The sequence below is a fragment of the Ursus maritimus genome, unplaced genomic scaffold (assembly GCF_017311325.1).
Source record: "Ursus maritimus isolate PB19 unplaced genomic scaffold, ASM1731132v1 scaffold_8, whole genome shotgun sequence".
Lineage (NCBI taxonomy): Eukaryota > Metazoa > Chordata > Mammalia > Carnivora > Ursidae > Ursus > Ursus maritimus.
Window position 1 is genome coordinate 23,869,226 of NW_024426996.1, and position 60,948 is coordinate 23,930,173.

At 38.8% G+C, this 60,948-nt stretch overlaps 1 protein-coding gene and 1 pseudogene across 2 annotated transcripts; both read left to right on the forward strand.

Annotated features, from left to right (window-relative positions):
- Positions 1-27,358: 27,358 nt before the first annotated feature.
- G3BP2 (G3BP stress granule assembly factor 2) lies at positions 27,359-60,599 on the forward strand. 2 transcript variants are annotated; one of them, XM_008693223.2, is made up of 12 exons: positions 27,359-27,492; positions 42,835-42,953; positions 45,377-45,458; positions 46,242-46,415; positions 47,745-47,835; positions 48,839-48,941; positions 49,672-49,852; positions 50,836-50,934; positions 55,177-55,279; positions 56,481-56,609; positions 57,158-57,276; positions 57,689-60,599. In XM_008693223.2, exons 2-12 carry the CDS (start codon positions 42,859-42,861, stop codon positions 57,959-57,961), a joined length of 1,449 nt encoding a protein of 482 aa, XP_008691445.2. In that variant the 5' UTR covers positions 27,359-27,492; positions 42,835-42,858; the 3' UTR covers positions 57,962-60,599. The 2 variants fall into 2 exon arrangements, with proteins under 2 accessions (XP_008691445.2, XP_008691448.2); XM_008693226.2 differs by lacking the exon at positions 50,836-50,934.
- Positions 33,508-36,241, forward strand: LOC103665322 (annotated as a pseudogene).
- Positions 60,600-60,948: the final 349 nt, after the last annotated feature.

Sequence of the window (60,948 nt, forward strand, 5' to 3'; positions counted from 1 at the left end):
CGGCTTCTGCCAACTGAACCTTGCACCACCCTCAAGTTTGCTCCTTTGTTAATATGTAAGAAGAAATAGTAACTGTCAGGGGGAAGACACTCCTTGCTAGCTAGCACTTTCTCACCCTATAGGAAGTTATAGGGAATCCATATTACAATCAGAAGGTTGCATGTGGGAACCCCCTTCTCGCCCCTTCCTCCCTCCTTCCTTCCTTCTTTCCTTCTTTCCTTCCATTTATTAAGTGCTACTCTGTTAGAACAAAAGGAAGTGTGTGACTTTCAGGATTGTCCTTCAACCGAGGAAGTACAGGAGACTCTTCTCCCTGCTCTGGAGACCCCACTGTTCGTGTGTAGTGGTCAAATGGCCTTAGCTCTGGATAATGCAGGAATTGTCCCAAGGTTGTTCCTTGAGCTCCTTTCTTTTAATCCTTTCAGGGTTGACCAACTGCCCTTTTCACTCACTTCTGCATCTGTAGATATATTTACATATTCAGTCTGGTTATGGTCCAGCTTTACCTCATGGAATCTTTGGAAGTCTCTTTGGGATGACTTGATTTATCTCTGCTCTGTCTCCCTCCAGTCTTATTCCCAAATTCCAGGGTGGGCTGGTGCACCGGGACATTCAGGACTGATTACCCTCCTGTAGCTTCCATGTGTAGTCCTACTAATGAATCCACGCACGATGCTTTCTCTTATGATAGGGCAGGTATGAAGATTTAAAATTCAGCATTTGCAAAGGAATATTGGAAATGCTAGATGATAAGGTTGTCAGGGAGAAAAGAAACTTTTCTTCTACTCTCTTAGGTTCAGTTGTGGGGAGCCTTTGAGTTAAACTGACAAAAGACAGATTGGCAAGAAAAAAGACAAAAATTCATCATGTGTTTTTATTAATGTGTATACAGGACTTCATAGAAAATGTCTGTCAAAGGGGCATTTTGAATTTGGGGCTTGTATCATACCATCTTAATGGAGAAAGAGAATGGGAAGAAGGGCACTTACTGGAAAACAAAAGTCTTTTTTTTTTTAATTCTAATTTTTTATTATGTTATGTTAGTCACCATACAGTACATCCTTAGTTTTTGATGTAATGTTCCATGATTCATTGTTTGCGTATAACACCCAGTGCACCATGCAATATGTGCCCTCCTTAATACCCGTCACTGGGCTATCCCAGTCCCCCCTCCCCTCCCCTCTGAAGCCCTCCGTTTGTTTCCCAGAGTCCACAGTCTCTCTTAATTAGGGAAGGGGGAGGAAGGACATTTATGGGACAACAGATGAGTTTTTGGAAAGATTCATGGGCCCCTACGAGTATAGATGGGAGAGATGGGAGTTTTGTGACAATGTCTGTTTAGGTGTGGAGACCTCTCAGTGTCTGTGGTGATAAGAATCATTCTAACCTCATTGTTCTGTGACAATTTGGGTTCTGAGTTCTTTCGGGAGGCTCTGCTTTTAGGAAGATAAAGGTTTCAAAAAGTCAAATGCCTTCTGCTCAAAATAATGTTTATGCCACAGTGGCATATTCTGGACCCTTTCATGGCCTTTTTTTTTTTTTCCTCTCTAGAGTATTCTAGTGGGTAGAAGGTGATTGGATAAAATATTTCTCCAAAATTATAACAGTATTTGTATTTGAGCCCAGAAACTTTCTAACAGGTGGCTAGAATGTACAACAAATATAAACAAACACAATGACTAGGATATTATTTACTGGACCCAGCTGACACTGTCATTTCACGTTTAAAATATTGCTTAGTCAACAAGATTCCTTTTAGCAAATTCAGGGGCATAAGAAAAATATTTTACTTAAATCAAGTGGTTTAAAATTATTAGTCCAGTTTTATTTAATCTTTTCCCCCCTTTTTAAGTGTGCCATTAATAAACTCTAATAGTATATTTTCAGCACACCTTTTTGACAATAAAAAGAAATAATCTTGGGGCTCCTGGCTGGCTGTCAGTAGGGTATTGGACTCTTGATCATTGGGTCATGAGTTTGAGGTCCGCATTGGGTATAGAGATTACCTTAAAAGGAAAAAAAAAAAAAGACAGAATCTCATTAAAAAAATACTTATTGCACCAACAGTTTTTTATTTGCTGGGAGTTTTATTTTAGGCCTGATTTTGTGAGATGCCAAAAGTGGACAAGAAAAGTAAATACAGGATTAAAAAGACCAACTACTTGCTATCCCAAGGGAGAAGAAGTGGATGAAAACCCTGACAAAGTAGCCATCAAAAGAGAAAGGGACAAGCCAAGGGTGTAGGCCAAGCAGCCCTAATTCCTTGGAGCTGGTAATTTGTGGCAGAAGATGGATTTAGGTTCATCAGAGAGACATACTGAAACCCACAAAACAATGCAGCAGCAGAACTCATCTTTGTGAGAAATAGGACACAGAGGACTAAGTTTCCCTGGTAGCTATTAGGTTGACAGAATGACCTCATCTCATTGGAGCCTAGAAATGGAAATTCTGGAATTGTGGGGCCAGGTTAGAGAACTTGGACCTGAGCCGGAAATGGCTAAATTAGAGAATACAGGGTTGAGGAGATAACCAGGGTAAAAGTAACATGCTCTTGAACAATTATCTGTTATTTATATACTCTATGCTTTCCATACGTTATCTAATTTAATTCTGACAACAATGCAGTGAAGTACTAATATTATGTTGACTCTGTGGAGGAGGAAATAAATTATGTAACTATTCCTGTATTGAACAGTTATTTCCTGGTTTTGTCTATGCTGAATTAAACATTTCCCATTCTTAAGTATACGTGTTTTTATTAAAGTTGATTTCTTTGTATATTTTAATAGATATGCAAGATTGCTTTTCCGTATTTGCTATGAGTATAACTAAAAAAAAACATGAAAACTTGGAAAGAAAGAAAAGTGCTAACAGTATTTGTATTTGGTCATGTGATTGTGGCTCATCTATTTTTGCTTCCCATTTCCTACATTTCCATATGGAGCATGTTTTAGTTAAAATAATAAACTTACAAATAAAATGATACAATATAGATCATAGTAATGTAGCCTCTTAGCTTAAGGAAATATTCATGAGATCATTCCTAAAAGCAATAACTACAAGAGAAAACATCTCAACGTAAGCCATGACACAGACATAAAATCTGAAATATTATATATTATGTTGTAGTCCATAAAGTAATTAGAATTACATGTTATAAATGCTTTCTCAGCATTTATAAGCCAATGTTCTAGGAGGCTGGCTGCGTGGTCTTATTTACAGAAGAAAATAAGAAAGTGGGCGAACCGGACTGAAGCAGTGACTAGGAACGGCCCCGGCGTTATAGTCAGCTGGGTGCTGATGTGTGGTTTTGAACAATTTGCCCCACATCTCTGAGACTCCGATTCCTCTTCTGTAAATGGAAATAATGATTCCCACTGTGCAGCTCTTTGCCGAGGATGGATTAACAACCAATTGGAGTGGGTTCAAAAAGGACAGAAGAGGAATTAGAGATAGCGGAGAGACAACTCTTGAGTTTTTACTCTGAAGAAAAGCAGAGAAATGAGGACGTAGCTAGAGGGGAGCAGTAGGGGAAGTTTGTTACTGTTTTTCAGCTGGGCTAGTTTGAAGCATGTTTCCATGTTGATGGGAATAATCCAGTGGAGAGGGAAAAACGGTGATGATGGACAACTGCAAGAGTGATGTTCTTGAGTAGGTAGGAGGGATGCTTGGCCTTTGATAAAGGAGCACAGTGTATGGAAAGCAACAGGAAGGACAGAGGAGTGGTGGGTGTAGAGGCAGGAGACTAGGAAAGTGCCCAGATTGCCCGACTGGGTTGTGGGCACGTGGTGAAGTCCCTCCCTCCTGCAAACTGCAGACAACAGGAATGCATTGGGAGGCTGCCTGGGGAGAAGTTGTCTGCAAACTTGAGGAGAGCAGAAAAGCTGTGACATAGTTACCTAGGAGAGGAAATTGACAAATAGTGCCCAGTTGCAGTGGTGGGGGAGGTAGGACCCCTGGGAGTCACTAGGCAGGAATCTGAAGGGAGATCAGAAGGCAGTGTTGTGTGTTTTCCTCCAGGCACAGTGACTGGGCTAAAGACAAGGTGTCAGCAGGCCTGCTCCCTTCTGGAAGCTCTAGGGGAGAATCGGTTTCCTTGCCTTTGCCAGCGTCTAGAGGCCACCTGCACTTCCTGGCTCATGGTCCCTCCTACATCTTCAAAGCCAGCAGCTTGGCCTCATTGAATCTACTTCACAGATTCAGCTTCTTTCCCCAGGCCCCTTTCTCTCTAACCTTGATCCTCTTGCCTCCCTAGCAGGAGGACCCGCGTGATTACTTTGGGCCTATCAGAATAATCCAGGATAATCTCCCCATCACAGAATCCGTGATCAACATCTGCAAAGTCCCTTTTTGCCATGTAAAGTAACATTCACAGGTCTGGGGATTAGGACATGGACATCCTTGGGGAGATCATTATTCTCTCTCCCATAATTAGTGAAGTTGGATGTGTTTTCATATGATTATTAGCTTTTTGTATTTCTTCTTTTGTGATTTACCCATTCCTGACATTTTTTTTGCTATTCCCTATTAGTCTTTCTAATTCATTTGTAAGAACTGTTTCTCACTTAAGGATATAAACCCTTACAGGATAGCATTTTGCATATTTCCCCTAGTTTATTGCTTGCCTTTCAATTTTGTTTGCAAGATATTATCTAATTTACAAAAGTAAAGTACTTTTTAAAAACATTATATTGTGAAAAATGTCAAACAAATGAAAGTGGAGAGAACACTGTATTAAATCTGTACATATTCATTGCCAAGTTTAAATAATTATCGATTTAAGGCTAATCTTACATTATCTATATATACCTTACCCACATCCCCTAAATTATTTATCATTTTGAAGCAAATCCCAGAGATCATATTTCATCCATAAATATTTCATCAAAATACATTTATTTCATGATTTAAATTTTCTTTAATTATTTTCTCTAAGGTTTCTGTTTTCGGTGCCATGTATAAGAAAGCCCAATTCACTTGTCTTTTTAAAGGGGATGCAAAATAATGTCTGAATATAAGTGTTTGTACTTTTCAAGGAAGTTCTATTTCCTTTAAATTGTTTTTATTAGCAATGACCATTTTCTGACTGCTTAAGAACAAGTATATTTGAACACCTACCCTGTGGAAAATGCTGTGAATTTAATTTTGTTACCGTTGCGTGCATGTGAACAGGGAACTGTATAAAAGGATTATAATTATAAAATTAGCAGGCTGCCCACTGGTGTCTGCACTCCTGATTTAGTCTTCTTTCCGTGACGACACTGATGATTGGGAACAACTGCTAGAAGGCTGGCAATTGTCTGTTGTGCCTGCATCGTTTACAGGTTGAAATGTTTTTTTGTTTTGCCAAGGCCACTGGGCACCTGCGTGGAAGGAAAAACAAATATGCACAACAAAGGAAAGAACATATCCCCTCCTGCCTAGTCAGTCTGCTGCTCCGTGACCCCTCCACGTTCCCAGAGGGATGAGCCCCATGGTCCTTCACTTAACAGGGCCCAGAGTGCGAGGGACTGTTGGCAACCACAGATGGAATTGGAGAGCTGTTGGCTTCCATTTTGAAAAAGAAGAAATATAACAAGTACAGGACTAAGTAAGCATAGATGATCTAGGTGATTTCTTATTTCTTTCCAGACATAAAAGGGGGTGGCCTGGCAGGAGTTCAGTGTGCCCTTGTCATAGCCTAGCAACTCCACAGCCAAAACAAACACAACTCAAACTTTACTGCCGTAAATACCAACGGATTGGTTGGCACCCTCTACTTTACTGTTCTTAACCCCTTGCAATCTGGTTTCCATCCCTTTCTGTGAAAATTCTTCTTCTGAAGGTTATCAGATCCTGGACATTATTTCAGTCTCTGGCCTGTATATCCTTTCTTCAGTAAATGCCTATTACCAGCCCCCCTTTTATTTAAAAAAATTTTTTAAAATTTATTTAAATTCAGTTAATTAACATATAATGTATAATTGGTTTCAGAGGTACAGGCGGTGATTCATCAGTCTTATGTAACACCCAGTGCTCATTACGTCACCTGCCTTCCTTAATGTCCATCAGTCAGTTACCCCATCCCTCCACCCCCCTCCCGTCCAGCAACCCTCAGTTTGTTTCCTATGATTAAGAGTCTCTCATCAGCCCCCTCTCTTAAACTCCTTGCTCTCTTAGCTTGTGATGTTAAATGATTCTGTTCTATTCAGGTTTTTCTGTGTGAATCTTTGACTCCTATGGTGGTTCCTTCCTATCCCTTCATCCCTTAAATGTGAATGTTTGAGGGTGATGTGCTTCTCCCTTAGCGCCGACTTCTCGCCATTCCCCCCAAATCTCAGTTTCCAGCCTTCTTTCCTGAGCTCCCGACGCATGTGTCTAGCTGATTTCTGGGAATGTCCGAGACTCTTTGCCCCTTGGACCCACCTTGAACTATAGGATCTGCACACCAGTACCCATCCCCCCCCCCGGGCTCAGACCTGCCCAGTTCAGGCGACACCATGGCAGGAACCGAAGGATCACAATTTGGCGAACTTAGAATTGAGTCTGATTGGTGGGCCTGCCAGGGACTGCAGTCTTCCCTCCTGAGGACCTGAATGATGCTTATCTTCCTTACCAAGAATATCGAGCTCCCAGTCAGTGTGAGCCCTGTTTTGCTGAGGCCCTGAAGTGTTGATTAGTTTTACCAGGCCCCTTCCCAGACAATCATATCCTGTTTTGTTTTATTTTGTTCCAGTCCCACTAGTGCAGGGTCCCCCACCTTCACTGACAGAGTCTTCTGGGACCTGGGTCTTGAGCCGTAGGGCCAATCTCCTGGACATTCACCAGGTCTTGACCGTTACCCCTTCTTCTGTGTCCTCCTGCCCCAATTTCCTTCATGCCTTTGTTATTTCATGCTCCAAATTACTGAACCCCCCCCCCCCCCCCCCGGCTGTTGTTTCTGGATGGAGCACCTCACACTTCAGCTCTTCCTGACATCTTAAATCCTTCCTGGAACTTGATGAGACATAAAAATATACTTACCTCAGAAGTAGACTTTTTAAAAATCATTAATTTTATTGGCATTCTTTTCATTATTTTCGACTGTGTATCATATGTAAAGTTGGAGGGCTTAATTTTACTAGTGTTCCATAAAGTCAGGCAAGCACTCCTTTGACACATGTGCTGGCTGAAGTTGGACGTCAAATATTTTCAAGCACTCACCTTGATCATGTTGCTGCATGGGAAAATGCCTACAGGTGACTTTCACCCCATGCCATAGTCCACACTTAAATTGGTGTGCTATTTGAGGACTTCTACAGTTACTCTCTTTAGTATTACTATTTTTTCTCCCCTCCCCCAGATTTGTTGGGATAGAAGTGATATATGGTATTATGTAAGTTTAAGGTATACAGCGTGAGCATTTGATATAACTCTTTGGTATTAATAGGGGAACTCTCTTCTTTCTCTCTCCCTCCCATTCTTTTTTTTTTTTTTTTTAAGATTTTACTTATTTATTTGTCAGAGAGAGAGTGTGCACGTGCACAAGCAGGGGGAGCAGCAGGCAGAGGGAGAAGCAGGCTCCCCACCTTGAGCAGGGAGCCCGATGCAGGACTCGATCCTAGGACCCCGGGATCATGACCTGAGCTGAAGGCAGACTCTTAACTGACTGAGCCACCCAGGTGTCCCACCTCTCCCTCCCGTTCTAATTGATTTGTGAACTAAATAATTATTGAACACCTAAAGAGGCAGGCCAGTAAATGAAGAGGTGAAGCAGGCGGTGGTGAAGGCTCCCCAAAACTGGACAGAGGACACCCCACACTGAGGGAGCAGCAGCTACTGATCTTCCTGCTGTTAACATGTGGGGCGTGTGTCCCGTGCTGTCAGATCATCATCGCTTTCAAGAAAAGCTGGCCATCTGGATTTTGATAGGAAATCTCCCAATTTTAAATATGAGCCATCAATTCAAAAACCTTTTAAGCACTGTGAGGGCTATTCAGAGCAACCGTGAGCTGGATCTGGCCTGCAGGCTCCCACTTTGCAATCTGTGCTCTCCAGAAACCCCTCAAAGCCCCTCCATGTTCCCTGATACTTTGTGCCTCTCTGGCTCTTCTCTTTGTTCTTCATGTCCCATTATCTGGACTGCCCAACCCCATTCTCTCCATTGATGCAAATCTTCATTCTTACCTGATCTTTTTCTTAAAAAAAAGATTTATTTATTTATTTGAGATAGAGAGAGAGCATGAGCAGGAGGGGGAGAGGGAGAGGAAGAGAGAGGATCTGAAGCTGACTCCATGCTTGGCATGGAGCCCGGCCTGGGGCTCAATCTCACGACCCTGAATCAGAACCAGGACCTGAGCCAGAACTAAGAGTGAGGCGCTTAACCAACTGTACCACCGAGGCACCCCAACTCTTACCTGATCTTTAAGATCAAACTCAAAGATTGTTATGTGGCGTGCTAGGCTTTTCAGCAGCAATAAAGACAGAGCAAGTAGGGGAAGCCAAAATCAGAAATGGGTTGACAGGTGGTCTAGATGCCAAATCCTGTGAGGTCAGCCAAGGCAAGGATCAGGTTCCCAATCTACCGGGCCAGCGAACAGAGAGCCAGAGGACAACAGAGAGCAAGAGGTTCAGTAAGTTGCCTTGAGCAACTTGCCTGAGCAAGTACTAGGCATAGGACACAGAACATCAGAATGGAACTTGATAATAGTCACAAGACAACAGCTTCTTAAATTTTTTAAAGATTTTTATTTATTTATTTATTTCTCAGAGAGAGGGAGCGCACAAGCAGGGTTATCGGCAGGCAGAGGGAGAAGCAAGCTCCCCCCTGAGCAGGGAGCCCGATGCAGGGCTCTATCTCAGGACCCTGGGGTTGTGACCTGAGTGGAAGGCAGACGCTTAACCGACTGAGCCATCCAGGCATCCTGACAACAGCTTTAAAAAAAAAAAAAAAAAAAAAGAATTCTCTAGGCTTTTGTCTTTTTTTCCCCATTTTAAAAAAAAAATTGTTTTTTACTAGAATTCTCTAGTTTTTAAAGGAAAAGATAAAAGGAAGGGTAGGGGCACCTGGCTGGCTCAGTCAATGGAGCACCGGATGCTTGATCTCAGGGTCTGCAAATTTGAGCCCCGTGTTGTGCATAGAGCTCACTTAAAAGAAAATGTTAGTTGCCTTTCCCTTTTTTTTTTTTTTTTTAATTCTATGCCCAGCATGGGACTCGAACTCACTGACCCTGAGATCGCGTCCTGTGCTCCACTGACTGAGCCAGCCAGGCCCCCTTCAACTAACAGTTTTAAAAAGCATACTGTGTGCTATGTAGGTCTGTCTCAAAGTCATACCTGAAGTTCAGAGAGATCAAATAGTTTATTCATGTCATATAGCTAATAAATGGCCAAGTGAGAATTTAGATTTTCAATTCTTTATGGAAACCACTTATACCAGTGGTTCTCAATGTTGGCTGCATATTAGAAGCACCTGGAGAGAGAAAGTGTGTGACTGTTGTGTGTGTGTGTCCAGATTTTGGTCCCTGGGGAGCTTTAAAAAAATTCAGCTGCCTAGGTGGCAGCATTTAAATAGACTCTCTAGGGATGGGACAGGGGTTTTCAGAGTTCCCCAGGTGGTATCAATGTGCAGGCAAGGTAGAGAACCGCAGAGTCCTTCCCGCAATATTGACTGCTGCTGGGCATTGCTCACAGAGAGAAGGGAAGCAGTGAATACTAAACAGGTAGATGTCAGGGAGGCCAGTAGAATTCAAGTAGCATTGTTTTAATTAGCTCTGTCTTCAAGTGGAAATATGTATCTGTACTCATTCCACAGCCAGATAACCCAGTCTGGGAGTCTAGGGAGTACATAGGGACCAGCCAGTGGAACTAAGCAATGAAGAGCATAACTAGTAGTTCTTCGGGGCGCCTGGCTGGCTCACTGGGTGGAGCATGAGACTCTTGATCTCAAGGTTGTGAGTTCAAGTCCCACGTTGGGTACAGAGATTACGTAAAAATAAAATCTTAAAAAAAAAATAACAGTAGTTCTCCAAATATTGGTTTTGTTTTTGTTTTTTAAAAGTGTACCATTCAGTGGGTTTGTTTTTGTTTTTTACCATATACACAGAGTTGTGCTACCATCACCACAGCCATTTTTAGAATGTTTTCATCGCCTCAAAAAGAAACTCTGTCCACTTTAACCATCAACTGCCAGTCCTAACCAACCACTAATCTACTTTCCTTCTCTATAGAATTCCCTGTTCTGGATTCAAATGTTGGTTTTTAACCCAGGTGCTTCATTGATGCAGGACCCATGATGATCTTTGTTGTTGTTTAAGTTATTTCTTACCTATGTGCAGGGAAAAAAGCGTAAACTGTAAGTATACAGCTCAGTAAAATTTTGCAAACTCAAGTCACATGTAGCTAGCACCTGGGTTCAAGAAACCAAACCTTCAGCATTTTTAAGTTTCCTATATGTCTCCCTCCTTTGGGGTAACAACTCTTCTGACTTCTACAAACATAGAATAATTTTGCCTTTTTTATTTTTTTTATCTATTTTTTTTAAAGATTTTATTTATTTATTTGACAGAGACAGCCAGAGAGAAGGGGAACACAAGCAGGGGGAGTGGGAGAGGGAGAAGCAGGCTCCCAGCGGAGGAGCCTGATGCGGGGCTCGATCCCATACCACCGGGATCACCCCCTGAGCCAAACGCAGATGCTTAACCGCTGTGCCACCCAGGCGCCCCAATTTTGCCTTTTTTAAACCTTTGTACCAATAGAGTTATAGAATATGTCCCTTTTTGTGTCTGCCTTTTTACTCAACATTATGTTTGTGAGTTTCACCCATATTATTGCCCATAGCCATGATGATCCTTTGATGTTAAATTCACCTAATTTCCTTCAGAACAAATTACTTGGAAAGGTTCATTGAGACTCCAAAATATTCTTCACATGATTTATTGAATAAGCCACCTCCCGTGGTTAGTATGAAAATAATCCATACCTGAAGGATTTGTTTGGGAATTTTGATTCAGAAGACTGACATTGTTGAAGGCAAATGATAGGATTTTGGTCTTGCAGGACTGGTTGGCCAAGTCATCAAATTTGAGCTAAATAAATTTATGTTCTTTTACAGATTTTATTTGTAAGTAATCTCTATATCCAACGTGGGGCTTGAACTCACAACTCTGAGATCAAGAGTCACCTGCTCTACCGACTGAGCCAGCTGGGCGCCCCCTGAACTGAATAAATTGAAATGTTTATAACATTTAACAAACATAAGAGATTGAATCCCTTATCTAGATTTTTCTTTCCGGGATTTTTTTTTTCCTGGGATCTTTTTATTTTGGGAACTGCTTATGACTTTTCCTCCTATTTAAACTTCTTTTTTTCTCTTTCTCATCTAATGTTCAGGACTGTAGGCCAACCTCTTTCTTCACTGAAGAATGTCTAAGTATAAGACCAAACATATAGCTAAGGATGAAGTAGTGCTTTTATACCTACAAGTGTTAGAAAGTACCCAGTTTCCTTGGCAATTTCTTTTCTCCCCGAACACTCAAACAAACTAGTGGAATGCTTGCTAAACATGGCAAAGTACCTTGCACAGAAATTTGTTCTCTGGAATTTCTTTTTCTGGACCAACAAGGTTTGCCCTTCACAGTAAGGCAGGAGGATGGTCTTTGTGGACCAGGTATCTTGCTGCAGCTCTGAAAGGGGGAAGGGTGCAGGTCTCCTGCTGTGCTCTCTTCCCCAAAATAAGCCTCACAGAGTAACTAGGGTATGAGGTCAGTATCTTGGTTTGAGGCCAACCAGATCAAAAGCATTGATAACAGAGGCTCTGACATTTAAACTACGCACAACAAACATAATAACCAAGAAATGTGCTTCTTTCCCTAGATAAGTACTCCCCTGTGCCCATAAAATTAGCGATGATGTTTAGTCTTTAGATCAGAAATCTCTAAAAATGATTTGTTTGAAAAGTGTATCCCAGGGGCGCCTGGGTGGCTCAGATGGTTCAGCATCTGCTTTCAGCTTGGGTCGTGATCTCCAAGTCCTGGGATGGAGCCCCATGTCGGGCTCCCAGCTCAGTGGGGAGTCTGCGTCTCCCTCTCCCTCTGCCTCTCCCCCTGCTTGTGTGAGCTCTGCCTCTTTCTCTCTCAAATGAATAAATAAAATCTTAAAAAGAAAAAAAAGAAAGAAAGAAAAATGTGTCCCCAACCAAACAGTCAGGCAGAAACCAATTACTTCTGCAGGTTTCTAGAACTTAAGCATTGCTCCAGCTTCCTCTGTGATTCCCTTAACATCCCACATTTTACGAGAAAGGTCATCAGACCCCTGACAGTTCCAAGGGGGAAAAAAGTACTGCTTTTAAATGCTTAAAAACTGTACATTTTCTCAGTTCGTTGAGAAAAATAGAGAGGAAATGTAGAGTTTGGTCATGGAAATTAAGCACAGCTTTTCCAAGATGTACGTCTTCTCTTGCTTATCACAGAAATAAGCATTCTGTGATGAAAGTGTTTGCACAAATTATTTTTTCTAGGATTTATATACAGTGGGAAACCTTGAAGAAAATTTTTTGTGAAATGCCATTTACTCCCTCCGCCTGCCTATGTGATGTCATGCCCTGCCTTGAACTCGATGTTGTGGTAATAGCAAAGTGTTGTACTTACATCACCTTTGCTCTTGCTGTTCTTTCTGCCTGGGACAGTGGTCCTGAGCCATTGCATTTTCTTCTGCGGCTCCTTCTTGCTTCACCTTCCAGACTCCGCTTAGGTGTCATCTCCTGCCTGTATTTGGACCTCTGGTTTGACGTAATTGCCCCTTCTCTCTGTCCTCACAGCTCCCTGTGCCAATCTCTGTCTTAAACCTTATTCTGAGGGACACCTGGGTGGCTCAGTCTGTTGGGCATCTGCCTTCGGCTCAGGTCGTGATCCCAAGACCCTGGGATTGAGCCCCGTTTCTCCCTCTCCCTCTGCCCCTCCGCCTCCACTCATGTGCGCGCTCGCGCGCGCGCTCTCTCTCTCTCTCTCTCTCTCTCTCGTGAATGGATAAAATCTTTAACCTTATTCTGTTACAGTGACATTAAAATTTTTCTTGGTATGCATCTCTCCCATCAGCATATACACTCCTTGAAAGCAAATTATTAATAAGCATGATTATGTGACCCTTTTTTTAGTTTTCTTTCAGAAATCATAATATTAGCTCATTTCTAAACTTTAAGTTAATTAATCCATGGAAAACATGTAGCTTTGTGAAATGCACATTATCCTTATTTTGTCTACTATTAAATAGAAACCATTTAAATTTTTAAAATTTTTAAACATTTTTTATTTCTAAAAGATTTTAATTAATTAATTAGAGAGAAAGCAAGAGCAGGGGAGGAGCAGAGGGAGAGGGAGAGAGAGCATCTCAAGCAGACTCCATATTCATGCTGAGTCTGTTCGGGAGTCTCTCTCCCTCTCCCTCTGCCCCTCCCCCAGCTCAAGCACGTGTGCGCACTCTCTCTCCTTCAATAAATAAATAAATAAATAGGGGCGCCTGGGTAGCTCAGTCAGTTAAGCATCTGCCTTTGACTCAGGTCATGATCTCAGGGTTCTGGGATCGAGCCCCACATTGGGCTCCTTGCTCTGTGGGGAGCCTGCTTCTCCCTCTTCCACAGCCTGCCGCTCCCCCTGCTTGTGCTTACTCTTTCTCTCTCTCTGTCAAATAAACAAATAAAATCTTAAATAAATAAATAAATAAATAAAATCTTAAAAAAAAAGAAAAGAAAAGAAAATAGCATTCTTTATACTATAAAGCCTTCATTTTTTAAAAGTAAACTCTACCCCCAATGTGAGGCTTGAACTCACCACCTCAAGATCAAGAGTTGCATGCTCTACTGATTGAACCACCAGGCACCCCTAAAGCCTTCATTTTAATAAACCAACTCAGTATTACCTTGATATATATTGAAGAAGAATGTGGTTCAGATCGTTGGTTTTTAATCTTTTAGGACATAGATGCATTTTAGAAGATAATGAACTATGAGTTTTTCAGAAAAAAAAAAAAAGACATATACAGTTGACCCTTGAACAACATAGTTTAAACTACATAGATCCATTTATATTCAGATTTTTTAAAATAAATACAGTACAGTACTATAAAGGTATTTCCTCTTCCTAAATGATTTCCGAATAACATTTTCTTTTCTCTGGCTTACTTTATTGTAAGATTATAGTATAGAATTCATGTAACATACAACGTATGTATTACCGACTGTTGATGTTACTGGTAAGGCTTCCAGTCAACAGTAGGCTATTAGTAGTTCAGTTTTCAGGGAGTCAGACGTTAATATGCAGATATTTGACTGCACGCAGGTCAGCACCCCAATCTCCGCGTTGTTCAGGGATCAGTTGTACACATATGTACAAAATGTACCTGGTTTAACATCCTCTGTCTCCATCCCCTGAACATGTACGTAAGCCTCAGGTTAAAAACTGGTTTAGGGGGGCGTCTGGGTGGCTCAGTCGTTAAGCGTCTGCCTTCAGCTCAGGGTGTGATCCCAGGGTCCTGGGATCGAGCCCGGCATTGGGCTCCCTGCTCCCCTGGGAGCCTGCTTCTTCCTCTCCCACTCCCCCTGCTTGTGTTCCCTCTCTCACTGGCTGTCTCTCTGTCGAATAAATAAATAAAATCTTAAAAAAAAAAAAAAAACTGGTTTAGAACAACGTATAAGGAAATACATTAAGGAAAATCATAAAGGAAATAAATAGATCTGAAACTCTAACAATTCTTAAGAGTGCTTTTTTTTTTTTTAATCTTTTCCTAACTCTGCTTATAGAAAAGTCCCCAAATTCTGTTACAACTCTTTTATTTAAGGGGCTGAAAGTTCCTTGGGTTTCCTACAGCTCTTGGTTGCTTAGAGAAAAAAACCTATGCTTCCAATATTATTGCCCTATGAATACACTTTATCTGGGACTGCTTTCTTGTGTGCAAAAGGTCTTTGGTCACTAACTTTCAGTTGTCTTTCCCTTTTCAGGTCACCACGAGAACTTGGGTAATTTGGGGCCATGGCTCTGGTGTTAGACATCAGGCCTGGGAGCTGCTGTTGTGAGCCAGCTCGTAGGAGCCAGGAAATGTACCGCCACGGCCAGGGCTCACCCAGAGAGTGTGAGTCAACAAGGCATAGGTCAGAGTGGCAATCTGAAAGGAGAAAAGTAGAGATATTTTTAAAAGCCAGGCATCTGGTCTGACCGGAAGGATAGGACAAATCTTGATTCTGAGGAGGATTCTTGCCTTAGTCATAAACCTCATAATGCTTCCTGCTGAGGTAAAGCCTAGAAAAGCATTCTGCAGCCGTGGAGCCAGAATCCAGAGGTTAGCTAGCCTAGAACCTGCAAGGAAGCGGTGACCCTGGAAGCCCGTGGGTGGAAAATGAGGCCTGATGCTGACACTCGTGTTTTGTTCTCAACTGGCAAGGTAGAAGAAAGCCAAAATGCTTTCACTGAGTATTCGCTGTAAAACTTTTTATGATGAGCTTTTTCCAATCGGCAGAAGTTTCACAATTGCTCTCCTGTCTTTGAAGTTTTTGGTCTGCTGATGAGTGCCTTGTAGTTTGCATACAGTTGGGATTTTTACTACCTGGAGTGGTTTTCTTTTCTTTTCTTTTTTCTTTTCTTTCTTCTTCTTTTCTTTCTTTCTTTCTTTCTTTCTTTCTTTCTTTCTTTCTTTCTTTTTTCTTTCTTTTTTCTTTCTTCTTTCTTTTTTCTTTCTTTTTTCTTTCTTTCTTTTTCTTTCTTTCTTTCTTTTTTAGATTTTATTTTTTTAAGATAATCTCTACACCCAACGTGGGCTTAAACCTAACAACCCTGAGATAAAGAGTCACATGCTCCACTGAGTGAGCCGGCCAGGTGCCCCGCAACCTGGAACAGTTTTATAGCCTGGTTGCTAGAAGAAAATTAGTGAAACAAATTTGCTTTTAAAGGTACTGTATGCGTTTCCTGCTCCTGAATTTGACTGTCTATTTAAGACAAAGACTCATGGTCAAGCGACCTATTTGACCCAAGAGGAGAACGGAGAGTGGAAGGATGGAGGGTAGACCTAGGCTAATGTCTGTTTATGACTTTATGACCACGCCGTGTTACGGTCCCCCAGTATTGAAGGTCTGCCTCGGTTTTGTAACAGACCTATACACCCTCTATGCTAGAAACTGTGCTAAACACTATAATTAATCCTCCCGACAACCCTAAAGTTGGCTGTTTATCCCTGAAGAAACTAAAGGTTGAAGAAGAGAACTAACCTGACCGGTATCAAAACACTAGTTAATGAAGGGGTGCCTGGCTGGCTCAATCAAAGAGCATGCAACTCTTGATCTCCGGGTGGTGAGTTGGAGCCCCACACTGGGTGTAGAGATTAAAAAAAATACTAGTTAGTGAAGAAAATGGGATTTCATCCTTTTTTCCCCACTCCTATATTTAAGTGGAGAATTGCTCCTCAGCTCTGGCTTCTTCCGGTACAACTTCCCTCCTTTTCCACACAAGGAAATCTGGCTCAGATATACTGGTTGACACTGAGGTAATCCATTAGAGACCAATTAATGACCCACCAGAATATTATTTCACAAAGGGGGATATACCTTTTCAATAAATAGAGCCCCTCCTGTGGGTCAGAGAGCTTGGTGAGCAGTAAGAGGAGAGAACTGGATGTCCTCAAGGCATCTCATATCCAGACTAGAAGGCTTGCAAAAGTAAATACACCATGTAACCCAGTAATGATTAGAATATTCATGTCTGCCAAATATAATCTACCCTGGACAGTGCAAGATAAACACTGGTGAAATTTTGCCTCCTTCCAAAGTCATCATTTTTTGGACTCCAGGCAACTCAGGGCAGACGACTCTTCTTTTATTTACATTATCTTTAGTTGTTGTACTTCCCAGGATTACTGTATCTTTTAGAGCACTCAGCCCGAGGTGATTTTAGCTGCCATCATAGCTTCATGAGCATTGGATAGAATCCATTAGAATTTATAAACCATTAATCAGATGGGTTACTTTTGTAATCTCGTAACCTAATTCTTTGGGTTGATTTTTTTTTTAAGTTTATTTATTTATTTTGAAATCTCAACACCCAACGTGAGGCTCAAGCTCACCACGTAGAGATCAAAAGTCACACACTCTTCGGACCAAAATCGACTTTGGGTTGATTTTTGATGAGATTTTCGTCTTTAAATTCTGAAGAAGTGACCTCCTTCAAGTTGGCAGCCTTTATTCTCCCAAGCTGGTAGCATTTAGAACCTTCGCTGCTTGAAGACTTGAAGAGTATGGTCAAAACCAGTTAGGTAGCTAACACCCACCACCTACTTCAAGCAGTCATATTGTTCCATTTTATACTTAACAAATGGGTAGGTCACTCAAATGTTTTATGCATCTTTCTGGATATGTGACGTATTTTAACACAATGATCAAACAGAGAGGAAGAACATCTCTTTAGACCCTAACCTGTCCCAGGCTTACAAGGATAATGGATGGAAAGATTTCAGGGGAAATTAATGTTTGATTCTTTCTTCAGCCATAATAGCTTTTCCCCTATTCTATTCTAAAAGGAATGGATTCATCCTACTCCTGGGAACAGGTTTCTCTTTGCAACAGAAAGCTTTGCAAAGGAGCCAGCTGCACCAAGAGAGTCCTGAAGTTCCCAAATAACATGTTTTCCATCAGGAAGGCTTGCTCCAAGGCTGCGAAAGTTCATTTAACAGTGGGACGTGGCATAGTGGCAGGAACCCCGGGAGATTCTGGGGTCTCTTTCTAAGTTGGCCACTTGTAGCTTTGTACAGCTTGCCTACTTTGTGAATTGCTTGTGAAACTGAAATGAATTGTGTTTGAAAGTGTTTTGAAAACTGTAAAGTGCTATACAAATGTAAGTTTTACTTCCAAGGAAATCAATGAGCAATCATGGAAAAAGGAGTCAGTTGAAAGCATTTGGTGCATATGCTTTTTTAAACACCAAACATTAAATGCTCATGTTGATTGAACATTTACCCATGTGCCAGACACAGTTGTAGATGTTTTACATCTAATCTTCACAGTGTTCTAATAAGATAAATATTATTGTTCCCATTTTACGGATGAGAAACACTGAAGCACAGAAATGTTAAGTATCCTGCCTGAAGTAAAATACCTAGGTAATATACCTAACAAGTGATGAAGTGAAGCTAGGGTGCAAATCCAGGCGGCCGGGCTCCAAAGCCCAGACTACGCTGCTGGCATCATAATCCTTACTAACTGGATTGGTAGCCAGTCCAAGACATTCATTATGCCTGTCTCGAAAGGTTAAATGTCGTTGTAAGCGTTGGAAGGCTAAAATTGTGATGAATAAAGATACTTCCCAAGAAAAACAAGGATCCTTTCAGGATTTGGATTTGACCCCCAATGCCTAGTCTTCATATTTTGGGGTCCTACATAAACCCTACTTCTGTGGGGGTAAGTGTGGCCTTGAAACATGCATGAAAAGTCATCTCTTAAACACACTTACTTCATCAGCAAAATGGTGATGATGGCGTTTTAAGATCCATTTAGTTTGGGGCGCCTGGGTGGCTCAGTTGGTTAAGCACCTGCCTTCAGCTCGGGTCATGGTCCTGGAGTCCCGGGATCTAGCCCCGCCTCACCTTGGGCTCCCTGCTCGGCTGGGAGTCTGCTTCTTCCTCTCCCTCTGCCTCTCCCCTCTGCTTGTGCTCTCACTTGCTCTCTCTCTCTCAAATAAATAAAATCTTAAAGGAAAAAAAAAAGATACAGTTAGGTTGAAAATGGTCAAATAAGAGGGCATAAAGGAAAAGCCTGGTAAATTAAAATGACAAATGAGTATTTTATGCCGAAGTCTATAATAAAATCAGGAATCAGTTAATATAGTTCTAGTAATTTTACTCTTTTTAGAAATTTATCTGCTAATGATTGGATCCAATTCTTTTCTTTGAGAGAAAAAAATATATCAAAGTCTTTCTATATGTCTGGCAGCATCTTTTCTTCAACATCAATTGGCAGATTTTTGTCTGATTAGTCTGATTTCTTCTTTAGTAATTTCATTTCTTTTGTTTTACCACTTCTATCTTCTCATGGCTTGATTTGGTATTTCTAGTCAAATGATATAAATTGTTTCTTTATATGTTATGAGAGGAAAGGGAGACAGAGCTGAAAGAATGAAAAATTCAAAGCTTCCCTTCCCTTAGGCACTAAGGCAACACCTTAACAATTTAATAATTTTTTTATTGTGAAAGTAACATATGACATTGGAAAAGTAGGAGGTACAGAAAAACATTAAGCTGACCAAAAACATGAAACATGTTCCTACTTAATAGAAAATTGAGTACCATATTTTAGACTTATGATTGCATCATAAACATGTTTGTTGAAACATAAATGTGAAACATAAAAATGTATTTTTGAGTATTTAAACTTACAGGTTTAGATATGGATGTGTCAAGATTATGTGAATTATTTAACCATTCACTGTAAGGTATTTAAGATGCCTTCAGTTTTAATTTTTTAAATTTATTTTTTATTTTTAAGATGCCTCCAGTTTTTAAATGGTGATAAGTAAATAACATTACAATGAACTTTTTTTTTTTTTTTAAGATTTTATTTTTAAGTAATCTCTACATCCAGGGTGGGGCTTGAACTCACAACCCCAAGATCAAGAGTTGCATGCTCCACTGACTGAGCCAGCCAGGCGTCTCCATAGTGCACTTCTTGGTGCATATCCTAAGAGAGATATATACCTAGAAGTGGAATTATTGGCTTAAAAAGTGCAAACATTTTAAAGTTTTTTTTTTTTTTTAAAGATTTTTTAAATTTATTTATGAGATAGAGACAGCCAGCGAGAGAGGGAATGCAAGCAGGGGGAGTGGGAGAGGAAGAAGCAGGCTCACATCAGAGGAGCCTGATGTGGGGCTCGATCCCATAACGCCGGGATCACGCCCTGAGCCGAAGGCAGACGCTTAACCACTGTGCCACCCAGGCGCCCCCATTTTAAAGTTTTTGATATATCTTGCCAAATTACTTTTTTTAAAGGATGAATTAACGTTTACTTGCAACAGAAATGTACAAAGGGGCTTGGTTTTCATATTGGATGTTTTCATTTACAAATATTTACATTTATTTATGGTTTGCCCTTGTTTCATTTTAACAGCTCTTCATGTATGTACTATGTATTTTTAATGCTACGTACTTTTTTCTATGAATTTGACATCCTTTGCATGTTTTTTGATTAGGTTTTTTCTTTTTAAAAATTTTATTTATTTGAGAGAGAGAGTGAGCAAGCGAGAGAGCAGGAGCTGGGGAGGAGCAGAGAGAGAGGGAGAAGCAGACACCCTGCTGAGCAAGGAGCCTGATGCAGGGCTCAATCCAGGGATTCCCAAACCATGACCTGAGCTGAAGGCAGACGCTTAACCAACTGAGCCACCCACGTGCCCCTTCATTAGAGTTTCATATTGATTTCTTATCAAATTTTATTAGTCCTTTTGACTCAAATTTGTGACAGAAGTGTACAAGTACATAGCTTATATTTGTTTTGGTTATATCCTCATAATTTTCTTTATAATTGATTCTCTTGCCTCTAAGCTTAAAAAGTCATTCCTCATCTATGTAACCATTGGCGGAAAAAATTAGGTAGACCTATGTACTAACATAAAAGGATGCCCAAATTATACTGTTAAGAAAAAAGTAGTATCCTGCAAAACCATGTTTAATTATGATCCCATTTCTCTCCATCTGTCTTTATATATATATATATACCATATATATATCACATACACACATACACATCCATTTATTTATTCACTAATTATTTTTGAATGTCTCCTTTGTGGCAGAGATGTATCTTTGAACAAAACAGACCAAATTTGAGCCCTTATGGAACTCAAGTTTATTGGGAGGCCAACGACTTTTAAAAACCCACCAAATGATACATGTCAGGTAGTGAGAAGTGCTATGAACAGAACTAGAGCAGGGTAAGAAATGGAGAGTAAATGGTTTCCTCTTGATTCAGTGTTTGGAGAAGACCTAAGGTGGCATTCAGTTCAGTCAGAAAGTATTGAAATGAAGTAACTAGTATATTATTTTATATAAGAGTATGGATAGAGCCACCTGGGTAGCTCAGTCAGTTAAGTGTCCAACTCTTGATTTTGGCTCAGGTCCTGATCTCAGGGTCGTGGGATTAAGCCCCACCTTGGCTCCATGCTCAGCGAGGAGTCTGCTTGTCCTTCTCCCTCTGCTCCTGTCCCCCCTCCTTCCGCTCTCTCTCTCTCAAATAATAAATAAATAAATAAATAAATAAATAAATAAATAAATAAAATCTTTATTTAAAAAAGAATATGGATAGAAAATATTTGGAAGAATATTGACTGAAGTCTGTATTCACATCTCAGTGAATATTACCTACCGCTTTCTTGTCACCCAGAAAAAACCCCAGCAAAGCATCCAATGCTGGGCTTCTCCCTTACTCCCCATATCTAGTTAATCATCACATTTTTTGCCACTTATACACTCCTCAAATTTCTTTTCTCCTTGCCACTGTCTTCTCTTAAAAGTCGTTTTCACTTTTTGAAAAAATATATTATTATAGACAACTTGCAAAACTTGTACCTGTATTAGGCTGCAAAGAAAAATCTCAACAATTCTACGAAGCACGGAAACGTACCTGCCATACTCACAGACTAAAACAAGTAAAAGTTAAAAAATTAAATTTAAAAATTAAAACTATTCAGACATTCTCAATAACCTATCTCTAAACAATAACTGAATCAAAAAGTAAATGTAAACTACTCCAAGCTGCTTAGAATAACAATAGTAGTGAATAGAACCCATGGGATGTCGCCTAAACTATAAGCAGGGGGAAAACCTACAGTCTTAAAATTATCATTCATCAAGAAAGAATAGAAATCTACAAATCATATACTGTTTTAGAAGTTAGGGCAAAAACATCACAACTACAAGGTGTCCAGGACTAAGACTGTTGTGCCCTCTGTCTGCTGTCAAATGGTCATTCACACAATTCATGAAGACTTTACGGCAGCACTTTTTTTTTTTTAAGATTTTATTTATTCATTTAAGACAGAGCGATACAGAGAGAGAGAGCACAAGCAGGGGGAGAGGCGGAGGGAGAGGGAGAAGCAGACTCCCTGCTGAGATCATGAGCTGAGCTGAAGGCTTCACCATCGGAGCCACCCAGGCGCCCCAGGGCCGCACTTTTACTCAGCCAGTACCAGGTGCTGGATTGCAGAGGCAAACGAGAGATCTTCCCTCGTGGAACTTACGGGGTATGTGTGTATACAAGAGGGAAAACATCAGATATTATACATTTAAAAATTCAGTGTTGCGAAGAAGTACAAAGTGCTGTTCGGTATTCCTAGTGCATTATCACTTAACAGTACCCTCTATGGTCATTTGTCTCCCGACCGCCTTTCTCTGAGTCTCCCTCTTTCACTGTGTCTCTCTGCCTGTCTTTTTCTATTTTTCTCCCTTTCCTCCTCTCGCTCTCTCTTTTCTCTCCCTTGTCCCTCTCCCCATTTGCTGAAGACACTAAGTTTCAATTATTTTGCCTCATCCTGAGCCTAGTGCTCTGCTTGATACATTGGCACTCAGTGGTGGCTATGGAATGAAGGAATCCCAGGAGTTTTATTTATTTATTTTTTAAAAGATTTTATTTATTTATTTGACAGAGATAGAGACAGCCAGCGAGAGAGGGAACACAAGCAGGGGGGAGTGGGAGAGGAAGAAGCAGGCTCACAGCAGAGGAGCCTGATGTGGGGCTCGATCCCATAACGCCGGGATCACACCCTGAGCCGAAGGCAGACGCCTAACCGCTGTGCCACCCAGGTGCCCCCCCAGGAGTTTTAAAGAATCCTATATGGTAATTAAGTGGACATTCTGCCAGACAACCCGTAGATCACCATTTGAACATATATATACACATTTTTTAACTTTATTTACTTATTAAAGAGAAAGAGAGTGTGAGTGAGCGTGAGAAGAACCGGGAGCAGGAGCAGAGGGAGAGGGAAAGAGAGAATCTCAAGTAGACTCCCTGCCCAGTGCCGACCTGACAGGGGGCTTGATGCCGTGACTACCAGATCACGTCCCCAGCCGAAACCAAGAGTCGGATGCTCCACTGACTAAGCCCCCAGGTGCCCCATAGATTACCATTTGACTTCTATTTATTTAAAGAAAAATCTAGAAGAGAATCTAGGAACTATAGAATATATAGAGAATACAAAATAACCATAGATACAGCTTAGACAAGCTAGTAGACTGTTTAAGCAGTATTAGATCAACTCAAATTCTAAGAAGGATAGTTTGGGCAGGGGAAAATCATACCTAACTCACCTTAGAATGCTTGAGTGAGATCTTTTAGTAGGAGTACTTGGAGAAATCAACAGATGCAATTTACTTTGATTTGTTACAGACTTTCGATAAACTGAAGAGTGGGTTATGTATAAAAGAAAAAGTCGTAAGAAAAGAGGTGGAAATAACATAAAGACTAGATCAGGTAGGCCTTGTAGGCCAGTCAGGACTTGGAATTTTATTTTATTTTGTTTAAGATTTTATTTATTTATTTGACAGAGAGTGAGCACAAGTAGGGGGAGCAGCAGACAGAGGGACAGGGAGAAGCAGGCTCCCCACTGAGCAGAGAGCCCCATGTGGGGCTCGATCCCAGGACCCTGAGGTCATGACCTGAGCTAAAGGCAGACACTTAACCAACTGAACCACCCAGGCACCCCAGGACTTGGAATTTGATTGTGTTGCCTTTGGAAGGTTTTGAAATGTCATCTGATTGTAGCTATGAAGGATCTGGTTGCTGTGCCTGTGAGATTAGACTGCTGTGGGATGTGTGGATGCATCGAGACCAGTGGAAGGCTGTTGCAGTAGGCGATGGTGGCCTGGACTATGGTAATAGTAGTAATAGTGATGAGCAGTGTTTAATCCAGATTAAATATTGATGGTAGGGGGAATAGAAGTTTATTGATGATTGGCTGTGTGGTATGAGAGTCAAGTTTGACTTAAAGGTTTTTGGCTTGAGTCACTGAATCATTGCAATACACACTGGTCTCCCAGCCTTACAGTCTATTAGGGGAGAGGATGTTTTGTGGAGGTTGTATTTGAAGGGCAGGGACATTAGGAGGCTGCTGCAATCATTCTGGAAAGATGAAAGGGGCCTCAACCTGGGCAGATGCTCTAAGTATGGAGAGGCATTCAAAGGGCACAGACTTGAGCAATATTCAGGAAGTAAAAATCACCACTTAGGAAAACAGTTTATGGTTTTTTACTAAATTGAAGATAGCTGAATCTTTTTTCCCAGTAACTCACTTATTGGTATTGATCCTAGAGCAGGGGTTGCCTGAGGCCTATTTTTGGATAGCCCTAGAGCTAAGCGAAAAATGTTTCTACTTTTTTTGAGAGAGAGCAGGGAAGGAGGGAGCGGCAGAGGGAGAGAATCTTTTCTTTTTTTAAAAGATTTTATTTATTTATTTGACAGAGAGAGCAAGAGAGCACAAGCAGGGGAAACGGCAGAGGGAGAGGGAAAAGCAGGATCCCCACTGAGCAGGGTGCCTGACGTGGGGCTTGATCCCAGGACCCTGGGATCATGATCTGAGCCAAAGGCAGACGCCCAACTGACTGAGCCATCCAGGCGTCCCTCTTTTTTTTTTTTTTTTTTTTTTTAAGATTTATTTATTTTAGGGGCGTCTGCCTTTGGCTCAGGTCATGATCTCTAGGTCCTGGGATTGACCCCCATATCAGGTTCCCAGCTCATCCGGGAGTCTGCTTCTCCCTCTCCCTCTGCCTCTCCCCGTTTGTGCTCTGTCTCTGTCTCTCTCTCAAACGAATAAATAAAATCTTAAAAAAAAAAAGATTTATTTTAGAGAGCTCGAGTGGAGGGAAGGGGAGAGGGAGAGGAAGAGGAAGAGAGAGAACCTCAAGCAAACTGCCCGCTGAGTGCAAGAGCCCAAGGCTGGGCTCCATCCCACAACCCTAAGATCATGACCTGAGCGGAAACCAAGAGTCTGATGCTCAACCAACTGAGTCACCCAGGTGCCCCTGTTTCTTTACATTTTTAATGGATTTCGAAAGGGGGTAGGGTGGGATATGTAAAAAGACCATTTGTGGCCCTCAAAACTTAAGATATTCACTCTCTGGCCCTTTACAGTGTAAGTTTGTCGACTCGACCCATAAGTCAGTGGTTTTGTTTTGTTTTGTTTTTAAGATTTTTAAGTAATCTCTACACCCAGTGTGGGGCTTGAACTCACGACCCCATCAAGAGTTGCATGCTTCACTGACTGAGCCAGCCAGGCACCCCAGTCAGTGGGTTTTTAAAGTGTGGTTAGGAGAGGAGCAATAGCATCATCACCTGGGAACTTGTTAGAAATGTAAATTCTCAGGCCTCAACACAGACGTGATGAATCAGAAACCCTGGGAGTGGGCCTCAGCAATCTGTAGCTTAACAAGCACTCCGGGTGATTCTGATGTAGGTTAATTTCTGAGAACCATTGCTCTAAAGAAACTTTTATACCTATGCACCAGGATCTGTTATTGGAAAGAATAACAGTGGCTGTGAATAAGAATCCCAAACCGGAAACAATCGAAATATCAAATCAGCAGTAGAGGAGATAGATAGATAGATAGATAGATAGATAGATAGATAGATAGATAGATAGATAGATAGATAGATAGATAGATAGATAGATAGATAGATAGATAGATAGATAGATAAACAAACCCAAGCTGGAAACAATCGAAATATCAAATCAGCAGTAGAGGAGATAGATAGATAGATGGATAAATAAATAAATTGTGGCAATTAATACAGTGAGAGTATTCTACAGCCTGTGGTTAAGGCCATGGAGTATAATGGTGGATGGCTTGTATTTGATCCAGCTCCACCCAAAACAGTAGCTATGTGACCTTGGAAAGATACTTGATCTCTGTAAACTTCAACTTCTTCATCTGTAAAATGGACATAAGATAGTAACTACTCTATAGGGTTATTGTTATGCTTAAACAATTACATAAAGTAATTTGAAGACTGTCTAGTACAGAAGTATTAAAGGGAAATCTGCATGTAATATGTTATGCTTCAAAGGAAAAAAAACACGTCAAAGTTCATTTCATAAACGTTATGGTCTGCTCAAATATTTTTCACGTAACAAAATGATTAAGGAAACTAAGGTAAAAACAGTGACGTTTTTGGAGGTTCAGATGTTGGCAATGCCTCTCTAAACCTTGGTTTTCATATGTGGAAAGTACCTTATAATTGCTCTTAAAACTGATGAAATGTCTATTCCCACATTATGTTTGGTACATGGGCACGTAATAAATGTGTTCTTTCCTTTTCTAATTGCCCTTTCATTTCTTTCATCATTTTCTCAGCCCTTCCTTCCAAAAATGCCTCTGGTCTTGATATTCTTTTGACAAACATTGCCAGAACTAAGGTCCAAAGTGGCTTCCTTGACTGTAAGGAGATTTGGCTTTTTCCATGAATCAAGGTCACGAGAGTCAGTGTCTAGTGTTTTCCCAGCTATGCCCTGGGGCCAAGTCTGGGCCTAGATCTAGGACAGGGCTGTAATCCCGGTATCTCCTGGGATTTCAGCCTTTCAGTGGCCTTAGTATGTAAAACGCTTAGTATGTATTTAGCAACACCTAAATACAGAACAGGCACACAAAGAAATAAGATTCTTTTCCCCTCTGTGCAGGCCGCATTAAATTTTTCCACATCCTAGGGCCTAGCACCTAGGCGGCTCCATAACATATATTGCTTTGAGCTGTTAGGGTGAATTTGACCTTCTCCGTGGAGTTTAATACCTCCATTTCCTAGGATGGGTTAATAAACAATATAGGTGAGTTTAGGGTGCAAACAGCTGAAACCACTGGCTGCATTTTATGGTCTAGTGAAGCAACCTGCACACACCTAGTTCAAAGAAAAAATGACTAAATTTCTTCCCTTTTAACATTAATAATCAAAAGGACCAGAAATATCGCTCTCCAAAAGACACCGCAAAAGACACTGCGCTGCAGCCAACCGGTTCCTGTTCGGGCGCGATCTCGAAGGGCGGCAAGGCCAGAGCCGTAGGGCAGTAGAAAGGCAGCCTCCTTGTGACGTCAAATCAGCGGACTCTCGCCGCGGCTTCAGGCCGGTTCCGGTTCCCCGGCTTTCTGGGCGCGAGAGTACGTGAGCGCGGCGGCGTTCTGCGCGTGCTCCGCAGAGAAACGCGAGAAGGTTGGGTCTAGCTCGCGAAGGAGATGCGTGATTGGCTAAAGCCGTGCTGGGGGGTTCCCCAGCCCTTTCGGCAGGGGTAAAACAATAAGAGGGGGCGGCGGCAAAGGGGGCGGGACGTCCGTGTTCCTTGTCGCTCGCCGCAGAGCCTGGCGCCCGGGAGGAGGTGGTTGTAAGGGAAACGAGCTCGCGGCTCTCCGGCTTCCGAGGCTTGAGGTTTGTCGGAGGGAGGGTGCGGCGAGCGAGAAGAATCCGCTGCAGCCTGTCCTCGGCGACTCTCCTGCTGACCTCCGCGCGACGTACCCGCCGCCGCTGTTGGTTGGAGGTGTGTACGGGGGCCGGGAAGGGAGGTCTGTGTGGTGGTCGGAAGGGGACATTCCCTTCGCGCGCCGCGGCTCGAGGCAACCGTCCTGTGCGTGAGCCGTAGTGTCGGAGGTGTCGCGGCAGAGAGAGACATTGTTCTTGCCGGCTGCCTACGCTGCCGTGTGTGCGTGAAAGAAGTCAAGCCTTTCCTCTCAGGTGAGGGATGGGAGGCCGCGTGGGAAGGGAGGTGACCGGCGCGCGTTGTGCGGACGAAGGGCCCGGAGGGCACAGGTGGGGCCCGGATTTGTTGGAGATGAGGTGGCGAGCTGGGACCGGAGACGCAGCAGCTCCGAAAGGCGCGCTGGTGGAGGCTTAATACGGGACGTGGAGGAGTAGGCTTTCTGGAGAGGATGTTTTAGGGTGGGGAGCCCACCAGCCTTGTCTCCGAGTCGTTTGCGTCTCTTATTCCCGGTTCTAAGGGAGCGGGGAGGCCGTCGCCGCCCCGCCCGTGGGGGAGGGGAAAAGAGGCTGTGTCGGCGGAGGCAGAAGCGACGCAGATGCGAAAGTAGCGGCCTCCGGGCACCATTTCTCTGCACCGAAACAGAATCCGGGTTTGAAGGCAGCCGCCGCTTTGCTTACCCAGTACCTAGTGTTCCTCGGTCTTTGGCCCCTCTCGGGTTTATCCCTAACGTGTTCAGAAACCCTGGCTGTATATAACGTACACCTTTTTCCTGCTCTTTTTATGCAGACAATCCTGTATTGACCCGCGAATAGAAAAGATGTTTGAGTGCTTTTGGAAATGGGTTTCTTCCTCTTCCCCCACTTTAGGGGGGGGGGGCAGTGGAAGGATAGTCAACGAGAAAAACATAAGCTTCCCTAGATCGTGTTGATTTTTGTTAGTCGAATCTGATCGAATTTTATCTGCGTCTTTAAAAGCAGATTTCTTAAGATGGCTCTGTGCCGATTTAGAGCGAATATAGATTTGCATCTTCAGTTTTCCGCATAGATCATTTTTCCCCCCAAGGCATACCTAATTTCTTAACAGATTTTTTTTTTAAATTTATTTGAGGGTAGGTGCCTTTGCTCCCTTTAAAAAACAACAACAACAAAACTCGTGCACCGAAGCTGGAATGATAGCAAAGTTGACCCTCCTCTCCCCAAGTTAAGATTTCAACTTGGGTTAAAATACTGTTTTTAGGTTCAAGGCTCCACATACCGTGCTAGTCCTCCAAATGTTAGCATTGCCGGTACCTGGATCCGTGAACCATCAACTGCAGTTAGGGAGCCCCGTATGTTAGAGGGAAAGAAGATGGGGATTCCTTGTCTAAGCTCCATATTAGGCAGTTAATATAGCCTTAGGCATGTGAACAAAGTTTGTAAGTAAACACTTGGCCTTGGTAGTATCCAGTGGTCCTTTTGATGTCCAAAATTCCTGGTTTTAAAAGATACACGGTATGATTAGCTTGAACTTCTTAGAACCGGATTATGTGTAGTTTCTTTGGTGATATTACCTTCCTATTTTCTTAAATTTGGGGGATTAGTCATGTGTATTCCTGTGTTATGATTTAGTCTCTAGAGGCTGTTTAGTTCTGAAACGCTATCAAGGAATTGCGAGGATAAGGACCTCAAATGGATTGCTTGTTCGGAGTTGTTATGGTTCAGGTTTTTAAATATTTGGGGTTGAAATATTAGTGGTGAACAAGTCTTAAGAGTGGAGAAAACCAGAATATTCGTGGGGTACTTAGGGATCAGAAGCAGAAGAAAGGAGAAGAAGAAAAGTCTTTAAATAATTTGATATTCTAATTTAGTGTTCATTAGTTCGATTCTTGAGTTTCAGTAATATTGGCGCTGTTGGTAGCAGGAAATACTCTTTATCCATATTTTACTTATGAGAGATCAGAAATGAAAATTTCTATATCAGTTGCTGAAAATCTGTAAATACTAATGGTGTGTTAAGATTCTTAACAGTTTTCTTATCCTGCAAAATTATTGCTATTGATTACCCATTATCAGTATCGAACATTAATTCTTTCTTAGGTTACTTTAATACTGCCCATGTTTTACACTGTGTTGATACAGAGGTGGAGAATGACCCCTTTTCAAGGCTGGGTTTGATAGGTACAAACTTAAGGGTTGCTTCTGAAGTTAAATTCAGTAGAATTTAATTGACAAACATGACTTAGTTACTCTCCATCGGTAGACGCTTGTTTAAGAGCTGCTAGGACAAATCGGTTCTTATCCCAGAACTCTGGACTGGCTTCAGAAGCAATAGAATCAGTTTCTTGATGGCTGTTCATATCTTCAGTTTATTCATATCTTTTAACTTCTAGATAGTTTACCTTATTTTAGTACATCATTGCAGATATTTTGGATGACTCTTGGATTTTTGTTGTATTATGTTACTGCCCTTTCCTTTTCGCTCCTCCCAGCAGTATCAAATAAGCTGGCAGTTGGACTTCAGAAGATTTTTATATTCTTGCCTCCATAGCTGTTCTTCTAAAGTGATGGTTCTTAACCAGGTATAATGAAAATATCACTAGAGACAGGAGATCTGATTTCAAATCCTCTCTCATGACTATAACTGAGGGATCTTGTAAACTCCTTTCCGTAGGCTCCCTAACCATCAGTTTCCTTTTCTCTAAATGAAGTTAAATATCCTATCTGTTTCAAGGAGATGAAGGAACATGTAGGTTACGTGTTAAACTTTAAAGGGTAATATAAATGTGTGCTTTTATTTTCCTGGTGCAGCTTTTTCTTTTCATAATGCTTGGTCAATTTTAAGAGCTTCTGAACTTTGAAATTTGCTTCCTTTACTTTAGGGTCTGAGAAAAGAAAAGGCTTACTTTACTTAATCCACAACTACCTTTTATTTATTTCTACCACTGGTACTTAGATCTTGTTTGTGATACTTTCATTCAATGGACTGCCACAACAAATTGAAGGTTTCTGCTTTAAAGAGCTATTCATTGTTGGGGGCGACTGGCTGGCCTGGTAGAACACGGGACTCTTGATCTCACGGTTGTGAGTTCCAGCCCCACTTTGGGTTTAGGGATTACTTAAAAGTTTAAAAAAATCTTAAAAAGGTTCCTTGCTGTTTTGATTAGTAAAGAGATCTGGAGTTGCAGAAAGTTCCAGTTTTAATATGAGGTTATGTGTTGAGTTTGGGAATAGTCCGTGGCTTAGTGAGAAAGGGCCTGGGCTTGACTAATGTGATACCCGCTCTGAGTAAGGGGCTCTAGAGAGGAAAAGGAGTTAAGTATCCAGTAGTAGAGATAATCTGTGTCCTAGCAGAGACATGGCCTTTGGTAACATGGTTTCTTACTTGTAAAGAACTGCATCCTGTTACTAGAGATCTTATTCTTTTTATAGAAATCAAGATACAGTACATGTAACTTTACAGTGCTGAAATAATATTTTCGTAGATTTAAAAATTTTCTTTTGGTTTCCTGATTTTTTTTTTAAATAAGATGGCATAGTGTCTCAGCTTCTTTGCAATTTTCATTTTGACTATTTTTTCCAAGCATTGAAATGGCATCAAAATGTGGCATGAAATTTCATGTCAGTAATTTGCAGTGAGTGAAAGTCCCGTCCCCTGCCCCCAAACTACTTGACCAAAGATGCTACAGTTATCACTCTTTATAAATGGTGGTCAGGACACTCCAGGTTCCTCAAAGTGAATTTTTGATTGTGCATTTTGATGCTTATAGATTGTGGTTGCAGCCAGGTGTTTGAAGTTAACAGTAGTAGTTGGAGTCTATGATTTATGTAGATCTAGCCATTTTATCACTGTATGGAGAAATTCCTTTAATGAGAATGGAGATGCCGTTTCAGAGATCCCCAAGATTAAGGATAACTGATGGAATACGACATTATTTTGCTTGTATTACCATGTCTTTTCCATTGTAATCTGCTCTGAAAACTATTTTGTTATAGTAGATCTAAAAAATTAATTTCATTTTCTTGCCCAAGTGCATGCGTAGCCTGTACATTATTGAAATCATACCTTACTTATAAATTTTATACTGTGTTCAGTGTTTTCTTCGATGGTTTTATTGTCTTTCAAGTATTTTAATGACTGCATATGAATTGATGTTTTATGTTATAGTCAGGGTTCGGTTCATTGTATTTTTGTTTCTAAGACTGTTAATATCAGGTTACCAAAAATAGTATTTTATCAGGTAAGCGTATCAAAGATTTTTTAAATCAGCTTTTGGGAACCTTGGAGAGTGCACCCTAGGATCCTAGGCAGTAAGTTTTTCTTTTTTCTTTTCTTTTTTTTTTTTTTATTTTTTATTTTCAGTACCCTTTTCGTTATTACTCATTCTGTACGCAACTGCTCAGTTTAATACCAGCATGGTATTAGTCTGTTTTCCCCATCTCAGCCTCCTCAGTGCTATCTTCAATTAGTTGGTAATATTTAAGCACACTTAAACTTTAACCATAAATTGTCACTAATGTAGGCTTAATGTCAGGGATTGCCTTTTTGTTTTACTAGTAGTGGTAAATGAATTCTCACACTCTTGGCCTTTATTGTAGAGTCATGTTTTCATTTCTTTTTTTTTTTTTTAAGTTTATTTATTTCTTTTAGTAATCTCTACGTCTGTGTGGGCTTACACTCACAACCCCCAGATTAAGAGTTGCTTGCTCTACCCACTGAGCCAGCCAGGCACCCCTACCCTAGAGCCATGTTTTCTAATGAGTAACATGTATCTGTTAGAAGGTTATCAGATATTAAATGAAAATTTTAAAATAGTATTTAATGTCTTACCGGTGGTGACAAGAATTGGTATATAGCCGTTTTTTATTTTTCCTGGACCCATGAGTGTTTGTTCGTTTTATATCATGTTTTTTTCCAAAGATGGGGTTTATAAATTATTCTACAATTTGCTTATTACTTTTGTGGACAGTATTTCTTGTCCACATTTATGATTTTCTTATTTTCCCCTATTTTAAATGAGTGCATAATTTTGTATTTTATAGCCTTCCATTTCCCTGTTGATGGATATTTAGACCGCTTGATTTTCTTTTGTGGCATTGAACAACTTTGAGTATACATCTTTGTGCAGTTGTATGTGTAGTTCTTTGTAATGTATCTTAGAAGTGGAATTACGGGTTTATGCGTTCATTTTTAATTAATTTTTTAAAACTGCAAAATTACATCGCCAAAAGGTTGTAACAGTTTATATTTTCACAAACATTGTGGAAGACCCCATTTCCCCACACCCTGAACAATACTGGATGTTACCAATAATTTTCATTTTTGTTTATTTTATAAGTGAAAGGTGTCAATTTTGAATAAATTGCCTTTTTTTGAACTGGATATTCTGAGTTGCAGAGTACCATGGTTCCTGTATATTGCGTTAAGGGATTCTGCATACATGTTCATGAAATGATTGACATAATGAAGTATAATTGTATTGCTAAATTTAAAATTTGGGGAATAATTTACCAACTCTTCATGTGTGGTTTAATGACTTTACACATGAAGTCATGTCAACATACAGTCATGAAACCACCACCATGGTCAAGATATAAAATAGTCCCATCACCCTAGAAGTTCTCTCCTGTTCCTTTATAGTCCTTTATGCCTCCGGCCTCTGATCTGATTTATTTATTTATTTATTTATTTTTAAAGATTTTATTTATTTATTTATTTGACAGAGATGGAGACAGCCAGTGAGAGAGGGAACACAAGCAGGGGGAGTGGGAGAGGGAGAAGCAGGCTCATAGCAGAGGAGCCTGATGTGGGGCTTGATCCCAGAACGCCGGGATCACGCCCTGAGCCGAAGGCAGACGCCCAACCGCTGTGCCACCCAGGCGCCCCGATCTGATTTAATCGTATAGTTTTGCATTTTACAGAATGTCGTATCAGTAGAATCATGTAATACCAACTTTTTTAGCCTTCAGTAGTGCTTTTTTTTTTAAGTTACGAGAGATGTAGTTTTTTTCTGGATACAAGTCCTTTATCATATATTTATTATACAGATACTTTTTTCAGACTGTGGCTTGTCTTTTCATTTTCTAAATGATGACTTTAAATGAAAGGTTTTATATTTTGATGGAGGTCCAACTTGCAGGTGTTTTTTTTTTTAATTCTTGTGTTTTATCTAAAATCTTTACTTAACGTAAGGGTACAAAAGTTTTCTTCTAGAAATTTTAGGTTTTACATTTATGTCTGTGGTCCATTTCAACGTAATTTTTGTATGTGGGTGCCAAGTATGAGTCAGACTTCCTTTTCTTTTTAATGTGTGGATGTCAGGTTGTCCCCATATCTTTTTGTTGAAAAGATAAAATTACCTTGGTACCTTTGAAAAGAAATTGACTATATTGTGTAGGTCTGTTGTAATGCTAATTTGGGGGGGATTTCTAAAATTTCTTAAAGTTCTAAAATCAGAGCTTTAAGTTCTGATTTTAAAGTTCTAAAAGTTCTTAAAATTATTTGTGCCAAAACTGCTGTGTTTGATTTGTTTGGACCTTTAATCTCAAAACTCTCTAACTTCATATTACAAGAGTAGTATGTATTCTTGTAGATGACTGTACGAATATACAATTACATATAAATAAGCACAGGAGTGTAGATGATTGACTTTTTTTTTTTAAGATTTTATTTATTCATTTGAGAGAGAGAGAGCACAGGCAGAGGGAGAGGGAGAAGCAGACTCCCAGCTGAGCTGGGAGCCTGACCTGGGGCTACATCCCAGGACCCGAAGATCATGACCTGAGCCAAAGGCAGATGCCTAACCCATCAGCCGCCCAGGTGCCGTCCCAGTGATTGACTTTAAAGATAGCTTGAAATTGTGTGCTTAATGTATTTAATCTATTCATTAACATTCCTCCATAGTTTTATTCATTAACTACTGAGATATCTTTGTATTTTAGTTGTTGCTTCTCTTAGGGCTTTCGTATCAGAATTGTTCAACAGATTTTTTAATCCTGTTATGTGCACAGCAATGGCGGATGCTACGAAGATTATGTCTCTTGAGCATCTGGAAGCATAATGCTGCCAGGCTTATGCTTAGCATTAGCATAGAGGAGTCTTCCAAATAGGAGAGGGATGTGTCTGTGCTCATTTACATATATTATTAGGATTACGTGCAAAAGTTAGAGCTAAAGAAGAGATCTATGATACTAAGAGGAAGAAACGGTTGATCCTTTCTGGTGGACCCTAGTTAGGAAAGCCAGAGGTACAACTGGAATGAGATTTTGGGCAGGTTTTTGAAGAATGAATAGGGGAAGGATTTGGTGGCATAAGGTTTTGAGGAGATAGTCATCCCCTAAAAATTTTCTCTTAGCTTTGGCTTGAGATACTTCCTCATTTTCTTCATGTCCAATTTCTACGCCTGTTCCAGTTTTCAAATGGTATATTCTTTGTGATAGGGCTGTAGCATTTATCACATAATTGTGTTTAGGAATTTTGTCTCCCACTGGACTTTAAATTTCTTTGGAGCAGCAGATCATGTCTTTCATGTTCACCATTGTTTTTCCTTACATAGTTTTTGATACATATATAGTAGACATTCATTAAATGTTGGAAGAATTTGTGTTTTCCCTACTATTCACCCATCTTAGGTTGAATGAAATAAGACAGTGGCCTAAAGAATGAAAATTGCAGGTTCGGGGAATGATGGTGAGTGGCATACTGCTCTTCAAACACAGAATTTGTTATTGAGGTGAAAAGTGTGATGGGAGATAAATTTGGAAAGTTTGTCAGGACCATGAATGTCATGGATTTCTGTGAAGTACCTTACACTTCAAGTTAAATGCAGGTGTTTGAATTTTACTGTATTTAATGTATGCTGAACGTGATAAAGAAGTTTGGAAGATTTGAGGAAGATGTAGAGTGTAAATTCAGTGGAAGTGGAAAGAATGGGACAAAATCTGAGAAACTTTTGAGTTGTCAGGATTTCACAGTTTGGAGCTTAAAGAAGGAAAGTCACTTAGGATTGATCATTCTAGCCAAGAAGATGGTGGCATCATTAACAGAAATAAGGAAAACATTCTGAGAGATGCATATAACCTATGAGGGCATGTGTGGGTATTCGGCATGGGGTTAAAATGTAAAATTTGAGCTCATGGTAGAGACTAGATTTACATTTAGGTAGATATGAGAGCTAAAGCCATTAGACTCTCTGAAATTTCCAGGTTAGAAGACAGAACTTTGAGAACTTCTGCATTTTGATGAGAAGGAAAGTTGCCTTACGTAGAACACTAGTAGAAGCATTGGGAGGAGGTTATCAGTGATGCTGATGCAGACAAGTGGAAGACTGAGGAGAGGTCGGTGGGTTTTTAAGAATTGTGACTTTCCAGCTTCCCATGCAGATAGTGTTCTCTCAAACATGGTGAACGTTCCTAAAACCCGCCGGACTTTCTGCAAGAAGTGAGGCAAGCACCAGCCCCACGAAGTGACACAGTACAAGAAAGGCAAAGATTCTCTTTATGCCAAGGGAAAGCAGTGTTATGACAGGAAGCAGCATGGTTGTGGTGGGCAGATTAAGCCAATTTTCTGGAAAAAGGCTAAAACTACAAAGAAGATTGTGCTGAGGCTTGAATGTGTTGAGCCCAATTGCAGACTAAGAGAATGCTGGCTATTAAGAGATGCAAGCATTTTGAACTGGGAGGAGATAAGAGAAAGGGCCAAGTGATCCAGTTCTAGGCTTCATATTTTGTTATATTACGAAGATGATAAAATCTTGAGGTTATGTTCACTTCATTTGGTTGCAGTTGGTCTTTTAAGAGGGAAATAAAGTAGTGCCATCAAAAAAAAAAAAAAACACGTGACTTTCCAGAGAATTATATTTAAGGGAGAGCTCAGATTATATTTGAGAGGAGAGTTGAGGAAGATTAATGCACAGTTAGTAATTTAGGGAACTATATGATTAAGAAAGTGCCATGATAAAGACTCAAGTACTTTGAGAATTCAGAGGAAAGACAGTTATAGTTTATAGAAGAATCAGGAATGATTTTCAGGGATACAATATCTGGTCCTAAAGAATGCATAGGATTTCAGTTGTTACAGATAGGAAGGTATGGAATGAGTATTGGAGTAGGAATCAAAGGTTTTAGTTCTTGTTTAATAGACTTTTAGAATCCTAGTGTTGGAACAACCTAATCTAATGTTGTTAGACATAGATTATTTTACTATATTTCCTCTAAATTGTTCAGTTAGTCTCTGGAATAAATACCAGCAATGACTGTCTATTTATGAAGTAGCTCTATTCTGGTTATTCTTGCATTATATTGATCTACCTTCCTGAAATTTCCATTTACTGTTCAACCTGTAGTTAACTTTTACAAAGTAGAATTATCAGCTCATTTTATTTTATTTTATTTTTATTTTATTTTTTTTTAAAGATTTTATTTATTTATTTGACAGAGATAGAGACAGCCAGCGAGAGAGGGAACACAAGCAGGGGGAATGGGAGAGGAAGAAGCAGGCTCATAGCGGAGGAGCCTGATATGGGGCTCGATCCCATAACGCCGGGATCACGCCCTGAGCCGAAGGCAGACGCCCAACCGCTGTGCCACCCAGGCGCCCCTATCAGCTCATTTTAGACATTACATCTATGTTGTAGCCTGAGATTCTTTGCTTTGTGGGCAGCTTCATTATACTAGTTTGTGATTCACCAAACTTACTTTTAACGAGAAAGTAAGCAAAAAACCTAAGTACTTAACTAAAAGCTGAAGTTTTAGCCTAGGAAGGAACCAAAAATTCCTTTGGTTGATAATAGGTTTTTTTTTTTTTTAAGTTATTTTGAAATTGAAGAAATTGAAGTATATTATAGGATGAAGCCCAATGTGACTTCTTTTTTTTTCTTGTGTATATATGTGTTACTTTTCTTTCCTCCACTTCCCTCTCGATGGTATTAAGAGATTAAGAAAAGATAGTGGCAATTGATAGCAATTTCCCATGAGAGCTGGAGTAGATATGCTTCAGGAATTAGTCTAGGCAAATGAAGAGGAATCATTTTAAGAAACAAGAATGAATAAAAGAATGTTGATGATACACAATATATGGGGATTTTAAGTGAGATAAAGGTGAAAAGTAGAATGATGATCTCTGAAATAGTTAAGGCTCTAAGTAGTGAGGGAAACCAGATATAATCATGTTGGCATCTGGATGAATAAAAAGGACCAATTGTTTTTACTTAACAAGGAAATTTTACAGTATGGATCCCAGTGTGGCAGAAATCTCCACATTTTCACGTGTTCATGGGAAAAATGGGGTTTAATACATGCAGTTTTACTTTATCTAAAAAGATGTTAGATGATAATTGCTCTTATCTTTAAAGGTGCTAGAGCTAACAACCAACTGAAGAAGATTCTTTTTGTACATAAGTATCCTTTAATCTTGGCTGTCTTTGTTGAATCGTATAGTTTTGTGGGTTTGACCAGAGATCGTATCTCAGTTTGTAACTTAGAAAATTAAGATCCAAAAAGGTCATAGCTTTTTCATGGCCTTAGATAGTTAAAAGCTTTTTCTGTCCCATGTTCAGTGTGTTGTGTTTTTTTTTTTTTTTAATAACTTTTTAAAAAGAAATGGGGGGTACCTGGGTGGCTCAGTTGGTTAAGCCTCTGCCTTCAGCTGAGGTCATGATCCCAGGATCCTGGGATTGGGCATTGGGCTCCCTGCTCAGCTGGGAGCCTGCTTCTCCCTCTCCCTCTGCCCCTCCCCCTCTCTCATGCTCTCTCTCACTGTCTCTCTCTCTCAAATAAAATCTTTTTTAAAAATTGTTTTAATTTTTAAAAATTAAAATTTTTTTAGGGGCGTCTAGGTGGCTTATTCAGGCATCTGCCTTCAGCTCAGGTGGTGATCCCGAAGTCTGGGTATCCAGCCCTGTGTCCGGCTCCCCGCTGAGCAGGGAGCCTGGTTTTCCATCTGCCTCTCCCTCTCCTCCAGCTCTCTCACTCTGTCTCTCTCTCTCTCTCAAATAAATAAAATCTAAAAAAAATTTAAAGAAGGAATTTAAAAAAGAAATGAAAGGACCCAAATCCCAGAAATTGCTTACCTAAGAGTTGGGTACTTTGCTGTGAATAATAAAAACAGCACAGTTGTTCTTGTAATCACATTTATTCTGAATGTATAATTTGGCTCTTTTGTTTTTCCCCTTGACCAAATTCTTGTCTATATTGGCTGTGTATGAATTATAAATGCAAGCTTTGTATTACTCAGTTTTCCAAGTCTTAACTTCCTACAGCTACCCAGACTACCTGTTGGTGGTTCATTTATAATTTAATCTTATTGTTTCTTTGATGCATTCCTTATGTATTGCACTGTTAATTTTCCTACTCTAGGGAAGATGGGCAAGATGGCAGTTTGTGTAGAACAAATAAATTAGTGTGTCTTGAAAAATAGGTAAGTCAGGTTACTTTTTTCCCTTTTGTCTCTAATATATTTCGGGTTGATGTTGATGTGGTTAATTTCCACCAGTTATATTTAGCCCACTAAATTCTTTTTTTTTTTTAAGATTTTTGAAATTTATTCATTTGAGACAGGGAGAGAGAGAACATGAGCAGAGGAAGGGGAGAAGCAGATTACCCGCTGAGCCAGGACCCCAACTCTGGGGGCTCAGTCCCAGGACCCAGAGATCATGACCTGAGCCCAAGGCAGATGCTTTAACCATCTGAGCCACCCAGGTGCCCCCAGCCCACTAAATTCTGACTCACTTTAAATCAGAGTTAATAAGGAAGAAGTATCCTATGAGTAACTTCTTTTTGTTTTATCATTCCCTGTGGAAGCCTTCCCTGCACCTAAAGATGGACTCTGCCCAGCCTCTGTATAGCTCTTTGTTTAGCCTTTTACCACATTAGCATTGCCTTACCTCATCCACCATTTGAGGTTCACTTTCCAAGTTACCTCCTTTGAATAATTTATTGAATAATCTCGTTAAAGTTGCCTTCACTGTGTGTCTACCTTGCCTGTCTCTGATCTGTATTGATGATGTGACCACCATACTCGTGATTGTATATGTAGATGGTGGGCTTTTGAAAGCCTCTCAAACTTTGTTACAATAACTCTAAAGTGTATTCTGACCTTTCTTTGGTATTGATACATGTATTCAGTCTTTTTTTTTTTTTTTTTTTTTTTTTTTTTTGTTTTTTTTTTTTTTTTTTTTTTTTTTTTTTTTTTACTTTGGTTATATGTATGTGACCAAAATGGTAGGTAAATGTATCCTTCATGAATGTGATGGAAGATTTGGGATAGATGACAGTGTCATTGTAGAAAATCTGGAAATACGAAGAGAAGGAAGAAAAACATGAGAATCTCCAAATCCATCAGCAGTCCCTAATAGCATTTCTATTATTTACCATTTGAACAAAACTGTTTTGTACATAGCTATTGTATTTGGAGGTTAAGTTAGTATCTTACCACATCGTAGTATTATTTTGGCATCAGTTACAGTATTAAAGTATGTATTAATTTTCATTTTAGTTATTTTATAAAATTTTACTAGATAAGTCTGTTCTTTACACTTCCCCATTATTCAAAATAAAAATGCTGTGTTGCTTAGCTTTGTTACTTTAAATGTAGCAGATGGGAATTCTTTTATGCATTAGGATTTGCTAGTCCTTATTGGAAGTTTTTAGGTTTAGGGGAAACAAATGGCACCTGAAGTGACACTATCTGATTGTGCTTTGTGAATTAAATTTTTCTTTTCTTTTTTTAAAAAAAGATCGTTTAATTGTAGGTGATACAGAATTCAAGGTAGAACAAAGACTGAAGAGCAGATGGGCAGGATTCTAGGCTGGGTTTACTCTGACCTTACAGCTAAGGTAGCAATGGCTGAGTAAGAGGGAGTAAAGAGAAGATGAGCCCCACTGTATGGGTTTTTTTTTTCTTCTTTTCCAAAGTTTATTCTTTAATGTACAACAGGCTCTGACACAACACTTCATTCTAGGTAAAGGTAGCAACATGTTATGGCAGAGAATCAGATGTTTTAAACAGCAGTGGAAATCAGGTAGCAATCTCCTAATGGAGACACAAGGAACTGCTTACTTCCTGCCAGATTTCTCACCTGTGGCCTGGGGACCCTTCCCCAGACCCTTCACTTTAGTTCCTCCAGCTGCTTCTCTTTTTGTTTCTGTTGGAAAGCCTTAGCTTCCTCTTCATCTCCGTGAACTGCTTCAAAGGCTTCTTGTTACTGCCTCATCCCTAGACCCTGCCACTGGAAGCAGTGAATTAACTATTTTTGAAAGCAAGTGAGGCATTAAAAATTTAAACAGGTTTGTGGGGTTTTGTACCATTTCAGGACTGTCATAAAAGGAGAGAAAACACTGGGATTGTATAGAGCTACAGTCTTGCCTGTAGGCTCTGCCATGGTTTATGTATTTATAAAGATTTTTTTTTCAAGATTTTATTTACTCATTTCACAGAGAGTGCACGCAAGCACAAGCAGCACAAGCAGGAGGAGCGGGAGAGGGAGAAGCAGACTCCCCATTGAGCAGGGAGCCCAAGGCGGGGCTGGATCCCAGGATCCCAGGATCATGACCTGAGCCAAAGGCAGATGCTTAACCAGCTGAGCCACCCAGGCACCCCTATTTCTAAAGATTTAACTTGAGAGAGAGGGAGAGAGCGCGCGTGCACAAGTGGGGGTGGGGGCAGAGGGAGAGGGACAAGCAGACCTGCTGAGTGCAGAGGCCAACTTGGGGCTTGATTCCAGGACCCTGAGATCATAAACTGGGCTGAAGTCAGACAATCAGCTGAACCACCCAAGTGTGCCTCCTGATTTTTATTTAAAAACATTATCACAATTGTAATGATTATGGCAGGTTTTCTTTGGCTATAGAATTTTTTGTTTAAAGGAAACCTAGGGACACCTGGGTGACTCAGTCGGTTAAGTGCGGCTCTTGGTTTTGGCCCAGGTCATGATCTCCTGGTTCTGAGACTGAACCCTGTGTCCTCTGCACTGGGCGTGTAGCCTGTTTAGGATTCTTTCTCTCTCCCACTCTCCTTCTACCCCTCCTCCTCCCTCTCTAAAAAAAAAGAAAGAAAAGAAAGAAACCTACATTGAGATTTATTTGTAAGCAGGAATTTAAACTGTATCCCAGTTTGCCCAGTAAATACAGATACAGTGGATTTTTTCATAACTTTTAAGTGTAATAGGAGAAAGGATATTTGATTATAAATTATATACATATATATATTTAAACAAATAATATTTAACTTTCTATTTTCTTCTCCCTCTTTTCCAATTCCTGATGTTATAATTTTGACTGATCTGGGGGCTATAACCATATATAATTCATTTACTTTAAATTATTGTGTTCCTATATGTATTTTGTATTTGTTTTTCTTTTATTTTTAAGCCCCCCCATCAGCATAGACCCTCCCTCCCCCTGCCTTGACTGTGGATTTGTTATTCTTGATCATACCTTTGAGATTTCAGCTTAGCAGTACTTTATCATAGCACCTCACCCATTCTGTTTCCTGTGTGCTTGTTTATAATCCATGACAGATTATGAACTTTTAAGTTTTTATTTTAATTCTAGTTAACATACAGTATTACATTAGTTTCAGGTGTACAGTATACAGATTCAGCACTTCCATACATCACCCTGTGTTGATCACCTATTTAACCCATCCCCCCACCCACCTCCCCTCTGGTTTAACCATCAGTTTGTTCTCTGGATTTAAGGGTCTGTTTCTTGATTTGTCTCTCATATTTTTTTCCCTTTTGCTTGTTTTGTTTCTTAAATTCCACCCGATTATAAACTTCTGGAGGGCTAAAGTCTTAATCTTGTTCACCACGCTGTCCCCTTTATCAAAGAACACCTGGCAATATAGTTAGATGCTTATTACTTAGTTAACGGAAAGAAATACTGGACATATACCAAATGTAAAAAAAATACTATTCTCTGCGTACTCAGGTTATTGCTGATTTTTAATGGTAATTATTATCATTTTGACACAGTGAAATAGTTCTAAGGAGAGCAAATAGAAAATACAAGTCCGTACTTTCCCATAATAAGTCCAATCTCCAGGTCCTGACTTGTGCCTTCTGCCTAGTTTTCAAAAGTAAACTATCGGAATCGGAGGACATGGATTATAGTCACCAGAGGAAAGCGGTACTGTGCATGGAAAAGACTTGGTTATGTTGTTCATACTGTGAGGCAGCATGGTACTTTCTCGGAATAAGACAAAGAACTATGTGGGGGTGGGGGGGTAATTGAGGAATAGAGACAAAGAGGAACTGCACATATTGGAAGTTACCAGTAGTTGTTGGGAATTTATTATTTTGTTGTTGTAAATTGCTTTTCAATAAATGTATTGTCTTTATTCCTGTTTGTATGGCTAAGAAAATTTACTTCCTGGAAGTTTACAAAGATGAGTTTTTAATAGTTATCATTCTTGTTTTTGCTCCCTTAGCATTTGACATTGTGCAGCAAAGAAATGGTTATGGAGAAGCCCAGTCCGCTGCTTGTAGGGCGGGAGTTTGTGAGGCAATATTATACTTTGCTGAATAAAGCTCCAGAATATTTACACAGGTAAATTCTAAATGGATTATTTAGTATTTTTATTTAGTTTTGTTTTCTTGAATAGGCCTACATAGTATTTTGTCTTTCTTATTTCATGTTCTGATTCTTTCTTTGCAAATCATAACCAATATTTTAATTGTCTAATGGCTAAAACCGTTTTTGCAAGTTTTTAATGAGATCCACAGGGGTGCCTGGGGTGGTTCAGTAAGTTAAGCGTCCGGCTCTTGATCTCAGTTCAGGCCTTGATCTCAGGGTTGTGATTTAAAGCCTTGTACGGGGCTCCATGCCCAGCTTACTCCTTTAAAAAAAAAAGTGAAATCCACAGTAGAAAAATGCTTCACATTATATCCTATTATATAGAACACATTCATATCTGTGTACATAACGTACACAATTACATCCTTCAGTATTTTGTATTTCATTTAAATAAACTTTGGACTTGACCAACTAATGGGTTCTAGTCTGCAATTTGAAATCGCAGTCATTAGTTGATTTTTAAGTTCCTTATAGCAGTGTTAGAAAATGAATCATCTAAGTGATTATACTTGGGAAAATTTCTTCTGATTGATCTGCAAAATAGTATTCCTTGGTAAAACAGCAGTAGTAGCCTTGTTTGCTATTTTGGCAGGAGTTGGACATCTGTAAGCTTATTTTTTCCAGAAGTTGAAATGAAATTGATTTGTATTGTGAGTAGTATTTATAATTTTTGTTCTTCCTGTGTATTTTAGCAGGTGAAAGATAAATGAGACTTTTATAAGGATTAGGTTTTGCAAGTATTTGTTATGGAACACACCAGCCACATGAGTTAAGGGATAAGTCATTGCCACTTCATATGGGGAAAGCTGTTAAAAGGACTTATGTTCTTTTAGCTAGGTTCTCTTTATAAGTATGCTGAGCACTCTAAAGTTAGATTTTGCAGTATGTCTTCTATTATTCCATAAAACATTTTTCTATAACAAATACCGTCCTCAAAAAAAAAAAATCCAAAAGTGAATACCTGTACATTTTTCTAACTATAGAAATAAAAGATGCTCTTGTTGACAATGTAGGTAGAGGAGTTTGGGGTGGGGAGGGGAGAATGGAATTATAGGGCCTTTCCTTGTCTGAAATTTAGTCTTTATATAATGTAGGTATTAGCATGTTTTGTTTTTTTGTTTTTTTTGTAGTGACAATAGGGCTGTCCACCATCATTTCCCAAAAAACCCGTAAGCTTCTGTTTTATGTGTAGCTTATGTAACCAATTTACCTTTTAATGGAAATCAGTTTGTAATTTTTCACTTGTTAAACTGTGATCAGTATCCTTATATATGCATCTTTGTGTACCTTTCTAGTTATTTTCTTAAGATAAGTTCTTAGAAGTAGAATTGTTAATCAAAGGTATAATTATTTCTAAGGCTTCTCCTACACTTAACAGCCAAGTTATCCTCTGGAAAAATGGTAGTTAACATGTTTGCCAGTGGTACGTGCGAGAAAATAGTGTAAACTTAAAAATACAGGTAGTCGTTAAAAACATGAACTATGGATCTAGACTGTCTGGGTTCTTGTCTTGGCTACCCCACTTGATTAGTGTGTGGCCTTAGAGTTAATTTCTTCTGAACCTCAGTTTGCTCATTTACATAATAGTGCTTATTTCATGAGGTTGTTAGGGAAGGGGTAAATAAAACAATATATGTAATGCACCGAGAACATTGCTTGGCATAGAGGAAGTCTTACATGTTTCATTAACAATAGGAGCTGAGTTCTCTTTATGAAAAAATTAATTTTGCATGTTTGATAACCTTAATTTAGAAAGATATTCTAATTGCTTTAGATAATGCCTGAGAAATGCTAATTTATCATGTACTTAAGAGCAGTATGAAATATTAATGAGATATCAAATACTGAAATAATGTAGATTTTCTTATTTGGTCTCTGAATTATTTCAATTATTGTAAATCTAACTAAACTTGTTTTAATCTAAGCTTTTGGAATTAGTAATCATTTGGAACTTTGAGTAGAATGTTAAATAGCATCTGATTCCCAAACAAATCTAGAGAACTGAGTTTTGTATCTAAAGGGGAAAACTGGGTCAATTACTACAGCATCAGTATTTAGAATGTGTTTTGAATATCTCATTCTTCCAATTCAAAAAATAGATGTGATGGGAATTAGATGAGAATTGCAAGTGATTTGAGTGTATTTTCAGTGTGCCAGGCCAGAATTCTGTCATTACTCATTTAATCCTTACAACAACCCTATGGAGTAGTTACTATTATTGTGTTTGATAACCAAGGAAACAGAACTTAAGAACTGTAAGTGACTTTATCAGGATTTTACAACTATTGAGTGACAAAGCCAGACATGAAAGTGGGTCTGTTTTATACCAGAACTCTACTGCGTCTTTAGGCTTCTCTTGACAATTGAATGTTAATCAATTATCATTGGCTTTATAGGTTTTATGGCAGGAATTCTTCCTATGTTCATGGTGGAGTAGATGCTAGTGGAAAGCCCCAGGAGGCTGTTTATGGCCAAAATGTAAGTATCAATTTCATACACATTTTAGATTTTATTCCTTTTTTTGTGTGTTAAGGTAGTTGAAAATAGCCTTTTTGTGCCTATGGATTTCTTCCTGAATGACTTGTAACTAGGATTTTACGTTACAGTAGTTGTTAAATGAGCTTTCAGTTCTTATAAATATCCATTTTGTTTGAAACGGTGTTAACACTGGGTTGGATACAAAGGAGAAGATAGGAAATTATCTATCATTGATGTATTTTATACATGAAACAGTTGAGAACTATAAAGGTTATACAAATATGAACTAAACCTTATGTTACAGGAATGCACAGAAATATATGTACTTTATGACATTACAGAAGATATGGGACTTCAGCTAGATGCTGAATTACAGAATTTGGCCTTACCTACAAAAGGAAATTAGAGGTAGAAGAAATGGCACCAGCAAACCCAGTAAAGTAAAATCAGCTGTGAGGTCAAGGAGTAGTCAACACAGTCTGTCTGAATGATTAAAAGCTTAATACAGAATAGTATTGGGAGAGAGCTATATAAAGCCCGTGTTATTGCTTAATATGAGATAGCCATAGTGATCTCTTGTATCGAGCTGTGACGTGTTGAAAATGGTGGTTTAGGAACATCAACCTAGGAGTAACGCATATCTTGGTGGAAAGGATTCAAATGAGGCAGAAAGATTATGTAGTTAATATTCTAGAGTTGTGAGAAAATCAGTGAAGCTCTATTGTATTAAGTAATGACGTATCACAACAGTTTGTATTTCCTCCTTCTTTTCTTCTATTAAAGGATATACACCACAAAGTATTATCTCTGAACTTCAGTGAATGTCATACTAAAATTCGTCATGTGGATGCTCATGCAACCTTGAGTGATGGAGTAGTTGTCCAGGTCATGGGTTTGCTATCTAATAGTGGACAGCCAGAGAGGAAGTTTATGCAAACCTTTGTTCTGGCTCCTGAAGTAAGTTTTCATTTCACTTACGTTTCATTTATATGATTTTATTTGGTGGTTATTAGTTGCTTGAAGTGTCCAGAGTTTCTTCTTACAGGTGTAGATATGCATGTGGCTAAACTTGAGAAATTGGTATTGAACCCATTGATGAACATTTGACCCTTGAGCAGCGCAGGGATTTGGAGCACCGAACTTCCTCCTGTGCAGTTGAAAATCCATGTACAGGGGCGCCTGGGTGGCACAGCGGTTAAGCGTCTGCCTTCGGCTCAGGGCGTGATCCCGGCGTTATGGGATCGAGCCCCACATCAGGCTCCTCCGCTATGAGCCTGCTTCTTCCTCTCCCACCCCTCCCGCTTGTGTTCCCTCTCTCGCTGGCTGTCTCTATCTCTGTCGAATAAATAAATACAATCTTTAAAAAAAAAAAAAAAAGAAGAAAGAAAGAAAATCCACGTACAGGGGCGCCTGGGTGGCTCAGTCATTAAGCGTCTGCCTTCGGCGCAGGGTGTGATCCCAGGGTCCTGGGATCGAGCCCCATAGCGGCTCCTCTGCTGAGAGCCTGCTTCTTCCTCTCCCACTCCTCCCGCTTGTGTTCCCTCTCTCGCTGGATGTCTCTCTCTCTGTCAAATAAATAAATAAAATCTTTAAAAAAGAAAGAAAGAAAATCCATGTACAGCTTCTGACTTTTCAAAAACCTTACTAATAGCCTATCGTTGACCAGAAGCCATACTAATAGTATAAATAGTCGATTAACACATGTTTTGTAGCTTATATGTATTCTATAATTCTATATTGTATTCGTACAATAAAGTAAGCTAGAGAAAGGAAAATGGTATTACATAAAATACATTTACCGTACTATACTATATCGAAAAAAATGTGTTAAGTGGACTTGTGCAGTTCAAACCTGTGTTCAGGGGTCATCTGTAATTTGAGCTTTGTGTGTACATACTTTGCCTTTTTTATTTTTTTCACTTTGCTTATTTAGAAGTAAAAAGTCTGCTGATACAAATGTATCGATAGATTTATTAAGATTATAGAAATATAAAAAGTATCTTATTTAGTAAGTTATGTGTTAAAATGGCAGTTTCATTTGTTAATTATAATTAGTCTTGGTTCTCTTCTATTGAGTACCCATTCCTCAGTTCCACTATTTGAATGATCTTCTATAGTATACTTTATATTAACATAGCATGTTTAATTTTAGAAAATTATACTTAGTCTACATTGTATTTCTATAGTGTTAAAATAGATAGTGCATATGCCGTGTAATTTGTTCTTTTTATGCAGTTCCGCATTTATGAGTATTTAATGGAATATTTGGATTTTGTTTTCCTGTAGGGATCTGTTCCAAATAAGTTTTATGTTCACAATGATATGTTTCGTTATGAAGATGAAGTATTTGGTGATTCTGAACCAGAACTTGATGAAGGTGAGGTTAAGATAGGCTTCTATCAGTACTCTTAAAGAACACGAGAAGTATGAAACTTAAATTTGCCTCTATTGTACCTGAGTCAAACCCTCTTTTGTCCTTTTTGTTAAAAAGAAATAGCTGTTCATTGTATGACGTCATATAAAAATCAGACATAGAAAGTAACATCCTTTATATATAGCCAAGAGTTTGGTGCCTATATAGAATTTTGTTGGATCCCATCCTTAGCAATAATTATTTTTATAAAAATGGAATTATGCTGGTTTAAAGCTAGCTCTTTTCTATTTAATATATCTTTGTTGGCCTTCAGTTTTTGGGCTATATCATAATTACTGATCTTTCATTTATTATATTTTCTTTTCATTGTCACACTATTGAATAGATGTGACATAGGAAACTGAGTTACGGCTTAATATCATTTATTTCCTGTCCTTTCCTTTTCTTGCTAATAGATCATTTTTAAAAATAGGGCCACCTGCGTGGCTCAGTTAAGTGTCTGGCTCTTGATCTTGGCTTAGGTCTTATCTCATGGTCATGAGTTTGAACCCTGCGTTGGGCTCCACATTGGGCTTCACACTGGGCATAGAGCCTATTTAAATAAATAAGGGATGCCTGGCTTGCTCAGTTGGTTAAGCGTCTGCCTGTGGCTAGGGTCATGATCCTGGGGTCCTGGGATGGAGTCCAGCATCAGGTTCCTTGCTCAGCGGGGAGCCTGCCTCTGCCTGCCACTCTCCCTGCCTGTGCTCACTCTCTCGCTCACTCCGGCACATGTTCTCTCTCTGACAAATAAATAAAATCTTGAAAAAAAATAAAAACAGAGTAAATATCAAACTTCATCTTGCTTTTCAATTGTTAAGAGAACAGGGAATACTGCATTTGAGTGCCTTGTAAGAAAAAGGTCAGTTTTTAAAACTAGCATATCACTTCCTTAAACATTAAAAATATGCATATGAAATTGTTTGTTGAGTCTCTTAAAAAAGAAATGTGTGTTCTGTATTGTCAGAATCAGAAGATGAGGTAGAAGAGGAGCAAGAAGAAAGGCAACCATCTCCAGAACCTGTGCAAGAAAATGCTGATAGTGGTTACTATGAAGCTCACCCTGTGGCGTAAGAATAGTGTTTGCGAGGCCAAATTTGGTCTAGACTCTAATGTAGTTGCTAGGTAGTTTTTGTTCCTGGGATTACTGTTAGAAGTGACTTTTTGATAAAGCTACCTGTCAGGCCAGTATTTGATATATATATATATATCATATATAAGGGCAAGAAATTTGGAAAGAGTTGTTTTATTTACATAAAAAATTGAACATGGTTTTGCCCAAAACAGTGTTTACTTACTGATAATGCAGAATAGTTGGGACAACACAGCATTTTATTTTATTTTTATAAATATGGGGTTATTTATAGTTAGTATTGAAGTAAACATTTTTAGTAATCTAGTAATTCCATTTAAAAATGGTCGGGTTAGGGTGTGCCTGGGTGGCTCAGTCGTTAGGCATCTGCCTTCGGCTCGGGGCATGATCCCGGAGTCCTGGGATCGAGCCCCACATCAGGTTCCTCTGCTGGGAGCCTGCTTCTTCCTCTCCCACTCCCCCCGCCTGTGTTCCGTCTCTCACTGGCTGTGTCTCTGTCAAATAAATAAAATCTTTTAAAAAAAAATGGCGGGGTTAAAGAAATGCTGCTTAAGACTGTTATTCCCTTCTGCCTTCTAGTTCTTATTGAACTTTTGCTTCAAAGCAGCTTATTACTAGTTATGCCCATTAGAGAAGTACTACATTTTGTTTTATTAGAACTGATCATTTCACTCATACTGAAAAATGAACAAAATATTTTATTATAGTAATGGCATAGAGGAGCCTTTGGAAGAATCCTCTCATGAACCTGAGCCTGAGCCAGAATCTGAAACAAAGACTGAAGAACTAAAGCCACAAGTGGAGGAGAAGAACTTAGAAGAGTTGGAGGAGAAGTCTACTTCTCCTCCTCCTGCTGAACCTGTTTCTCTGCCACAGGAACCACCAAAGGTTAGATCAGAGGAACTTTTTAGGCCTGTAACAGCACACTTTCACATTTGGTACCGCTAATGAAGCATGACCTTTGTTCTTTTATGTTAAATGGCTTAATATAGTAAACTATGCTTGTTTATGTATATGAAAGCTGTGGGGTTTTTGCAATCCTGAGGAAATGTCTTTGTATTCACGATCCTCCTCCCCCCAGATACCCCTAAGAGTGAAACTTAAGATTAATCCTTATCTGTATGCAGTGTTTAGTCTCGTTTTACATGAAATTATTTGAGTCCACGTATAAAGCTGAGAGTCGCTCTTCCATTCTGTGTAAGTCCTCTATGCACGGATGCAACTGGAGTCGTGAAATTTCCCAACTTAAACAAGTTGGCCTATTAAAAGAAGAGATCCCGTTATTTCTGGTTAAAATGGGAGCAATTTTCTTACTACACCAATTAAACTGTCTTGGAAAGATTAAGTGACACCCATAGTGTACCATTTAAGCCTACCTAAAACATCTTTTATCTTTCTGTAAAGTAGAAGGTTAAAGTATATATGGGTAGTGAGAGGAGATTCCTTGTTCAATTTGTGAATGTCTGTTAAAGTTTCCAGTGAGTACTCTCTTCTTTCCTGTCCTTCCCCTCAACACCATCACACACCTTATCTTCCCCCAAAAGGGGAAAGAAATTGGTTCTATTAGGTTCTTATTTTTCTAGCATGTGTAGGTAGTGGTTTTGTTTGCCATTGCTCATCTCCTTAGAGCAAATAGGAACTTTGCTTGTGGATTTATTTAGTAGATCAGACAAAACAAATAATCTTGCATAATGAGATTTTGAAAGCTGGCACATAGACTGGCATGTGTGTGTGTGCCTTTTTTTTGAGGAGTCCTCCAATATAGAATAATAGTTTAGAAATGAAAAGAAAATATATATTTGGAAGTTTCCCTGTAGGAATGTTGGTGGTTTTCCATGATTAGTAGTCTAGGTTTGTTGCATTTCCTGCAGGCTTTCTCCTGGGCTTCAGTGACCAGTAAAAACCTGCCTCCTAGTGGTACTGTTTCTTCCTCTGGAATTCCACCCCATGTTAAAGCACCAGTCTCACAGGTAACCAATCTGTGAACACATCGGATTGTATCCTTGTTACATTGCCAATTGCTTATCTTTTCTATACTTCTTTAATTGAGTCAATCAGAAATTATGGATTAAATATACAAAAAAATTGTATTAAATGTCAGTGCACCCACTTTAAATGCCAAATTTCTATCATCTGCATAGGTGGTATTTGGGGTTTGGGTGTGAAATACACATTAAGTTGGTTTGATAGATAAAGTGAGTCATTTAAAAGGCTTCTTAAAATAACAAAAAAAATTCCTTTTAAAGTTAAAATTTATTTAGCAGAAATATTTTAGGGAAAGACACAAAATAGTATGGCATTATAAAAATCACTGTTTTAAAAAAAAATAGAAAACTTTTAAAAATAACACTGCCTAAGCTCTCAGTCTGTAAGTGGTTCACTCTGTTTAATTGAAGCCTGTACCAACTTATGACTGTAGTGTTCACTTAACTGATCATTCCAGTATTCTGCTTTTCATCTGTTTGTCATCTTACCCATTTCAGAGCTTTCAAAAACATTGAAAATAAGACACTGGCTACCTGATGTGTTTATTAGGTGTAGTTTAGAATTAACTAAATTATAATTAAATTTATAGTACAGTTAAAAGGTATTCAATTCTTTTTTCTACATTTTGAGTCAGACTTTATTCCACTAGAAAATTTACATTTAAAATGGTTAGTGCATATATAATTATTTGTATACGCCTCTTATATGCTCTAAACGGTGAAACTTTGAGGTTTCAAAAAAGTAATAATCATTAGACAGTCTTTATGGTGTTGGTACACATAGCTACATAATAGAAGAATACATGGTCTCAAGATACCTGTTTTTTTTCAGTTAACATTCAGGAAATGTTGAAAAATGTCAGATCACAAACCAGAATTCTTAGTGAAGAAAATTTGTCAAGTATTGGTTGTGCTTTTCAACCCCTTCTGAAGACTTGATGAGTGACTTCTGAATTTTCTTTCAAAATCCTTGATTTCCTATCAGATTTGCATTTGGAATCCTTTGGATTGTTGCTTCATCTTCTGAGTGTTGGCTACATTTATTTTAAACTTACTGCTAGTTAAAAGTTAAAATAGCTAATGCTTATTATGCCTTTAGTATGTGCCAGGCATTGTTCAAAGTACTTTATATTCATTCTCCTCTAATCCCACAGTCACTCTGTGAGGGTGGTTACTGTTACTATTCCTGTTTCACAGATGAGTAAATTGAGGCCCAGAGTACCTCAACCTAAGGTCAGACAGCTGTATAAATAGCATAGGGCTGAGCTTTGAATTCATGCAGTTAGACACCAGAGTCCCTTTGTGACTCATGTAAACCTATAGGTTTCTTAGCCCTTTGGAGGGGAATGTATCTCCATTTACATCAAAGAGGAGTACTATATTTAAGGCATGTCTTAATTACATTAAATCCTATCCTTTTGCCTAGGGGGAATTTTTTTTTTTTAGTTTTGAAGTTATTTTTTTTTAAATTGTAGGAGACTAGATTGTATTTTCCAACCCATACCTTATACTAAGACATGTTTAAACATGTACAGTTTAAACCTTAACTTTCTGGGGCACCTGGCTGGCTCAGTCGGTAGAGCATCCAACTCTTGATCTTGGGGTTGTGAGTTCTAGTCCCACATTGGGTGTAGAGATCACTTAAATTAATAAAACTTTAAAAAAAAAACCCTTTCTGATCTTTTTAGGCTATATTTAGAATGGATTCATGATTTTTCCACTCAATTTAATAAGTCTTTCAGTTTTATTACTTTGGTATAGTATATCCATTTCCTTAACACTTTTAGCATAGTTTAATGAAAGAATTAATTTAGTGTATTGGTAGGAATTAACTTAGAAGTAGGTAAGTTAATTTCTTGGTGAAAAGGGTTTGTCTGGAAATTGACTAGTTTAACTAGCATATGTTCAGTTGAAGAACTTACTGTGGTTTTACCTGTTGTCGTTGGTTTGATTTGATGGTTCCATTTTTATTTCATATTCTGTTTGACCTTCTTTTGTGGAATTTGTCACCTGAGCAGACTTTCTGGTTGCATGGAATTAATTTGTAAGGCTCTAAAGTGTAGTATGTGGTGTGTTAGCCATTTTATCTTATTGGAGTAAATAGTTCTAATCATGAAGTTGAGCCTGAAGAACTATAAATGCGCAGCTGGCTTAGGTGACGTGTTAATCAGTTATTGAAAGGAATATTGTTACATCTTTGGTCCTTTTTTTTTTTTTTTTTTGCATTGGCATCATCAAATATCTTAAAGTCAGGTTGCTAAATCGCGATATGAATTATTTGAAAGACATTGGAAATTATTTGAGTTTGTTTTTAATTTTAAATCCCTAAAGGATGATGAATTTTTCTGTTTCGCTACTTGTAGTTATTTTTGTTTTGGTAATCAGTTTTGAAAAAAATTTAAATTAGGTCAGTGAGGACACCTTTTAAGTTCTTTGATATCATTTGGATTCAGTGAGTCTAAGGTTTTTCTGAAATTTGTAGATTAAAAGGTACCTTTGCTGTTTTTATTAATTTTCTAAACACACTAGCTTCATCAAACTTTGTTAGGGCACATCTGTTCTTCAATTCTGTTCTATGTTCATACTTAGTAAATTGTTGCTTTTAGGCCACCTTAGTGAAATTCATAAATGACTGCCTTTTTTAGACATCACATATGGGTCAAATTACCATATAGTGGTAAACTCCAAATACAGATAGCAATGGTCTCAGAGTTATAACATAGGATCCCTTGTCAGGCATAGAACATTGTCCTACATGTTAAAGAACTAAAAAATGTAATTTAATTTTAAATGACGCAAGAGTTACTGAACATCTATACTTAACATCACTGTGCTTGGTTTTTGGGTGTTGTAGAAATGAATTAAGATACAGTCCTTAGAGGAATAAATACATATAAATAATTGAAAAAACTGGAGAGAGTTAAAAAATTATTTTTTTTAACTAGTGAAGTTCTAGAACATGGGAAGCAACTTGATCTTGAGGGAAATGGAAAATGTTCATGGAAACACAACTTGGAAAGAGATAGACATCTGTTAAAAACTGCTAGGATAGAAATTAAGATGCCTTTCGATTACAGTGGGTGAAGCCTTTACAGTAAATTGTCATTTTTGAAAGAAACATAATTCTTTATATCAAAATTTGTCCTTGTAAGTTGCGATATTCCAGTTATATAAATGATGAAAGAGTTTGAGACACTGGCTGGACTGAGGTCCTCAGAGATGATCAGACATAAAGACAGGGCTGAAATCACTAGTTTTCTGACTCTGAGGATATTTTCTTCATATCCTGCTGAGTGTTTTCAGCATTCTTTGAAGGTGTATTTTGTCTCTTCCTTGGACCATAAATATTTGGGCAATAGATGGCTGAAGAGTATGGGAATTTTGAAAATGCCACTGTATTAAGGAAAAGGTAATAGCAGATGCAGATGTTATTTTGTCTTAAAATAGTTAATTATATGTGTGTAATTCAGCAGTTAGCAGAAATTTTTGGAAGTCATCTTAAAATGTCCTGTTACTCCCTGCCTGCTCCTGCCCCTGCCCCGGGGTGCAGTTAAAGAAAATTGTTGGGGTCAGTCCTTAAATAATTGCCTACCTTTCCCATAAGGAAGAACAATAGGGAGCTAAAGGACTCCTTGATTCTGAGGTGTTTTATACATGTTTCTATCTTGTTTATATAATTTTAACTTAAATGTAGGATTTTTTAGTTGCTGGAGTAAGCTAAATTGTGTATTTTGAACTATCCATTGTTTTAAGATTTATTTGTGGGGTAGGGTTTAGAAGATATTGGCTAAGCACTTACATTTGAAGGGCACAGCTAGATAATTAGAAAGTACGTGTCATAATTTTGTCTAAAATAAAAACGGCTGTTTCTTTTGCATATGCATTTACATGGAGTGGCTCATCTTGCATTTTTGTGATTTTTGTAGCAGTACCTTTAATGCTGTCTCAATGTGGATGTAAATTTATTGAAAAAATGTGGTTGTAAAAAGCAGCTTATTTTGAGTTACATATCCTTGAATGGGAAAACAAACCTACCCTACAGTCCTAGATTGGTACAGAATATCTTTATAAAAATTTATTCTTCACATACATAGGACACTATGTTAAAAATATTCTAAACTTAAAATTACCGTTATGTCTGCTGGTGACTTGCTGGTAACTGATTGAGTTGTTTTGTCTCCTATGGAATGAGTTTCTTTATAATGTGTTTTTTCCCTTGTATTTTAGCCAAGAGTTGAAGCTAAACCAGAAGTTCAGTCTCAGCCACCTCGTGTGCGTGAACAACGACCTAGAGAACGACCTGGTTTCCCTCCTAGGGGACCAAGACCAGGTCAGTCAGCCACCTCTGTGGTCTTTCGCATTTAGTACTTGGACAGTTGGAAAAGACTATGCTTAAAATACTATAATGTGTTTTATATACAGTTCCTTTCAATACAAAATTTCTTAAAGGTTTAAGTAACTTGCTAAAATACAGTCTGGGGCAGAACAACTGACTTTTAGGGGAGGATTAGTTGACATGCCATGGAGACATGTATTTTGAAGGTGTAAAAATTTTGAGACAGATTTTATTTGGTTATTGTCACTGGTTCTAAGAATTCAAAACCGAGCTGCCAATAACCTACTGTCTTACTTAGCACTCTTATCTCTTCACAGATAAACAATAAGCACACCCTGATTCTTCTTATTTTGATTGTCTTAGGTATTAAGTAAGTTGCCATGATTTTTGACTTGTTTCCATTGTTAGCTAATATATGTAGCACCTCTATTTGAATTCTATAAGTATGTTTAGATTGCTTTTGGGAGGAGGTGGGAGATAGTATCTATTAATAGCATATGTAATTTTTCCCACAGAAGTAAAATAAAGTGATGTGTTACTAAACCAGAAGTCATGGGAACTGGGGTTTATCCTAGCTTTGCTACTGCTTGAGTTTATGGTCTTGGGTGAGACCCTTAAAATATGAGCTTCTCATGCCATTTAGCTATTACACAAACTTTTCTTGTGTGATGCCTTTCTTATATGCTTCACTTTGTTCTTTGTGTTATTGGGAGGATCAAATAAATTTTTTATATAAATTTGAGCATGTTATGTATACAGGCTATCTAAATGAGATATTACTATTAAATTTACTGATTTGGCTATAATTTCATACAACCAAAGATTTATTTGCAAACCTCAAAATACTAAACAAATATTTAGAACAGATATATCTCACTATCTGAAATTTGTTTGGTTCCTGGGTGATGGCAAGAGTTTGGTGTTAAGGAGGAACATTTGTACTAATGTTGGACTTTCATATAATCAGATCAGTAGATCTAGAAGAAGGTACTTTAGCAATCTAGTCAATACCCTGACTTTACACTTAGTGTCATGTTGTTTTCTAACTAACCTACTAATAATAGGCACTTCCACCTCTGTTCAAGGAGCTCACTATCTTATTAAACTAAAACAGGAATATCTATTGTACATTCATTGCTTTAAGCTTAGTTATTATATGACATTTTAAACTTTAATATCCTATTCCTTTTCTCAGGCAGAGGAGATATTGAGCAGAATGAATCTGACAACCGTAGAATAATTCGCTATCCAGACAGTCATCAACTTTTTGTTGGTAACTTGCCACATGATATTGATGAAAATGAACTGAAAGAGTTCTTCATGAGTGAGTAGTTTATTTTGCTTTATTGGAACATTAAGCAAGGGGGAATAGAGCTTTTTTCATAATGTAATTAGAACTTTTTAAAAAAGCTTATCTCTCTACAAACTGTGGGTCTCCCAAGTACCAATCACTTTAATTGATCAGAATGGAGGAGAAGGTTATATTAGATGTTTCCCCATGACTGTACTTAGTGTTGACTGACCTAGTTGTAGAGGTTAGAAGCAAGAGCTGATTCAGCCTTAAATTTGGGGATGGGATTCTTTTGGCAAATATAAGTCAGAAATAGAAAATATCATTGTTTTTGTAAAACCATGCAGGTAACTTTCCTTTGGAGAGGACTAATGAAGAAGAGTAACAAAATAAGCAGCCAGGCTAGTTGTTTGCATCTTTGCGTGAATGACAAATGAGTGAATGTGCCTTGGTTGTCACTGGATGTAGCAGCTTGTATCTTTTGTTTTGAAATGGTTCAAGTAGATTACTTCTCTTCAACAATTAAAGCTGCGAAGTATTCTATTAAAATATTTAACCCTTGGTGTAATATATTTTCACAGGTTTTGGAAACGTTGTGGAACTTCGCATCAATACCAAGGGTGTTGGGGGAAAGCTTCCAAACTTTGGTTTTGTGGTTTTTGATGACTCTGAACCAGTTCAGAGAATCTTAATTGCAAAAGTAAGTGACTGAAAGGGCGTACATAGTTCAAGACTTTATTATTCCAATTGTATGTACTACTGATTTGGTGCATTTTAAAGCCATAGAAGATCTTTTCCTAATGGTGAAGCTAAAAATAGTTTACTAGAAATGGTATTTACGCAAAGAATAAAGATTTGTTTGTAGTTTTAAAGTTTGATTATTTATTTATTATTAATTTTTTACCACACAAGTAATTACTTATGACAGTCCATTTGAGGTGTGGATTATTTTAAGTTGCACTATTTGCTGTGGTGAAGAAGGTTGGAATAGATGGCATATTAAAAATTTCCTGGAAGTTTTTTGTCAGGATTTTCTTACTTAGGTAAATAAGGGAATACATGACAATTGCTGTCTAACCTGCCCATGTAAATCTTTTTCTCTCCTTTTAAAGCCAATTATGTTTCGTGGGGAAGTACGTTTAAATGTGGAAGAGAAAAAAACAAGAGCTGCAAGAGAGCGAGAAACCAGAGGTGGTGGTGATGATCGCAGGGATATTAGGCGCAATGATCGAGGTCCTGGTGGTCCACGTGGCATAGTGGGTGGTGGAATGATGCGTGACCGGGATGGAAGAGGACCTCCTCCGAGAGGTGGCATGGCACAGAAACTTGGCTCTGGAAGAGGAACCGGGCAAATGGAAGGCCGCTTCACAGGACAGCGTCGCTGAAGCTCCACTGTTGGCAAAGTCTTGGCAGTGGTACATTATTCATCGTGTTTGCATTCTTGTTAATTTTTTTTTGGCTTTGGAATGTGACACAGCCTTTTTGATCATTTCTTTGATGTGAAAAGCATCTTTTGGTTATCAGTTAAATTGAGGTGGACATTATTTCCCCAATTTCACAACAAGATTCACATTGTTAATTTATAAATCTAGACTTGGAGAATTAAGGACTGAGAAATGACCATATCTTAAACTATCTACAACAAAATGAACTTAAAAGGACATGCCCAACTGAATTCAGGTCCTTTGAGTCAAAAAAAAAAAAATCCTCTGCTGCACATTTTGTTTAAGTGTTACTGTTTCTGCCTATTAATGTTGGAAACACAAATAGTGCAATTTGTGCAATTGGAGAATCTTGCCTTTTTTCTTGGCTCCCCCCAAAATACAACCCAACAGAAACTTGTTATGCACTCATCAAAATCCACTAATGGGTACTCTGAACTCATTAACGTTGACATCTGCAACAGGAGGCAACAGGGGAAAAAGATCTTTCATCTTTTTTTCCAGTAGAGAATAGTTTGTGAAATGATGAGGGCATTTTATCTGCTTGCTGTGACCAGCGTGTGTACACATAAACCTTAACAAGACTACAAGTATATTCCAGAAGGGAATCATTTAGTTATGAACTAAATAACAAAAATCATAACTTCAAATGCTATGGTCTTGAATATTAGACCAGATTTAGTAGCTCCATATCTAAGATTTTTCTACCTGCCCCTCTTCAGTACAGGGATGGCTGGCTGCTCAACACACTCCTCCCTTTTTCCTTTCTTTAAGCTGTGTACAGTGAAAATCGTCTTTACTGTATTTTTGTTCTCTGGTAATGTAATAAGCATGATGGTGCCTTCTATTAATACATCATTCCAGTCTTGCTGGTAATTTTGTACAGTATAGTGTATGAATTGCTGTGCTGCAAAGCCAAACAGCTGCAAAATGTTGAAAAATCATTGAAGTGTATAAAAATTGCAGTATCTTTAAAATCAGTAAAATTGACTAGCATATTATTTACTTTGTTCTTCAGTTAACAACTTTGTGTTCTCTGTGGGAGGGTGTCTTGTGTGTTTGGGAGGGAGAGGGAAGGAGGAAGTCAGTTATTTGAGTCAGTCTCTTGTTGACTTTTCCCTTAGCATGAATGTGAACGTTGAAGCGTATCACTTGAGAGGTGCTTGGAAAAGTCAATCAACTTGATGTACAGTTTTTATGACCTTTTAAAAGCAGTCAGATTCCATAAACGGCAAGTAAACCTGAAGTGAGGATACTGCAATTTTCAGAGAAAAGAACAGCAGCTCCTAAGTGTTTGCATTTTCTATTTGGGGGGCAGGGAACTGTCATTCATTTTGCACAATTCTTGAACTGATGTCAGCACCCGAGTGGCTCTGAATTTAAGTCTGGGACGACATCTTTTATTTTTACATAAATCTCTAAACAATTCTGTGAGCAAAGTTTGTAGCTGCTGGATTATTGTCTGTCTTTATAGCAAGTTCCAGTAAACCGCAAGTATGGCAAAGGATATCCAATTTTATGCTTGGAGCATTCGGTACATAACAGTTTCTGATGTTTCAGGCTAGGAGTGAGGTAAATTAAGTGTGACCACTTAAAGCTGCTTGTTAGCATGGAAGACTTCTCCATTCTTAGTAAAAACAAAAAATGCACTTGACATAGTAGCAAACTGGATCTGAATTATGAAACTGTTTGCTATTTAGTAAACTAGCAAATGATGCACATATTTTGTTTTTCATGTACTGGGCAATATAAGTGAAATTAAATCTGTCCTTTTTCCCCCTTGAATGAGGTCTTCCATGTTTGGGGAAAAGTCTTGCACTATTGCATATATTTTGGGGACACAGATTTCTCATAGTTTCCACTGGGGGGGGGCTTAAAGATTTTTTTCCTGTTTGAACACTTTTACACTTTCTGATATATAGTACTTGAAGTTCTTACCAGAAAATTACTTTGGAGTTTTGAAGCCTTTATTCAAACTACTTTTAAATAAGTGGTTTATTGTCAGTGTTTTGTTTTATAGCATATTTTTCCTCTACTCTTATTTCTTTCCTTCCCATTTTAAATATATATATAATTTCCAATCTACAATATTGCCCTGCCACCATGAAAACTGTGTTCTGGCACCAAAAGTAATGACAGATGTTAAGTGTAATAGAAAATTAGAGTAAAGAGCCATTCAGCTTCAGTCTTTACATACCATGAATAAAACATTAAAACATCACATGGAGAAGTTTACATGGTGATTGTTCACCTGCAGTACTGTGGACTTTTAACATTTTGTCCCCTTTTCAGTGAACCAGAGTAAAAATATTCATTGACCATTACTGTTATTTGCTGATTTTTTTTTTTTTTTGATGGTAATATTCTATCCTTATGACACTATTGCAACCAAATTGGCTTTACCATCTTGGCTTTAGTAGGTATAGAAGACAATGGATTACCATCTTTATTGCTGTAATGTGTTAAGCATTATATGCTAGTAGAATCTAGTTTAATTGTTTCAGGTGGAAAAGTATTCTTTGAGTTTCCATTTTGAATGTGTTTGGACTAAACAAACAATAAACTACTGATGTCTGCAGCATTTATCTATGTCCCTAATTTAATCTGTAGGTTTGTGTTCCAAAGTATTTTCTCCCAATTGCATTTCATACAACCTAAGTAAAAATAAGGAATTGTTCTAAAACCAGCTGCTGCTTGTTTGTGAAATTTGATGTCTAAAAAACTAAAAACATTTCAGTACGACTTGAACATGGTTAGAGATGTACCCCAGTTGACTTAGCTAAGTGGTATACAAGTTAAAGAATAGCATAAGGGAATAAGTTTAAAAAGGTGAGAATGATCGAAATCAAACATTTATTTAAAGAAAACCAAAACTTGAGTTTCCAAAGGATTTGTACCTCCTGTCTCGGAAGGAAAGAAGAGGAATGGGA

Bases quoted from the DNA above. Each gene is read 5' to 3' on its own strand.
- G3BP2 (XM_008693223.2), top strand. From the start codon at position 42,859: ATGGTTATGGAGAAGCCCAGTCCGCTGCTTGTAGGGCGGGAGTTTGTG. The intron at 45,459-46,241 runs GTAAGTATCAAT...CTTCTATTAAAG, and splicing joins AGGCTGTTTATGGCCAAAAT to GATATACACCACAAAGTATT. The intron at 55,280-56,480 runs GTCAGTCAGCCA...TCCTTTTCTCAG, and splicing joins TCCTAGGGGACCAAGACCAG to GCAGAGGAGATATTGAGCAG.